General features: G+C 43.1%; 2 protein-coding genes across 6 annotated transcripts; one reads left to right on the top strand and one right to left on the bottom strand.

Annotated features, from left to right (window-relative positions):
- Nucleotides 1-9,930: 9,930 nt before the first annotated feature.
- On the bottom strand, nucleotides 9,931-35,744 carry LOC105919498 (nischarin). 5 transcript variants are annotated; one of them, XM_036131039.1, is made up of 28 exons: nucleotides 35,521-35,744; nucleotides 33,977-34,060; nucleotides 33,072-33,254; nucleotides 31,504-31,552; nucleotides 30,985-31,148; nucleotides 30,804-30,899; nucleotides 29,192-29,287; nucleotides 28,966-29,118; nucleotides 27,511-27,579; nucleotides 27,203-27,388; nucleotides 26,766-26,894; nucleotides 26,053-26,166; nucleotides 23,998-24,091; nucleotides 23,749-23,867; nucleotides 22,393-22,478; nucleotides 21,713-21,979; nucleotides 20,724-21,022; nucleotides 19,602-19,813; nucleotides 18,291-18,724; nucleotides 18,033-18,211; nucleotides 17,868-17,955; nucleotides 16,184-16,331; nucleotides 14,695-14,845; nucleotides 14,471-14,590; nucleotides 14,233-14,397; nucleotides 13,989-14,161; nucleotides 12,546-12,706; nucleotides 9,931-11,053 (listed from the first exon to the last, which is right to left on the bottom strand). In XM_036131039.1, the coding sequence occupies exons 1-28, from the start codon at nucleotides 35,599-35,601 to the stop codon at nucleotides 10,720-10,722; spliced, it is 4,434 nt and encodes a 1,477-aa protein (XP_035986932.1). In that variant the 5' UTR covers nucleotides 35,602-35,744; the 3' UTR covers nucleotides 9,931-10,719. The 5 variants fall into 5 exon arrangements, with proteins under 5 accessions (XP_035986932.1, XP_035986936.1, XP_035986933.1 ...); XM_036131043.1 differs by having other exon boundaries at nucleotides 16,184-16,322; XM_036131040.1 differs by having other exon boundaries at nucleotides 23,749-23,864.
- Nucleotides 35,745-39,091: 3,347 nt separating this feature from the next.
- On the top strand, nucleotides 39,092-40,635 carry wu:fb55g09. The gene has a single exon (XM_012854829.3). It carries the CDS (start codon nucleotides 39,539-39,541, stop codon nucleotides 40,181-40,183), a length of 645 nt encoding a protein of 214 aa, XP_012710283.2. The 5' UTR covers nucleotides 39,092-39,538; the 3' UTR covers nucleotides 40,184-40,635.
- The last annotated feature ends 17,033 nt before the right edge of the window (nucleotides 40,636-57,668 follow it).

The raw sequence follows: 57,668 nt of genomic DNA, 5'->3' as shown, positions 1-57,668 counted from the left end.
GCTGTCCTGCAGAAGAAGCTGTCCTGCAGAAGGATAGAGACGTATTAACCGACCCTCAGACTTTACATCCATCCATCATCCATCCATCGGGATGGACTATTCTCCTATCAAGTGAAGAATATTTGTAGATTTTCGGCTATAAATAAGATTTAGCAAAGTCAGTATGAATGTTTCACAGTTTAGTAACTAAAGTTTTGGTCTAAGTTGCTTCTGTCTGCAGCTAATTTACCTTTTTCATTCATTCAGCACTAATGGCTGACGGACGTCACTTAAAACATGTGAAGCCTGGAAGCCGGTGCTGGGGCTGCAGGTGTGTTTCAGAGCCTAGAGGACACCTGATGATCTAGATCTCAGGTGAGAAAGTTAAAGAAAGTGAGTCTGACGGGGTTTACCTGTTGTTGTCCCGAGGTTTGGAAGCAGAAATTCAGCAACAGAAGCAGAAAGAGCAACATGGCTTAAAGTCTCACATCCAGAGAGGAAAATTAAGCTTCAGGATCTTCGTTCTGCAGAATAAATGTCCAGACATCAAAATCTAACTCAGCTCTCACCCTAAAATCCAACCTGCGCAACGCAGCTCAGGAAAAAACACACAGATAGCAACATCCTCTGTCCAGGAACACAATGGCCATTCCAGCAGGAATAACCGTCAGAAAAACCGAAAGCTGCCTCCTCCTTATGGGCGCAAAAACGGGAAGAAAAAAACATAAAAGTTTGTATAAAAACAAACAACAGGGTGGGTCCAGGCGTCGACGGCGTTATCAGCAGATTCCTGGCACTCCTCGAGCCTGATGTGTGAGGAAATAACCGACCGGTTACAGCAACACGTTAACCCCGAGCCCTGCGTCCAGCAGCCGAGGCACAGAGCGACTGCTGCTGCCTCTTTCCTCTGGTCTGGGAGGAAAAGCCAACAGAAACTGGCAGACGGGAACCTCCCAGCAGAGGTCATCTCCTCCCACTTCATCCCTGGTGGTGCCAGCAGAGGTACCGGCGAAAAGTTCCCCAGTCAGAGTCCTCTGGAGGTAAAAGCTGCAATAAAAAAAAAAAAACACGTCCGACACGTCTGACCTGAGTGTTACCCGCAAAACGCTCAAGAAGACACCCCGTCTACTTTTAAGATGAAGCTTTCCTTTGTGACAAAGCTTCTAGTCAGAGTGTCTCATGTACCCTGAGCTATCTCTATAGTTATGCTGCTATAGGCTTAGGCTGCTGGAGGACATCAGGGTCTATTTCTCTCTCTCTGCTGAGTTCTCCTACTGCTCTCCAATCTGCGTTGCTTGTTGTTATTTCATCTTTTAACTTTTTGTTCTCTGTCATTTTTCTCTTCATAGAAGGTACACCTGGTCTGGCGTTCTGTTAGCTGTGACATCATCAGGGGAGGCAGATCATCCACTATTACCATCTAACATAGAAAGTACTCCTGGGTCAATGTGAGCTTCTGTGCTTTCTGTGTCTCTGCTCTGTCTTCTCTAACATAGAAAGTACTCCTGGGTCATGTGTGCTTCTGTGCTTTCTGTGTCTCTGCTCTGTCTTCTCTAACATAGAAAGTACTCCTGGGTCAATGTGTGCTTCTGTGCTTTCTGTGTCTCTGCTCTGTCTTCTCTAACATAGAAAGTACTCCTGGGTCAATGTGAGCTTCTGTGCTTTCTGTGTCTCTGCTCTGTCTTCTCTAACATAGAAAGTACTCCTGGGTCAATGTGAGCTTCTGTGCTTTCTGTGTCTCTGCTCTGTCTTCTCTAAGCCCCAGTGGGTGGAGGCAGATGAGCGTTCACACTGAGCCTGGTTCTGGTTCTGCTGGAGGTTCTCCTCCCTGTTAAAGGGGAGTTTTCCTCTCCACTGTCGCTTCATGCATGCTCAGTATGAGGGATTGCTGCAAAGCCATCAACAATGCAGACGACTGTCCACTGTGGCTCTACGCTCTTTCAGGAGGAGTGAATGCTGCTTGGAGAGACTTGATGCAACCTGCTGGGTTTCCTTAGAGAGGAAACTTTCTCACCAACCTGGAGGATCTGATGGACTCTGACTTTAGAAAGAACCTTGAGATGATGTGATGTGAATTGTCGCTATATAGATAAAATAAAATTTTATTGAAAATGTCAGACACTCACTGGCCACTTTATTAGGCACATCTAAGCTGGTACTGCGTTGGACCGTGATCCAGCGACTCGTCTGTGAATCTGCTCACTGCAGCAGAGATGCCACAGTCTCACAGGGTCTCAGGAACCATCCACAGAGGCTTGTTGGTCCCGATCTGGATGGAGACCTGGAGGCTGTGGAGGCCTTTGGACTCTGGTGGACTCTGGTGGACTCGTCTTCGTCATGTTCAGGAAACCAGGCGGGGATGATCTGGGCTTTATGACATGGAGGCTGGGAGCAGCCGTCAGAACCGGGTCCACTGTGTTGATAAAGAGATGAACACAGTCAGGAACTGCTCCCAGGCAGGCTGTTGTGTTAAGAGGCCCTGAAGTGAGCCAAGAAATATCCCATGAACCACGACACCTCCAGCAGCCTGAAGAGCTGAGACAGGGCAGGATGGACCTCTGCTCCATGTCCAGGTTTATCAGACCAGGCAACGCTTCACTGTCCAGCATCCTGAGTGAATCGGTTCGTTTCCTTTGTTTTCAGAGACGACTTCCTGCACACCGAGCTCCTAACCGTTTACCGTTTGTTTGAGCTACTCCAGCATCTCAGCCTCGTCGGCCGTTCCTCCTCAGACCTTTGCATTCACACGCCTGCTTGTTTCCTCCTTCTCAGACCACAATAACCATGAAAACCAGTAGAGACAGTTGCGCATTAAGAAAAATCCAGCAGATCAGCAGTTTCTGAAAGACTCAGACCAGCTCGTCTGGCTCTAGTTTCTGAAGTTTCTTCCCCATTTTAACGTTCACTGTGACCTTCAGCAAGGTGTCTTCATCACATCTAGATGCCTAAAACCTCTGAAATACTGCCGTGTGATTGGCTGTAAACAAGAGGCCGGAGTGTGTCCTTTATCTCATGTTATAAAATCAAGAAAAGATGACAAAAAACCCCCAAAAAGAAATCAGCAAAATGACTTTCACAAACCGATTACTCTGATTGAGATGGATTTTTGTCTGGCCACAGAGTGACGGTTTTTTTACATTTTAATTTTTCACAATATACGGTAATTCAATTCAAACCACAGCACACATCGTCTCAAGTCTCTTTCCAAAGTCAGACTCCATCAGATCCTCCAGGTTGGTGAGAAAGTTTCCTCTCTAAGGAAACCCAGCAGGTTGCATCAAGTCTCTCCAAGCAGCATTCACTCCTCCTGAAAGAGCGTAGAGCCACAGTGGACAGTCGTCTGCATTGTTGATGGCTTTGCAGCAATCCCTCATACTGAGCATGCATGAAGCGACAGTGGAGAGGAAAACTCCCCTTTAACAGGGAGGAGAACCTCCAGCAGAACCAGAACCAGGCTCAGTGTGAACGCTCATCTGCCTCCACCCACTGGGGCTTAGAGAAGACAGAGCAGAGACACAGAAAGCACAGAAGCTCACATTGACCCAGGAGTACTTTCTATGGTAGAGAAGACAGAGCAGAGACACAGAAAGCTCAGAAGCTCACATTGACCAGGAGTACTTTCTATGTTAGAGAAGACAGAGCAGAGACACAGAAAGCTCAGAAGCTCACATTGACCCAGGAGTACTTTCTATGTTAGAGAAGAAAGCTCTTCTACCTGTTTCTGTGTCCATTGAACATGAAGTAGTCCCAGCATAAATCTAGTAAAGCTTCTTGCAGATATAAATCAAGCAGAGCACTATAGAGAAAGCAGTAAGGCTCCACTGGTGAAAATAAAACCTGTTGGAATCTTTTTGGCATTCAGTCAACAATCATTAAAGCTACATTGTCAGACAGGACTTGTAAAAAAAAAAAAGAATTGAAGGTCTACAGTTTTACATCTTGTGGATCAGAGAAAATCCACAACAAATCTCAATGGAATCTATTTAAATACCCTGGAAATAACAAACAAAAACGATCAAATGCATCATTATGTGATCCAAAATCATCTGTTACTCAAGCCAGCGATGGTGGGATTTAAAACCCCAGACCGTAACGCTGCATTCAGTTCTGTCTGAGACGAATGTCGTTAGAAATCGTCTCTTCGGTAGACAGGAAGTGTTTTGGAGGATTTTTCCCGCTGCAGATTTCCTCATCAGCCGACACGACTCCGTCTGCTGCTCAGGATGAAGAAAAAGGAGAACGAAATGTGAAAGCTGACTTTCTTCCTGTTTCAGCTGAGACTGGCTTGATCAGCAGGCACAGCGGGAGCGAGTGTGGCCGCGAACAGGGTCAAAGGTCGACCTGCAAGCTTGACAAACAATGGCAGGAAGCGGGCGATAAGTACGCCGGGCACAAAGCGCTTCCAGAACCCTCGGCAGCAGATTGGTCCTGCCTGCATCGGCACAAAGTAATCTCCAACATCCAGTCACAGCCTGACAAGATTCCGGACCCGCACTCTCGTCTCTCGTCAATAAATCTGTCAGACGAGCCACAAAGCCGCATGGAGCGCAGATTCTGCACGTCCGTTCATTTATGACCTAATAGGACGTTTTAAAGACATCTGAGAAGTTAAGTTACTTGTTAAATAACTTCTTGGGTCTTGGAGAACCGTGGCTCTGCCATGCCGGTCTGTTTGAACGTCTATCATCAGGTTACAGAACGACAACCCATGAAACAAGTGATGTTTCCCTAAATAAATGAACGAATAAAGTTAAAGAAAATTATGAAGGTCGGTGTGCATGGAGCAGCCGTCAAACACCTGCAGCACCGCTAGTCTCCGCTACCTGAGGGAGGCGGGGCTAAAACCGAGCCAGAACCACCACCGACCCAGAAGACTGTCGATGATCCACAAACACGCTGACAAGAAAATGGCGGACCTTTCTGGAAGGCGAGGCTCCGTAGCGTTGAACTGAGCCAACCTGCTCAGCATTTCACCAAAAGAAGACGCCGGCAGCAGTCAAACACGGCGGTGGGTGTGTGGGTGTCTGGGCCGGGCCTCCTGCTTCTGGACCAGAAGGAGAACCTGCTGCCGTCTGCTGCAGCAGGTCCAGCACAGACTGGCCTAGTCAAAGCCCGGACTCGAAGGTGACTGAAGTTTATATTTGGAAATCTGTGAGTTGTGTTTTGATGTAAAACATGTTTTCACATCAGGTTTATTATTTCATATTTTTTCCCCCTCCTAATAAACTCCTAAAACCATCTGACTGATCGGATAGAAGGTGCCGGTACCGAGATTTGGGCTGTTTGTGGACACGCCTGGTGTGAGTGTGGACCTGGACCACTGTGAGCCACTGCTGAGCGTACAGAAGCCCAGATGAGGAGCAGAGAGGGAGGCAGAACCTGATCCGGCCTCCCAGCACAGAGAAAAAGACCCAAAGAAAGAGATTTACTGTCAGTTTCTCATCACCCAGCAGAGAATACCCGAAACCGTCATCTAACGGCTCAACGGGTTCTACAGCCACTGATCCGAGCGTTGACCCGCTGAATCTTATTTTTTCCTATGCTGAATTTTCATGTTTTTATCTCCATTTTTAATTGTTTTATTTGTTTTAAAGAGCTGCACACTGGCCCCGGCTGGTATCACTGCTGCCCTCCAGTAAGAAGGTCCTGGGTTCAAATCCCAGTGTGTTGTCTTCCTGCGTGTTCTCTCTGGGTACTCCAGCTTCCTCCCACAGTGCAGTAACATCTTTAATTGAATCGTTGTTTTTGTCCAGAACTTTGGTCGGTGCTGCTGTTTTCAAGGTGCTTTATAAATAAAGTTGGGCCAGGTTGACCCAGTGGTCATTTCGTGTCGCTGAACTGGATCTTTTAATAAAAACCCGGGTCCAAACCGCCTGGTCCACATGGAAAGCCACCATTGAAGACGATGAGCAGCGGCAGCAGTTCTGTAGAGTCCAGCTGACCCGGTTTGTTCTCTAAAAAATGCTGAGTCATGTGACGGTCCATGTTCCTGCAGAAATCCTGTTTTGCTCTAACCCCTGCATGTGGACCCATTATCCCCCCCCCCCCCCCCCCCCATCACTTAAAACAGCAGGAATCTTTCCCACCGACCACTGACCCCGTGGAGCCAGCTCTAAGCCAATCACGGGTCAGATCCCAGGTTTGCTGATCAGGCACTTCCTGGTACAGTATCTCTGCTGCCGTGTCCCCCCCAGAAAGGAAGTGAGTCAGGTTTTTATGACGAGCGGAGCTGGCAGACAGGAAATGGAGGAAGTTGGATGAGCTGGGAGGGGTGGGGGGGTCGGCGCGTTTCACGCCTTTTCTCCACAAAAGGCGTCCAAATCCTGCTCAGCAGCTCATTCAGATGTTTTTTTTTTTGTTGCTGAACGGCGTTTAAAAGGCTTCCTGTTGGCTCAGCAATCAACTGGTGGGAAACTGAAGGGAAACGGGTGATTTTATCCTCTTCTTTGGCCTTTTCTCTTGCAGGGAGACATCTGTCCCCATCCCTGAACCTCTGCATCTTCTTTCCCTAACACCAACCTTCACTCCAGGCTGATTTTATCTAAATCAGCTAAAAAAAACAAACAAACACAGGTCTGTGAAAAGTTGGATTCAGTATAAAACTTTTCCAATGAGGTCAGCAGCCATTATTATAGACTTGAAAAATCAAGATCAAGAGTTTTTTTTTTTTTATACATACAGCCTGTGACAAAAGTCTTGTCGTAACTTCATGACTTCTTTTTACATTTTAATTTTTCACAATATAGAGTAATTCAATTCAATTAACATCACAACATCTCATCAAGGTTCTTTCCAAAGTCAGCTTCCATCAGATCCTGCAGGTTGGTGAGAAAGTTTCCTCTCTAAGGAAACCCAGCAGGGTTGCATCAAGTCTCTCCAAGCAGCATTCACTCCTCCTGAAAGAGCGTAGAGCCACAGTGGACAGTCGTCTGCATTGTTTGATGGCTTTGCAGCAATCCCTCCATACTGAGCATGCATGAAGCGACAGTGGAGAGGAAAACTCCCCTTTAACAGGGAGGAGAACCTCCAGCAGAACCAGAACCAGGCATCAGTGTGAACGCTCATCTGCCTCCCACCCACTGGGGCTTAGAGAAGACAGAGCAGAGACACAGAAAGCTCAGAAGCTCACATTGACCCAGGAGTACTTTCTATGGTAGAGAAGACAGAGCAGAGACACAGAAAGCACAGAAGCTCACATTGACCCAGGAGTACTTTCTATGGTAGAGAAGACAGAGCAGAGACACAGAAAGCACAGAAGCTCACATTGACCCAGGAGTACTTTCTATGGTAGAGAAGACAGAGCAGAGACACAGAAAGCACAGAAGCTCACATTGACCCAGGAGTACTTTCTATGTTAGAGAAAACAGAGCAGAGACACATAAAGCACAGAAGCTCACATTGACCCAGGAGTACTTTCTATGGTAGAGAAAAGTAAACGACTGTTGGCAGCAGCAGCTCTTCTAGTGGCTTCATCTAGGAGAGAAACAGCTGAGCAGATAAACTCTTGATAAACTTTTCTGGTCTAGAGGATGACAGACAGACAGCTGGTTGCAGATATTTATGTCTAGGAGAGAAATGGTTAAACGCTGAGACAAAATAGAATAAAACAACAGTTAACATGTCCACTAAATTGGAACCCACCCCTTCTCGGTTCTATTTGTTTGTCCTAAACTGAATTTTTGTCTAATAAGTTTCATTTTAGTCCCTTTTCTCTAATATCAAACATCATTGATGGCTACGTTTCTCTGGGCGCTCCTATCCAACATGTCATGTCGGTTCCTTACATGGTAAATAAAGGGTTCCTAATCTGGTGATATTTATTTTTCTTAATGTTTGATTATGTCATTTCTCTACAGGTTCTTTTTTTCTGTGTCCTGTCTGGCAGTGAGGCATTAATAATTATTGTCTTAATGTCAAAAAGAGCTCAACAGATTTTACTTTCACCAGTGGAGCCTTCCTGCTTTCTCCATAGATCCTCCTGCTGTTGTTCTCCTGGCATTTTTTAATGAAAGGACTATTAATCTATTTTTACTCTTTTATCCAATAACATGTCTAAATCTATGACTTTCTGCTGGTTCTTTAATTCCCTCAACAGTTATCCTCGGGAATAAGATGTATTCACGTGTTATATTGATATTAATAATTGCATATCCCATGGTTTATCTATTTCCTTTTCCAAACAACACAAACATACGGACAGAAAAAAAGAGGACAAACCGAGACATCGCTTCATAAAAAAAAAAACGTTAAACAAAAACAACAAAAAGACAAGATGGTGTAGGAATAATATAATAAAACACCTGGAAGCTGCAGACATGGGCGCAGAAGCCATCTATCTAAAAGGATGTGCTTCATGACAAGCTGGAATACCAACAGAGTGTTTACCCCGTCGTGGTATGCCTACGGCCACAGATCTCTCATATGAGCTTCATACCTGTGAGGTTTTGAAATCCATGTTTTTGGATCTAACTTTGTCTCCTGTCTTCTCCTAGTTCGTCGTGTTTTTGGATTTGCTCACCTGTGTTGGTTCCGTGCATTGAAGACCAGTTTCTCAAATCCACACTGCTCAGATTTTGCTCTGGCATCTCCCCTCAAACTCCCTTGGTGTTACCAAGCCGGGCACGAGACCCCCTCCCTGGATTCACCCTGATTCTTCCAGCTGCTCCGCCTGCCTGCCGCCGCAGTGGTGCTGCTCGGGCTCCCCGCCTGTGTAACATCTGCCAGCCCTCCTGTCACTCAGCCATCTCCTTCCACCAGAGAGTTTATGGTCACAGAACTCCTTTTCCACTCATCCTCCCAGCCAAGCGGTAAGCACAGCAGCATCTGGAGATTGTCCCCTGGTTTGATTAGTGTTCATTTATCCTCTTTCTTCCCGCAGTTTCCTCCGCTCTGACGTTCCGACCTCGCCTGTTGCTCATTTAGTGTGCAAACCCTCATAGAGCCTTAAATAACATCTTAAGACTGTTTCTGTAGTCCGTCTGTGTCTGCATGTGGGCCAAACACCTCAAAACCATGACATAAATAAGTAAATTTGTCTTGAAATTAGTTTATTTGTCCTTGATTTGAACAGCTAAATAATATGATCTGCCATTGTAATAAGATTTTTGCACATAAAATAGGAATAACATCTCCATGTTATTTAAAGTGGAGTTTATCTAATTATCTTATTTTAGGGGTCATAATACTTCTTCCATTGGCAGATAATCTGATTTAGCTGCTCAAATCAAGGACAAATAAACTCATTTAAATAAACATTTTATTGATCTTTAGTTCTGTTTTTGCAGTGAAGGTTTTATTTCCTCTTTAAAAGATGGAAATCAGTGATTTTGTTTTTAAAAATGGATTTTTACATTAATTTCTGACCAAATTGTGACGTTTTGCTGCATTATAACTCAAGTCCGTCTCTTTGGTTTTTGAGCTACAGGAACTGATCGGTTTCTAGGTTCTTCTGGTTCTGGGTTTCAAACCGGACCCAGTTGGTTCTTGAACTGGATTCGGTTTAGAAGCGGTGAGATTTTTGGATTTATGGGGAATCAGAAACCGTTAAATTGTCTGTAGGTGTTATAGATTTTCTATGAACTAAGGAAAATATTCATTTCTGTCCAATCAGTGAAGAGGCAGGAAGAAAAATTGATGGAATAAAATTTAGACGCTTATTAGACTGCAAAAGGGAATTAAATGTGAGTAAAATGTTCTTGAAATTATATTTTTCTTTGATTTCAGCAGGTTAATAAGACTGTCTGCCAATGGAATAAGATTATCTAACTTGAAATAGGAATAATTCATCATCATCTGATTTCAAGTGCAGTTTATCTAATTAAATTATTTTAAGGGTAAAATACTCATTGGCAGATAATCTATTTTACCTGATCAAATCAAGGATAAATACTCATTTTAAGAAAACTTTACTTATTCTTAGATGTGTTTTTGCCACAATGAATCACAGCGAGAGACGGTTTCAGTTTCTCTTTAATGCGGAGGCGTTCTCCTGTCAGCCGGGGGAACAACAACGTGGAAAACGCTCATAATGTGCGTTAATAGATATAAAAAATAACACTGTGACAACAGCAGCTGTAGTATTTAGGAGTTCATGCTGGAAATGTCAGAAAACCTCATTTTTCCCCACAAAGTTGAGTTTAAGGGTGGAAAACATCGTGTCCGTCATAAAGCAACGACCCGGATAAGTTAATCAATAAAAAGCTTCAGAAGTTAATACTGCTCAGTCTGTTAGAATGTGCAAGACTTAAAATGTAGATTGTGCCAAGCAACTCGTGTGAGTCCGTGTGCTGATATACTTCTAGAGACGCCGTCTGCAGCAGAACCGGGCTGTCTGCAGCAGAACCGGGCCGCCTGCAGCAGAACCGGGCCGCCTGCAGCAGAACCGGGCCGTCTGCAGCAGAACTCTGTAACATGAAAGCAGCTTTTGGTCTGAAGCAGGTCTGTGGACCAAGCAGCTCGCCCCTAACCCGGTATTTGTGCTGAGCGAAGCTCTTCAAAGTCACACCAACCTAAATATTCATGGCTGAACTCCTGTGGACGCGCTGCAGCGCCCCCTGCAGTGCAGCGCCGGTAACTGTTTCTTTTGCTGTTCTTAAAAACCTGCAGCTCTCAACCCTCCATGCTTTCCAGCAGCAGGTATTTAGTTTAAGGCCTAAAAACGCCTAAAACTACGAGCCGGGTCGCCTGCGGGCGGCTCGGTGCCGTCAGGATCCAGACGCCGGTTCCCTCCCCGTCGTCCAATCAGCCGGTGAGCTCGACGGGAAGCTCGCGGCTGCACAGCGCCTCCCACTGGCGGGCGAGGAGCGAGATCAGCCGCTCCCTGCTGTCGGCGCCCGGGACGAAGACGCACCACTGCACCTCGCCTTCGGCGCCTCGGCTGGCCACGCCCCCTCTGGGCGGGGCCTCCTCCCCGGCGGCGGCGGCGGCGAAGTGGTCCATGGTGAGGTGGCAGAGCAGGTCGGGGCCCGGCAGGTCATCGAAGACCAGCGTCAGGGCCTGCGGGTAGGTCTGGTAGCCCAGCAGGACCCGGTCCAGATCCCGGATCCTCCGGGCCTCGCAGAGCTGGTAGCGCTCTCTGCAGGAGGACAACAGGAGGACACGAGGGGGGGGGGGGGGGGGGGGGGGGCACCGAGTTAATGATAGAGAACAGAAACACGGAGCAGGGATCGGGTTCTTGGGACGGCTGAGTCTAGAACTGAACTAGACTCAGCTTCGCTCCTGCAGGACCAGGACCGCTCAGCATCTCTGAACCCGATCAGAACCTGATCAGAACTCTGCCGGGTATCAGAACCTGTGAGGCCATCTGGAGACGACATTAAAGCCGAAGCAGGACTGGACCCTGGAGCAAGACAAACAGGACTGGCTGAGATTTAAGAACCGTATTTTTCAGACTATAATGCCCACTTAAAATCCTTAAATCTTCTCTAAAACTGATGGTGCTCCTTATCTATGATCCTCGTTGTGTTTACTGACTGATTTTATGTGGTACAATGCGCTCAGAAATCTGTTAAAATGTGTAAGTACGACTTGGGTTAGCAACAAAGTCGCTTAGCTCCATGGATATTTGGAGCATTACGGTACACTGTGTCACTACCTGAGGACCCCTGAGCTGTCTACCAGACTGCCTGACTGTAATGTCTAAACTAGAAGTGCATTCATGTAAGGCAGCCTGGAGTACGCGCTAGCAACAATATACCTATAAGTTAATTCATTATAAAAGTTTATTTTGGCCTTATGTTAGAAACATAGCAGTGTAGTCCAGCTACTCTGTCCTCCCACAGAGAAGATGGAGAGATGTGGACGTGGAGGAGTGCACTGCAAAAAGGTAACTAAAAAAGTAAGTAAAATTTGAAATTAATGTATTTTTCCTTGATTTGAGCAGCTAAATAAGACTATTTGTGAATAGAATGAGTATTTTTATCCCTAAAATAAAATAATTAGATATCCTGCACTTGAAATAAGACGGCGGACATGAACTGTTATTTCAAGTGCAAAACATTGTCACCTGATCAAATCAAAGACAAATACTCATTTCAAGAAAACTTTACTTACTTTTAATTCCTTTCTTGAGGTGGGGGGTGATATTACACACTGGGGAAGATTATTTAATGCGCCTCATGGTCTGAAAAATACGGTAATGGACAGCTGGGTGTCTAGTCAAAGTCCAGATGCTGCAGGGTGCCCTGAAACGGGCTGAACAGCCAGAACCTCAAAGTGGAGCAAAGCTTTCTGGTCAGAGATGGTGAACGAGAAGCATCTCACTGAACGCTGTTAGGGTGTGCTAACTTTTTCCTCAGCTAGAAAACACATTTTTATTACATCTTTTTTTAGCCATTAAAGCTACTTTCTTCTGTTTAAAGGAGCAATCAGCGATATTTCACCACTAGGGGGCGGTGTTGACATCTGTAGACCGCCCCTCTGATTGAGTAGAGCAGCACTAATTTACGCCTCTGTAGTTTAATTAAGCAATCAGAGCACGATCTGCACTGAAGCCGGTAACTAAAGATCATTTCACCTCCACCGAGCAGCGCTCTCCCTCCTGGGGGCTCACCTGGACGGAGGCTCACCTGGACGGAGGCTCCTTTGCGAAGTCCGGCAGAGGGTAGCTGACGTAGTCCTCGTCCAGCAGGAAGACGTCGGTGCCGGTGAGGATCAGAGTCCGGGGCTGCAGGACCGGAGACGGGTCGGCGGCCGGACTGGAGGCGGGACACTGACCCGGGATCTGCACCTGCAGGGAGATAAACGTTAGGACACCAGCGACACACTTCCACCAGGGGGCGCCAGTCGGCTTTATGAGACTCCTCCCAGGAGGCTTTTCTTCTTCAATTTGATCGTATCTGAATTTATTTCAGACACACAATTATACAATAAATGACAATATATGTCCTTGTAACGTAAATAAAAAAAAAAAGCAATAAGTTTATAATGCCTGCCCTCCAAAACCAATTTACACTGGACTACAAATTAAAAAGATGGCTGCCTTTTTAATACATACCAAAATATGATTTTAGAAAAATAATTATTCTACAATAATATATAAAAAAGGTAATACACCCAATATCTTACCACTATTAATTACATTCACATAATTTATAATGTTTAATCACATAAATCTTAATTATGTTTTTAAACCTTATTAATGTTGTAAAGTCTTTTAGCTCCTGATCTAGTTTGTTCCATACATCAACCCCAACAAAAGAAATTAAACGTTGTTTTACATTTGTTGTTGTTTTTCTTAACATTTTATACCTTGTAAGATCAAAAACAGACCCTGAATGTGTGCTGGCAACAAATTATTCTTTACTTCGTACATAAATGGAGCAGTTTTAAAGTCAACCAAATCTTTAAATTTTAATGTTTTTAAATTAACAAAAAATTGGTTTGTATGATCTCTATAATCTGCTTTATTTACAATTCGAACAGCTCTCTTTTGAATTATGAACAGAGGGTTTAAATTAAGTTTTATAGGTGTTTCCCCACACTTTTTTGATTTAAAAAGGTCTTTAAATTTATATAACACTGCCAATGTTTTAGACAACTTTGTTCTGATATAGTCAATATATGGTTTCCAATTTAACTTATTTTCTAATGTTACCCCAAAGAAATTTTACATCACTTACTCATTCCATATCTGTCATTTATTTTCAGTTTTGTGTGCACATTAATAGCACAATTTGTGAATATTATAAATTAGATTTAAGGTTAATTTGATTAATTGCAATTTAATTTGTACCTGTTGTTTTATGACGGGTAAAGTCTGTGTGCTGCTGCAGTTAGATTTTTCTTCTAACCGAGACCTACCAGGTTAAATAACAACACCACCAACAACAACAATAATAATAATAATGATGATGATAATAATAATAATAATTAACATCTCCACTGCATCGTCTTCTAATGCCGTTTATCTGCAGAGTCCATTAAAATGCTCCTTCTAAATGAAAAGTGATTTAATTTGTTTTTACTGCGTAAAGCAGCTGAGATGAGGGTTGTTGTCGTTAAGCTTCCACCTGAAACACCAGCAGGTAGAGCAGGATGCTGCAGCAGCTGGAGGATGAGGATGCTGTGCTGGCCGAGGTCTTCCTCTCTGCCACGATGAAGGTCAGGTCTCCCATCTCCTCCTCGCTGGGATAAATGAACTTCACCTTGCTGCTGTGGATCAGCTCGTAGTTCTGCATCTTACCTGCAGGGGGGAGACAGATCCTGTTGGTTTGGGAGCGGGCAGGTAACCCTGACAACAGTCGGCGTGGTTACCGGTGCCGGTGCCGGTGAACTGGGAGTAGAAGTCCTGGTCCGACGGCTCCGGGGCGGGAAGCTGCTGCTGCTGCAGGCTGAGGGCCGACATCAGCTCCTGCAGGAAGACGCCGGTGCCGTAGCTGTCCCTGCTGAGGCAGCACACCACCTGCTCGGCCGAGCGTCCTGCATGGAGACAAAACTCAGAACTCTGGGTAGGCGGGCGGGGGGGGGGGCCGTCTGGGTCCGGTCCACTCACCTACTACCCTGAAGTACTGGTCGAACAGCCCCACGTTGACGGCCTGCAGCTCAGACAGCCTGATGCTCAGGCAGCAGCACAGACTCGTCTCTGGGTCCACAGAGGTGGACGCGTCCATCACTGGGGGGGGGGGGGGGACAGAAACGTTCAGAACCTCAAACTGTATCGTGTCGGTATCAAACGTCCCGGTGGGACCGAAGCAGACGTCTGGGGTCGTGACTCACCTGGAGCCGGCGCCGAGGCGGCGTCCTCCAGCAGGAAGTAGATGGAGTCCGTGGAGAGCAGCAGGCAGCAGGTGAGCTCGCTTTCAGGAGCCGTGTAGAGAACCACGGAGAGCCAGAGGACGTGCCTCAGGTCCTCCGCCTCAGACTGGTTCTGGAGGAGAGGAACCGGGTTTTAATCATAAACTCTGACCCTACAACACAACGTTATGACGGAGCTAACGCTGGAAGCTGCTCTGGTCTCCTGAAGGTCCTCCATCAGACACTCAGACATATTTTGTTAATAAACTGCTGCATTTTGGACAGAAGCTGCTTTTTCTGAACATGTGTGAAGAACTCGGTGTCTGAGAACGTCAGATTAACAATTCCTGATCTGCAAAAAGGGAAATAAAAGCAAGCACAAACATTTATTGAAACCTAGTAAGTTAATTCAAGATAAAAGTTACGTTTATTTTGGCTTTATGTTAGAAACATGGCGGTGTAGTCCAGCTACTCTGTCCTCCCCACAGAGACGGATAGAGAGCTGTGGACGAGGAGGCGCACTGCAAAAAGGGAACTAAAAGTAAGTAAAACTTTCTTGAAATTACTGTATTTTTCTTTGATTTGAGCAGCTAAATAATTTCCCAATGGAGTATTTCTTTTACCCCTAAAATAAACAATTAGATATCCTGCACTTGAATTAAGGCAGATAGAAAGCTGTATACGTGAAGGAGTGATTTTACACACTTTGGAAGAATAATTAGTGCGCCTTATGGTCTGAAATATACGGTAATAAGAAATGGATGACTGACGAAACACGGTTCACTGCAAAAAGTGAACTAAAAGTAAGTAAAATCTTCTTGAAATTACAGTATTTCTCCTTGATTTGAGCAGGTAAATAAGACTATTTGCCAATTGAATGAGTATTTTTACCCCTAAAATAAGATAATTAGACATCCTGCATCTGAAATAAGACATATTGTTCCTATTTTAGTACAAAAACCTTATTTCATTGGCAAGTAGTCTTATTTAGCTGCTCAAATCAAGGAGAAATACAGAAATTTCAAGAAGATTTTACTTCCTTTTATAGGTTTTTTTGCAGTGCTCCTATAAAACCAGGCCTCAGCAGGCATTAAACGATACAAGGCTGAGAGCTAATTGGGTTAATTAACTCCTGATGATCAGCCGGCGCTCTGACTTGTTCATTTTGATTAAAATTACCAATTCTGTTCATAAACGCTTCTGGAGCTTATTAATAGTTATTCACAACCAAACCAAACCTATGATTGTGCAACAGGAAGTGAGAGATAACTAATTCTGACTACCTAGAAATATATGATAAACTATAAAGCTAAAGCATAATTATAAGATGTTCCAATAATTGTTCTCAGTGATTATTTCTTATTTTCTGTCTGTATAAAGGTTTTAAATTTAAAGTCTGGATGTTACTGCGGTGAAAGATAAATGCAGGTTTAAGGCTTTTTACGCGTCTTTCCAGCCATCGGTGTCTCACCAGAGCCACATGTCTGCTGAAGTAGGTCAGCAGCTGCTGTCCTCCGAGTCCGGCCAGCAGCTTCAGTCCGGGGGACAGACCCGGCAGCAGGTGGGGGGACGGCTGGTTCTCCTCGGCCTGCAGCTTCATCGGGTCGCAGCTCCAGAGACAGCAGAGGGAAAAATAAAGAAGCTTTCAGCATAAATTCAACATATGACCATAAAAGTGAGAAAACGGCTGCCGATCACAAAATAATCGTTTTCCACACACGTCAACTGAAAGAGTTAAATGTTTTTAAAATGTGTCCCTTTTATTTTACTATTCAGCTCAGACTCCGACCAGAACCGACCCGGTTCAGCTACAGGGGAAGGTGAGCTAGCAGCTTAAGTGGGACACAAAACCTCATTTTCTGTGATTAATACAACCTGAATTTGATCAATGTTAAATCAAACAGATAAATTAGCATAAACGACCACATTAGAAATGCCATTTTATATAAGCTAAATGATTTTATACATAAAATTACAAATAAAGGCTCACTAGTAAAGTTTATTTATTGAACAGAAAATATTGACATCAATCCTTAATATGAGTTAACAAGGATAACCAACACTTAATATTTTAATATTTGCTTTTAGTTAAAATTTTCCTACATTTTATTCTAACTTGCTTTTATTCTATTTTATTTTCCAGTGTTTTAATCATGTAAAGCATTTTGCATTGTCCTTGTGCTGAAATGTGCTACACAAATAAATCTACCTTGATTAGATGGTCTCACACTGTCCAGCAGAACGTAAATGTCTGCATTTTCAGCGTTCTGATTGGACGATCAGTGTTTGGGGCTGTAGGATTTGTCTATGATTTCAGATGTTATTATTTAAACCAGGGGTGTCCAAACTTTTTGGTACATGGGCCGAAATTGTCAAGTGAAAGAAACTCGAGGGACAAAAAACAAATAACAAAAAAATTAAATGTATTTTTATTTTTTGCCTGCTCTACAAAATATTATTTTAAGTAAATAAATAAGTCAGATTTTTTTATAGAAGATAAATCTGTAAATCATTGTAGATCCAAAATTTAAAAAGCGTTTTGCTCATTTGTCGTATTAAAAGATGGTCATCCAATGTGCAAATTATTTAGAATAATCTAATTTGACTAACAATACTAAACTGAGCTCTTTGGCAATTTAAGAACAGTATTTGTGTCGGTTGTTCTGTGAAAACACTCGCTGTAATTAACCAGTTATAATAATTGAATTCAAATTTAATTGAATTCAAAGCAGATTTTAATGCACCAAAATCTGCATTTCAGTAATTAAATATAACTCTACGTTAGCTTCCCTCTAAGCTCCCTTTCTGTGTCTCTTAAAGGGCCGGCTCCAGCCTGGAGGAGCACCAGAGGAGCATCATCACTGCAAAAACGGAACTATAAATAAGTAAAATATTCTTAAAATCAGTGTTAATAAGATGATTAGCCAATGGAATAAGATTTTTGCACTTAAAATAGGAACAATTAATCTCTATCATCTTATTTCAAGTGCAGGACGTCTAATTATCTTATTTTAGGGGTCAAAATACTCATTCTATTGGCAGATAATCTTATTTACCTGCTCAAATCAAGGATAAATGCACTAACTTTAAGAACATTTTACTTATTTTTAGATCTGTTTTTGCAGTGAGAGGAGCATCAGAGGAGCGCCGCCTACCTGCTGGAACGCTGCGGCTTCCTGTCGCTGCAGCAGCAGCAGCAGCAGCGATGGCGATGGTGGCGTGGATCTCTGGACCTGCAGCAGCCTGAAGAAACAACAGGCGGTCAGCCGAGGAGAGCCGGCGTGCTGCAGATGAAGGTTTACCTGCTCGCTGGGCCTCACCTGGTCCAGGTCGGGCCGGGCAGGGCCTGCAGGGTCGGGGCAGCGCCACCATCTTCAGCCCCTCCAGAGAGGCTCTCCTTCGCCTCAGCTCCCCCAGGAAGGAGCTCCTGTCCTGGGCCAGAGGGAAGAGCAGCAGCAGCTTCTGCCCAGCAGCCAGCAGGTCCACCGAATGCCGACTCCTGGAGAGAAAAACGTCACGGTTAGACCCAGACGAAGATACGGGAACCCAACCACCGGCGCAGGTAATCGGGCCGGCACCTGAGGCGGTGGTGCGGGTCGGAGCAGGAGGCGAGGTCGGAGCAGGAGGCGAGGTCGGAGCAGGAGGCGAGGTCGGCTCCGTGTCCGGGCGGAGAGAGAGGGAGCAGCGAGGCGAGGGGCAGACGGAGCAGCCTGCACCAGGAGGCCTGAGGGACGGCGGGGCTCTGTTCGCTCAGCAGCTCCCTGAAGTCCATCCGCAGCACCCACAGGTGTCTGCGTGTGAGGAAGAGGAGCGACAGGAGGCCCGGCTCCTCTGACCCGACATCGGCGAGGAGCGGGGGGGCGCCCGACGGAGCCGAGGAGGAGGAGGAGCAGAGGACGTGGGCAGGAAACCCTCCCTGGGCTCCCTGACTCTCCTCCACCTCCCAGGAGTTGAGGAGCGAGGGAGGCAGCAGCTGAGGAGCTCCGTGGGGCTCCGGCGGACTCTGAGGGTCCTGAGAGACACAGAGAAGGTCCAGATCAGGGGTGGGTTTTTTCCCAGTGTCCTCTCTGGCAATGTGGCAATAAGATGCCACAAAGAGCTCATCAGATTTGACTTTCACAAGTAGACAAGATAAAAGGAAGAGAATGATAAAACAATTATTGAAAAAAACATGTACTTTGTTTAATTGAAAACATGCAGTTCCTATATTGTCCACGAGGGGCGCTGTGTTTTAATTAGCAGATGAAGCTTCAGGTGTGGAAAAATTTATATCATTTCTTAATTTTTATCTGTTTGATGTATTTTGTCATGCAGGACAGTGTTTTTAAGTTCCAAAAAATGCGAATAAATGTTTTTCAACATTGTACAATCACTGTGACCAGTTCTTATGCATAATGCACAAGTAAATGTTTAACTGAATAAAAGTATATGTTGAAATTGCACATACTTTTCTTAAAAACGCTGAGGTTATTCATAATATATTGTGTAAAAGTGAAATTAACTTAATATAAAAATGAACAAGTCCACATTTATTAGTTCTATTTAATCTTGCAATGAGTTAACTCGTGTGGCCCTCTTGAGATCAGATTAAGCTGAATGCGGCCCTTAAACGAAAATGAGTTTGACACGCCTGGTCCAGATGATCACGTCTGCATGACTGAGGAGGTTCCTGCTCCGTGTTCTGCAGCTACGCAGCGTCTGTTCCACCGAACAGCCAGAATGCTGCTTCTGACTGAATGTTTCAAAATAAAAGATCCAATTTAAACTGATTCATTCATTCTTTATTTAGTTAGTTAGTTGGCTCTGGAGCCAGAGAGAGTCCACAGAGAGACAACGGCGGACAAACTGCCACCCAACGCTCAAATCAAGCCGCGGCGCTGATGTCTGACCTGGAGCAGGCCGCTCAGCTCGGTTCTGGTCTGCCGGAGCTGGTCGGCCTCAGCGAAGAGGAACCAGCGGGTCTGAGAGGCTTTGGTGCCGAAGGAGAGACAGGAAGCAGGAAGCTCGGCCTGCCGGGTCAGCAGAACCTGGGAGTACGGAGTCAGGAGGTCCACCTGAAGGCCCGACAGAACCTCCTCCACGGCTGGGCTCTGCTCCGGGCCTGAGAACAAGTTTATATTAATATTAATCACCACAGGACTGAGAACAAGTTTATATTAATATTAATCACCACAAGACTGAGAACAAGTTTATATTAATATTAATCACCACAAGACTGAGAACAAGTTTATATTAATATTAATCACCACAAGACTGAGAACAAGTTTATATTAATATTAATCACCACAAGACTTTAAATTCATTCCTTTTACAAACAGGCGCTGATTTAAAGGCTGTAAACCTTTACATCGTTTAAATAATCTAACCTACTTAAAATAAACATCTACGTTCTGTTCAGGTCTGAGTCCATAATTACACAAGAAAATAATAATAATAAAACAAAATAATAAATAAAATAATAATGATAACAATAATAGTAACAATAATCATAATATTGATGATGATAATAATAATAATAATGAAATAATAATACTAATAAATAATATTAAACAACAACAACAACAACAATGCTATAATAATAATAATAATAATAATAATAATAATAATAATAATAATGACAATAATAATAATAATAATTTTTGGGTATGCTTAACTAAACTTGACTAAAAATATTAATATTAATCACCACAAGACTTTAAAATTACATCCTTTTACAAACAGCCGCTGATTTAAAGGCTACATTGTTTAAATAACCTAACCTACTGAAAATAAACCTCTACGTTCTGTTCAGGTCTGAGTCCATAATTACACAAAAAAAAATTATAATAATATAACAATAATAATGAAAACATCAATAATAATAATAATAATAATAATAATAATAATAATAATAATAATAATGACAATAATAATAATGATAATAATAATAATAATAATAATGTTGGGCATGCTAAACTAAACTTGACTAAAATCGTCACACAGGTTCCTACAGGATAAAGCTGGGTGTTTACCTCTTTCCTGATTGGCTGACAGGCAGTCAGGTGACCACCAGAGCAGCACCAGCAGCCGGTCAGTCAGCACCAGACACGCCTCCCTCTGCTTCACCTCTCCACCGACCAGAACACAGCAGCACCACAGAACTCTGCGGACCCGGACCTCCGCCTTCTCCTCGCCAGGCTCCCCCCCCTCCACCGCAGGAGCCGGCAGCGAGGAGGGGGAGGAGCCCGGCAGCGAGGAGGGGGAGGAGCCCACCACCTCCTCCCCAGAGTCATCCAGGCCCATCTCAAAGTAGCCGTCCCTGGAGCTCGGACTGCAGGAGAGGAGGAAGGAAGTCGTACATTTATTTTATTTTTTTACCCCTGAAATGTTTCAGATAAAGCAATTTCTCATCACTCAGAAAAAAACAGAAAATAGAAAAGGTTGTTTTTAAAACAACAATTTCCAATTTCCTTAAACGGACATTTGCATTGAAACCGGAACAAATTTGAAGAACGGCAGAAACTTTGGCGGAGTTTCATGAACTCCAGATCTGGAACATTTTAAGTTTTAGCTACTCAACTTTGTTTCGATTATGTGTTTTACTGTGTTCACTGCAAAAACGGAGCTAAAAATAAGTCACATTTTCTTGAAATTAATGCATTTATCCTTGATTTGGGCAGCTAAATAAGATGATCTGCCAATGGAGTGAGTATTTTGACCCCTAAACTAAGATAATTAGATATACTGCACCTGAAATAAGATGATAAAGATGAGTTGTTCCTAAATTTAGTCAATTCCATTGGAAAACCATCTTATTTACCTGCTCAAATTAAGGACAAATACACTAATTTCAAGAAAATGTGACTTATTTTTAGTTTAGTTTTTGCAGTGTTGAAATGTTGCTTCAAACATGCGAACAGATGAAACATCATTTTCATGTCGTTTCCAAACAAAACCAAAAAAAATTTAATTAAAAAGTAAACTTAGAGTAAATTTGGAGCTTTTAGTGAGAACCAATCACCTGTGACTGCTGACATCAGTTCCCTCCACAGGAGCCGGAACGTCTCTGGGCTCGGACCTCTGCTCCTCCTCCTCCTCCTCTTCCTCTCTCCTCTTTGGCTTCTGCTCCTCCAGGGCAGAGCTGAGCCACCGGGAGAGCTGGGTAATGAAGTCTTTGTTGGAGGAGGACAGGGAGAAAAGAGGAGATGGAAGTAGAGGACAGCAGGTGGCGCTGCAGGAGGAGCAGCGGACTTCAGGGCGGCTGGAGGAGGAAGAGGAGCAGCTGCAGCTGGACGAAGGGGAGAGTTTTGAATGTTTGTGAATAAAATCAGGTAAACATCAACAGTCAGCTTTTATTTGTCAGCCTTTACACTGCAAAAAAAACTAAAAGTTACTTTTTATTTTTAAATGAGTATTTGTTCTTGATTTGAGCAAGTTTAAATGATCTGACATTAAAACTTTTGCACTTAAAATAAGAACAATTCATCTTAATCATCTTATTTCAATGGCAGTTGATCTAATTATCTTATTTTAGGGGTCAAAATACTCCTTCCATTGGCTGATTATCTTATTTACCTGCTCAAATCAAGGACAAATACACTAATTTCATAAGAATTTCACTTATTTTTAGTTCTGTTTCCAGTGTAAACTAGAAATCGGATCATATTACTATATTACTATTACTATATGAGCTCTACTGACCAGGTGTCTGCAGAAGAAGAAGCTGTGTTAGACGTCTGGGCTTCACATGGCGAAGGTTCAGAAAGATTGGGTACAGAATGTTTTACCTGCAGAAACAATAAAAACATATATATATATCCATCTAACTTCATAAAAACCATTCAGTTTAGTCCAATCTTTGTGATTTTAAGCCTCTCATACAATGAGAGGTCGGGTGTATTTCTGGTGCTCAGTGGGCGAGAGGAAACGAGCTTTCGCCCAAAGGCCCTAAAAAATATCCCAGATGGACCTCAGAAGTCCCTGAACATTTAAATATAATCTGTAAGACGCTGAGAAGAGTCACTGAAACATTTTCTGTCAGAGTTTCTCTTGGATGAACAAGAATGATTTGATTCATTTATATATTTCTAGTCTTTGTTGCCAAGGCTGGGAGAAAATAAAACATGCTCTCTGAAGGGGGCGGAGCTTGGTTCGTGGGTCTGCATTGTGATTGGTTGGGAGGATGTAATGATGTAATATTAACCTACATGATAGAATGCATAAGGAAGGAAAACTGTTATTCTATTAAACTTTTTATTGACCCTTTTTTCTATCATGGATAAACATCGTTATTGAATTTTCGTCCAGCTCTAACTGGACTGATTGTATATTTCTGGATCGGTTCTGGATCGGTTAGTCAAAGTGCATTAAGGTGGCTTGTTGTGAGCTGGTGTCATGCAGATCAACTGAACACAGAACCAAAGTTTGACCTTTTTGCTTCGTTTGACTAATTTTAGTTAAAACGCTCCAGCTGAGATTTCTGTTTTGTTTTTTCTGCACACCAGAGTCCAGCTCAGCCTCAATCAACCTGTTTCTCATAAAACCCGCTGCAGAACCCAGTTGGGACCATGCTAGGATCTGAAAGCCTGCGCCGGGTGAAACCAGAACCACCCGCAGATCTGGAACGTGACAGAACCTGTTTGTAGAATGTGAACAGCTGCTTTTGACCCAAAGCAGGAACCTTCCTCCTGATCTATCATGGTTCTGGTTCTGGTTCTGGTGATGTGAAAAACCTTTCCTTTAAAACAGAGGCCGGTAAACTTCTGGTGAAAGTTGAATCTTATTACAAATGTTCTGCTTCTTATTCATGAACCTAAGCAGACCGTAGAGGATCTGCACCGCCGTCTTTGTCTGATTCTCCTCAACATAATAAAATCTGAATGAATAATCCAAGAAACACCCAGAAAACAATAAATATTATTCAGTAGGAGGTGAATAAACTCAGACTTAAACTGATAAATTGTCTCAGATTTCTATCCGACCCAACAAACACGACCGGCTGTCGTTCCTCCCAGCTGCTCCGGTCTCAGAGTTTCCTCAGGTGTGTCGACGCCTCACCTGAGCAGGTTCGGCAGACGGGAGGTGTGCGTTGGTGTTAAAGCTCTCAGGGGGGGGTGCAGCGTCCACAGGGGGGAGAACAGTCGGGGGTTCGGGGGCTTCTTCTCTGCTGGTCACTTCTGGAACAAAGATGTGTGACATGCTGAGGACGCTGTGGGTGTGTGGTTCTGTGTGATCCTCTGAGCCGCGGAGGGCCGTCCTACAGTCATGTGATTGTTTCACAGCACAGCCTGATACATACATGATTACCTTGGCTGGGGCAGGCAGCCTGCTGGGCCAGACAGGGCAAAGAGGAGGAGGAGGAGGCAGGAGGAGCAGCAGGAGGTCTGGAGTCCTCACCGATCTGCCAGGAGGAGAAGAAGAAGAAGAAGAAGAAGAAGAAGAAGAAGAAGAAGAAGAAGCTCAACCAGCAGCACAGGACATCTCTTCCTCTCTCTGCTGGTTCCTCTTCAGTTTTACGTTTTTTTTGGAGCCACTGAACCTGAGCTCTCCTTTTCTGCCCATAGAAAGTACCCCTGCACTAGAAAAAGGGAAGTAAAAGTAAGTCAAATTTTCTTGAAATGAATGTATTTTTCCTTGATTTGAGCAGGTAAATAAGACTATTTGCCAATGGAGTGTCTATTTTTACCCCTACAATAAAATAATTAGACATCCTGCCCTTGAAATAAGATGATAGAGATGAACTGTTCCTATTTTAAGTGCAAAAATCTTATTCCATTGGCAAATAGTTTTATTTACCTGCTTAAATCAAGTAAAAATACGTTCATTTCAAGAAAACTTGACATTCTTTTAGTCCCCTTGTTGCAGTGTGGCTCAGGGAACGCGTGTCTTTTCTGTTTCTGTCCATCCCCTGATGGCCGTTCGTACTGAGCCTGGTTCTGCTGGAGGGGCTCCTCAACCCACGCTTTAAGTCTCCTGAGACAAGATGGCGTTAAATTACAGCTGAATGAACTAAAAGGAAAAGTTGGACCACTGTATCATGCTGGTGAAGATTCTCAGTCATCCAGGTCACGGTCATTCCAAAAAAAAGGTAAAAAATAAAGCAACTGGACTTGTTTTTCGTAGTTGAAGACGTTTCGCTTCCTCTCCAGGAAGCTTTCTCAATTCAAAAAGTCTGGAGTAATGATGAGTACCAAGCTTTATACTACTGCCCAACAAAGGTCTTGTACTGGCTTAGATAACATGCAGATTCAACAGAAACAGGACCACCCCATAGTAATGGGCGGTCGTTAAAGCCATAAAGTGGAGTAATGTGTTACTCCACATTACTCCAGACTTTTTGAATTGAGAAAGCTTCCTGGAGAGGAAGCGAAACGTCTTCAACTACAGAAAACAAGTCCAGTTGCTTTGTTTTTTACCTTTTTTTTTGAATGACCCTGACCTGCATGACTGAGAATCTTCACCAGCATAATCTTTCTACCCTGTTTTATTTTAATTAAAAGTGGTTCCATTTTCCTATCGAGATGATCATCCAGTCGAGTGCAACGATTGGTTCAGTTTCCTCTGAACCAATCAGGTGGCCAGCATCAGTTACCATGGTGATAGTGAAGTGAACCAGTTTTATTATAGTTAAAGACACTGAGGTTTCACTGATACTGACACTGGTCCTGCTACAGCAGAATAATTCAAGGCAGCCGCTCTTCTTGACCTTCTATCCCCTAATAATTGTTTTGTTTTTCAATAAATGAATAAATGTGCACCTCATTCCTAATATAATTACACAATAAAAATGAATTGTTGTTCAGCTCAAAATGTTAACTGCACTGTTAGTGGTTAAAAAACAGTAAACCAAAAGATATTAGTAGATGTTTACTTAAGTCTTTAAGACAGTTTTCTACAGGCAGCTTTGCTACAACAGTACAATAAAATTATGGCTTTTAATCTCAGTGCCAACCACAAGCTTTATACTACTGCCAAACAAAGGCCTTGTAATGGCTTAGATAACATGCAAATTCAACCGAAACAGGACAATTACTAAGGGGTGGACCAGTTTCGGTTGAATCTGCATGTTATCTAAGCCATTATAAGGCCTTTGTTTGGCAGCAGTATAAAGCTTGTTACTCCACATTACTCCAGACTTTTTGAATTGAGAAAGCTTCCTGGAGAGGAAGCGAAACGGAAAACAAGTCCAGTTGCTTTGTTTTTTACCTTTTTTTGGAATAACCACTGTATCATCTAAGCCTGTTAAATATCTGCTCCCTCAGAGAACCTTAATAATAATCAGACATGCAGTTAAACATGGCCGACAGAATGAGCTCCCAGGCATCCAGCAGATGAATGTGTCGTCCTCCAGGCGCCGTTTACCTTTCTGTCGCTGTGGCTCATGCGGTCTTTGGCCTCTTTGGCTTTCTGAATGGCTTTCAGCACCTCCACCGTGTCCAGCTCCTTCTCCGTTGTCGCTTTGCAGTCCAGGCAGACCTGGCGGAGAGCAGAAGACACGAGGAGCGCCGTCAGCCTGGTGTCATTTTACCTCGACAGGAGCCATTCTTTAACCCGGCTCTTTATTTCCTGATAATTTTACTTTCTATAGATCCATCTACTGTATTTCACTGCAAAATCGGAACCATAAATAAGTAAAATGTTCTTAAAATGTGTGTATTTTTCCTTGATTTGAGCAGGTAGATAAGATGATTTGCCAATCGAATAAGAATTTTGCACTTAAAATAGGAACAATTCATCTCAATCATCCTATTTCAAGTGCAGGATGTCTAATTATCTTATTTTTGGGGTCAAAATACTCATTCTGTTAGCAGATAATCTTATTTACCTGCTCAAATCAAGGATAAATACACTGACTGTAAGAACATTTTACTTATTTTTAGATCCGTTTTTGCAGTGTTCAACAACAGAAAAACATTCCTGTAATAAACGGACAGATACAGGAATGAAACAGACTGATTCAAAGTGAAACTGAAGGAGCTTCAGAAACGCTTTAAGCGAAATGTTTGGATGGAGAACAGCAGGAAGCGAGACGATGTCTGCAGAGAGCTGTAAAGGATGACTGCAGGGAGGCGTACCTCTGCTGCACGGTCTCCAAACTGGGCCAGGACTTTGGTTCTGTAGTCGGGAACGATGCAGATGGGGTTACTGGAAAGGTTGAGCTTCTCCAAACAGGGAAGAGCGCCGATGTTCCTGATTTCCTCCAGCTGGGAACACAGAGAACCAACATGAACATCTAGGTTTCTACTCCAGGTTCCAGAGTTCTCAGTCACTTTAAAGCCTTTTTTACCAGCTATAAATAAAAGGTGTACTGTCCCTTTAACTGGCATTTCAATTGGGTCAACCATTAAATGGGGAGAAAACAAAGCAAAGGGAGAAGATATGAAGAGATGGAGAACACAGAAGGACGGATCCATGCAGCTTTAGGACTACAGGATGATGGAGAACATGCCTGATATTTCATAATGCTCATCTAGAGGCTCGTTTCTGACCAAATGAGTGAGATCTGGGTTACCTGGGCCAGCTGGTTGTGGCTGAGGTCCAGGTTGACCAGAGAGTAGAGCTTGGAGAGGCCGGTCAGGTTCTCCAGCTGGTTTCCAGCCAGGCTCAGAGTCTTGATGTTCCCCAGACGGGTGTGAGCCGCCTCCAGCGTCCGGAGGCTGTTATAGGACAGGTCCAGGTGGACCAGGTTGTAGAGGTGCTGCAGGCACAGATCAAGCAGTTCAGGGTCAAACGTCTCGCCTTAATGAACTAACCCTGAGCCTCTGACGGAGCGATTACAGATCCTGATGGGGAGGATCTGCGACGCTTTCGGTGACGTACCTGCAGGTTCTCCACAGACGACAGCTGGTTGTAGCTCAGGTCCAGGAACTCCACCTTGGGGATCAGCCTCTACAGCAGCAGGAAACCGGCGGTCAGATCACAGAACCCACTGAACGCAGCCGTCAGCTTCACAAACAGGCTAAACGCGCAACTTTCAGGATTTTCTAGGGATGCACGATATATCGGCATTAATATCGGCCCGATAATTAACGCTGGGTCAATTCTAACAAACAATGTTTATTTCCATTTAGTTGTCCTTTGTGCCTGTGTTTCATTCAGTTTTCAATCGCAGGGAGGATTCTGACATAGATAATAGTTATAGGACATAACAGCAACATTAATATCGGATATTGATATCGGCCCAAATTTTAAAATCGGTGCATCTCAAGTATTTTTACTAAAACCTGTTAATGAACTTTCCCACAGATGATTGCAGACAGAAAAAGGTTTCTAAACGTATCCAGAGCTGCAGAGATTCGCTCAAAGTGGAATAAACACCAACGGTTCTAAATACTAGGGCTGTGCATAAAAATCGATACAAAGATTAATATTGATGTGTTAAAAAATTACTTAATATCGATATTCTGGCTTTCAATATCAATATAACTCCCAACCCCTAGGGGGCGTTATAACAGCGCAACATTACTGTTCACAGCGAGGAATAGCAGTGAGACAAATTAGCGGAACAGGATTTTAGGAAAATCAGACGTTTGGGACATTTTTGGTTTCTCTGAAAAGTTAAATGCATTTAACCAAATGCACTTTAATTTCCTGTTAATATATTAGTATTAAATAAATTGAACTTAAATAGAATATTTGGCTGGTTTTGTTGATTGAATGACTTTGAGCATTAATTTGAAAGTAATAAATATCGATATTGGGGTCAAATCAGGCTGAGCTGCGTATCGAGAATCGTATCAAATCGACTCATCCTAGATGAAATCCAGCCCTAAAACACCAGAACCTGAAGATGATGGAGGATTTAGTTTTTCTGCATCTCAGGGTTCCACGCAGGTTCATGAGAAGAAATGCAAAGTTCTGGAAAGGCCCGGCTAGAGTCCAGAACCAAATCTGACCGATGACATTGGGTTGTGGAGAGGAGAGCAAAGAAAACTGAATCTGAGGATTTTCAGTAAAGGTTTAGTTTAAGGGTTGAAACTATGAAGGAACCCGGTTCTTTCTCATTTTTAACCCCAGTCTAATAAAACGTGTTTCTGAACAGGATTACCAACTATAGCTTTAATTGTTTAAATGTGCAGAATTTACGTCACATTAAAAGTGTTTTGGACACTTCCAACAGGTTTGATTCTTCTTAGTCTTTGTGCCTGAAGCATATTTAGATCACGGCTGCTGGGATAAAACAGGTTTATGATCTTTAAGGAGTGATTAAAACAAAGGTTTAAAGCTCCTCCTCTGCTGGTTTCAAACTAAAACGCCCGGGCGAAGCCGTCTCACCACCGAGCCGTCGATGGCGGCGATGCAGTTGTGGCTCATGTCCAGCGTGGTCAGGTGTCTCCACACGGGAACGACGGCGGTGACGGGACACCCGGACTCCGCCCCCTCGGGCTCCCACTGCGAGAACTCGCTGGCCTCTGGGACGAGGATGGCCTGGAGGGAAGAGGCCAGAGGTCAGAGCTGGAGGAGCAGCCGTCTGCAGCGGGGCTTCAGGCTCTGAACGCACCAGCATGGACTCTGTGGAGCGGTGGATGCTCAGCGTGACCAGGCTGGACCTCAGCGACGGCAAACCTCGCACCTGCTGGGAGCTGCAGTCGCTGATCTGAGGAGACAAAGAAAGACGCTTTTATGTCGTCCTGAATCAGAGTTAAAGGACATATCCGCTGAGCCGCAGCTTCATGCAGCCGGTAATGAAGGCTTTACGTTAGATGTGTGAATAATGATAGAAATGAATGTTTTATTTCTCCCAGAGAACGTGTGAGACGTTTGAGTAGAGCTGAGCGAGACGGCTGAAAAATGTATCACCATATAAGCGTTTATAACCGTAAATATCGATGATTTTTAATTTTTTTTTTTTTGCTTTACCTATTTGAAATCAAAATCAGAGATACTTTAATAATCCCAGAGGTAAATTATTGAAATAAGAACCAGGAGGAAAAAAAAGGCTGAATTTAAACACTTTTAATTTTAAACATAACTTTTAATCTTCAGAAAGTGGTCAACACAACTATGAAAAACAGAGAAATAAACACATCGTGTAAAGCTGCGGAATAGCGTGTCTATGGATAAATGACAGGCCAGCGCCGCCGCTGTCTCTTAACGTTTGGATCTTTTGTCGTATGGCGCTACTGCCAAGTGCTTCATGCATGCTCAGTATGAGGGATTGCTGCAAAGCCATCAACAATGCAGACGACTGTCCACTGTGGCTCTACGCTCTTTCAGGAGGAGTGAATGCTGCTTGGAGAGACTTGATGCAACCTGCTGGGTTTCCTTAGAGAGGAAACTTTCTCACCAACCTGGAGAATCTGATGGAGTCTGACTTTGGAGCCTTGATGATGACGTAATGTGAATTGGTGCTAAATGAATAAAATTGAATTGAATGTGTTATTGTTACTGGTTTACAGCAAAGCTGCAGTTTGTTAAACCAACGTGTAACAAGAGCTGGGAGGGCAACAGGCTGATGAGCGTTTACTTTTGCTCTGTGGATAAATAAAGTGCAGGAACTTGATCAAATCATAGTTTCCTTTTATTTAATTAGTAACTCAGTAATCAGTTATTATTTCAGCCAGGTTGATAATAAGCAGCTCTCTACGTTCTGCTTGTTATCAGTCTGGTTCTTCTCCCATTGGTTCAGGGAAAGGAGCGAACGTCAGCAGAACTCTCTGAGCTGATTGGCTGAAGCGACATAGGCCCCGCCCACCAAAGGTGGTTTTAGCCAATCAAGTATCAAACTAAAACGTAAGCCGCACCGTCATGAGAAACCAGAACAAGCTGAGCTACTCAAGGCGCTTCGTGGATTCTGACCAATCAGACGTCAGCAGCAGCTCGCCACAGCTGGTATGTCCCGCCTTAAACCTGAATACCGCGCCGTGATTGGCCCGGACCATTTTTTGTTCTTTTGACAAGATGTATTGTTTGTGAGAATCCATCTTTCAGGCGAGGTTAGCGGTACGAAACCTGAACCTGCTGCTGTGCATTGCTCAACAGGTTGGTGCTTAGCTGGGCCAGCAGAGGTTCTTCTGCCTACGTCCCCCAGAATGCTGTGCGGTTCTGGATCAGACTTCAGTCCGATTATGGGCAGTTTTATGGAGCCAGAGCAGCGTTTCAGGAGCAGTTACCTCAATCTGGAGCAGCGATTTGAAGACAGACAGGTCGAAGGAGAGCTCGTTCTCCTGGATGCTACTGGTCCCCACCGGACCTCTGGTCCCTGAAATCTGACCACCAGAGACAGAACCAGCGTGAGCGTTCACCGACTGCAACCCGCAGGACGGCTCGCTGCGCCGGTCCAGGGTGGCTCACCTTCAGGTAGCGCAGCCTGCAGGTGAAGTCCAGGATGTGTCCCAGGTCGGTTTTGGCGTCTCCGGTGCAGCAGGTGGGTTTGGCCAGTCGGAGCTGCTGGGAGACGGCGTGAAGCTGCAGGGGACGGAGAGAAAAGACTTCTCCTGCCTGCAGCAGCTGCTCACCTGCAGCACAGAAACACAACAGGTAGAAACCTGGATCTAAAGGGGAGGTCTAAAGCCTGGAGTCATTTATTTACACTTTATCAACAATCTTTATTGTCTTTATGTGGCCTTAATGGTGAGACGTCGGCCCAGAATCCACACAGACTCATTTAAAATAGCTGAATGAAATGTTTACATGCAACAAACAGAACATTTCAGTGTTTCTGCCAAACTTCTTTGTGTTTTTCCTGCAGTTAGAGGTCAGAGCTGCAGGCAGAAACTGGACCTGGGTTCCACTTTGTTCCCAATGAAGATATTTGACACATAAAAAGGTTTAATATGTTCTGAGCTGAGGAGACAAAGCGGTTCTTCTGACCTTTGTGGAAGAGCTCCTCGGCCAGTGCTGCTGTGATGCCATTGATCTCCTGGAAAAAGAAATTAAAGTGGTTTTAATGCACCAAACGTTCCGTCAACACTCAACCAATCAGCTGGAAAAAAGGAGGAAAGCCTGAAGAGCTTCACAGACGTTAACAGAGGGAAGAGGATCAGGAACAACAGCGTTCTGTGGCGCCTCCAGCCTGACGGTCACATGCGGACCGTCTGACCTCACATGAAGCTCCATTGGCCACCGGGACTCTCGGTTCCGACGGGTCCGACAACAGAGAGCCGTTGTTTCTCTGTGATCATGAGATCAAACCTCACGACCAGAACCGCTAATAAAGTCTGGACACTTGGTCTGGCGTTCTGTTAGCTGTGACATCATCAGGGGAGGCAGATCATCCTCTATTACCATCTACCATAGAAAGTACTCCTGGGTCAGTGTGAGCTTCTGTGCTTTCTGTGTCTCTGCTCTGTCTTCTCTACCATAGAAAGTACTCCTGGGTCAGTGTGAGCTTCTGTGCTTTCTGTGTCTCTGCTCTGTCTTCTCTAACATAGAAAGTACTTCTGGGTCAATGTGAGCTTCTGTGCTTTCTGTGTCTCTGCTCTGTCTTCTCTAACATAGAAAGTACTCCTGGGTCAATGTGAGCTTCTGAGCTTTCTGTGTCTCTGCTCTGTCTTCTCTAAGCCCCAGTGGGTGGAGGCAGATGAGCGTTCACACTGAGCCTGGTTCTGGTTCTGCTGGAGGTTCTCCTCCCTGTTAAAGGGGAGTTTTCCTCTCCACTGTCGCTTCATGCATGCTCAGTATGAGGGATTGCTGCAAAGCCATCAACAATGCAGACGACAGTCCACTGTAGTTTGCCATCACCCTTTCTAACATAGAAAGTACTCCTGGATCAATGCTTCTGCTCTCTCTAGTTTTTGTCTTCTCAAACCCCCAGAGGATTTTTCCTCCCCACTGTCACTACATGCATGGATTACATATGCTCAGTATGAGGGATTGCTGCAAAGCCATCGACTCAATGCCAGCAACTGACCACCAGTCAGTGACTAGATGCAGAATTGTCTTGGGAGAAAAGTTGTTTCTTTGTTGCTACTTTTTAAACCAAAAGTCTCAGTGTTGAACAGAGACTACATAATAAAAGTTTATTATAAATAAAAACAGTTTATTATAATAAAACAGTTTATTATAATAAAACAGCTTCTCATGTGTAGCTAGAAGCCTCTAGCCTCTAAACTGCAGCCTCTGAGCCCTTAACTGGATTATAATCTGGAGCAGTCCCGCCACTTGTTGGACTTTCCTCCGAGCCCTGAAGCTGAAATCTTCCCCTTGAAGTTCTGGTTGGATTGTCTGCAAACTCTCTGGCTTTATTTCATACTTTCAGATGCAAGGTGATGATGAAAGCGCAGCTTACCTTGGAGGTAACTGTGGATAACTGGGTTTCTAAAAACAATCATTTTTAAAGCTCAGTCCCAGTGAGGACTTCCTAAATGATGACATTTATTAACAGCTGCAGCAACCTGCAGCCATGTGTGTGAAGGAGCCGCTGCTCAGGTGGGACTCACATAGAGGTGAAAGTGCAGGAAGCAGGCGAGCGGAGTGGGCGTGGCCTCTGGAAACTGCTGAAGCAGCGTTTGCAGGTAGAGCTCCAGCTCCTTCTGCCGCCGCTCCACCAGGCTCTTCGAGTTCTTCCCCAAAATCTTCTTAGGAGGAAGCAGACGGCGGTCCACCTTCTTCTCCGCCGTCAGCTGGAGAGACGGCAGCAGCATCAGGATTTATATTTTCTGTATATTCTGTATTATATTTGGACTCTATACAACTGAAAATGACCCGTTTGTCCTGTAAAATACTTTGAGGGGACATTTGTTGGGAACTTGCAATGCATTAATAATTAACTTAATAATCTGAAATATGCCTCATCTCTCTGAATTTCGGTGTTCCATATGTACAGAAATAGCTCCGGCTGAAGCTCATGATTAGATGAAAAGATTTATTTATAATTATAAACACTTCAGGCAAACAATAATTCACAGTTTTCTTAAAAAGCACCTGAACCAAAACTGATAAACAGTTAAACTGAGGAGGTTTGTGCTGCTTCATTTATGGAGGAACTGCAGAATATGTTAGTTTATTATTATGCAACCATAGAAAAATTAAATAATTATTTTATCTTTAAGCATTTTGGGGTTTGTGTGATTCAACATGAGGAACTGCAGACAGGTAAATTAAGAAGCGATTTACAGCATCAGAATCGTTCTTTGCATCCTGAAGATGCAAACCTCAGAGTTACACGTCCAACAAAATAACGTCCGAATGCAGCAGCAGGAATAATTAAGAAGACTTTAAGGTTTTCGCTTTATTTACGTCTGAGATGAGCTAAAACCTTTTCTGTTTAGAAGTAACTCATTAAAACGCAGTGAAACTGAATGTTCGGGGTCACGTTTGGGTGAAACGTCTGCTGCTAGCTTACCTTCTCGTGGAGGTCGTAGAAGTCGCTGTAGCGGTGCTTCACCGTCCACCTGTGCAGACCGTCTGTTACATCGATGATGTAGACCTGAAAAAGACAGAAAGCTGCCGCCATGATTCCTGCATCCAACGCAGCAGAGGTCAGTTTTTAAGCCTTAAAAAAATCCACAGAGTCAGAAGCTGACGCGACGCTCGGCTCCAGATAACAGAGGAGTAGGGCTGGATGACATAAAAATAAATATTATTGATAAAATAGAAATCATATTGATCGATATCGATAATTATCAACAAATTCAAAACTATATTTTAATAGCAGCCCTGGACATTTTATGCTGTTGCTTAGCAACCTATTTTTAGATAAAGACACAAACACAGAATTCAAACTCAACCCTTTATTCAACCAACTTTTTACCAAAACTGCAAGTTTTTAATAAAGAAAAAAAGAACGTGTGCTCTCTGAAGTCTCTGAAGGGGGCGGAGTTTGGTTCCTGGGTCTGCGTTGTGATTGATTGGGAGGATGTAATGACTGTAATATTAACCTACATGGCTAAAATGCAAAAGGAAGGAAAACTGTCATTCTATTTCTTTTTCTTGACCCCTTTTTCTAGCAATCAATATACTTCATATATATATATATATATATATATATATATATATATATATATATATATATATATATATATATATATATATATATATCTCGTTATTGAATTATCATCCTGCCCTACCTTTAAGTCTTTGTTAAAAACCCACCTGTTTGCACTGGCTTTAAACTCTGAGCAGATCCTTTTATCTTTTTTGTCATAATTTTTCTTTTGTATTTTAACTTTATCATTGTTAACTATTCTCATTTCGTGTTGCGTATTTGCCATTTTGTATGTATATACATATTTATATGTTTAGTTGTCGCTGTGTACAGCACTTTAAACAGATCATCTGTATTAATTCAAATTAAATTCAATAATACTTTATTTATCCCAGAAGGAAATTAGATTAAATGCTCTATATAAATAAAGTTGACATTGACATTTGGTTCACTAATGAGCCAACACCAGGAACATGACAGCACAGGAACATGACAGCAGTAACTCATGCCTTGCTCATCATGTACCTTTTCTCTTCCAGAGTTTTTCCTTCCACTTAATTTTCCATGTAACATGCATGGCTGCTGCCCTTGTGAAGAGCTTCTTCACAGCTTCCTGCCTCCTCCTCCTTAGGCGGTGTCCGCTGAACAAGTCAGCGGTCTGGGGAGGCCACAACGACACGTTTCCGTATCAGAAACCCCGTTTTTATTGATCTGACGTAACCCCTCGACGTTTGATTGAGGAAAACGAATCTCTGCTTTTCTGTAGCTGTAAACTTTAACCGTCAAAATACGCAGATAAAGAAATAAAGAACCGCTGGCACTAAGTCGCGCTGTGTAATGAAATCACATGAGGCTAACGGAGATAAGTGACATCTGGGAGCCTCGGGCGGAAAACCCACAGCCCGTCCGCACCGTTAACGTCTCATCACCGGTGTTGTTGCTACAGCAGCTAGCCGGCTTACCGTGTAGTTCTCCACCAGCTCCGAACCGACCACACGCACTTCCCTGTCCGGAACCTCCGCTGGAAACGGGCCGGGCTCCATCCTGATACGCGGAGAACCGGACCGAACCACTTATAACGTTTGTTTCATATAAATAAATACAAAAAAAATCTGGACACTTAATTAAAACCGCGTCACGGAATGTCCGCCTCCGTCCTCAGTCCGCCGCCATGTTTGTTGTGGTGCAGCAGAAGCAGCTGAGCGCGAGCGATTCTTCTTCTTCGTGTTTTTTTTGGCGGTTGGCAAACAACTAAACGGCGCGTGACCGCCACCAGCTGGTGGGGAGTGTGGATCAGGATTTCAATATTCAGTCAAAAAATAAAATTTACAATAAAGCTAAATGAACACTAAGGAAATTAAATTCTCTCTAATAAGTCAGTAGAAACTGCAATATTAAAGGATAGCATTTCTTGTTCAATCAGCTTTATTTCTAGAGCACAGTTTAAAAAACACATGGGTGACCAAAGTGCTGTACATTAAAACCAGAAAAGGTAAAAACAAACAAACAAACAAACAAAAAAAACAAGTTAAAAGCATACAAAACATAAACACACAACATCAAAATCTAAAAAAGCAGGTTCACTGAAGTATATAAAAATGCCAAGCACGACAAGATCACAGCGTATTAAAGCCAGGAAATAAATGTGCATTTTTAAATGATATTTAAAAACAGGAAAAGAGAAGGCCTTTCTGATTCTCAGTGGTAAATTATTCCATAATTTAGGACCAGCAACAGCAAATTCTCTGTCCCCTCTGAGCTTCAGCCTAGTTTTAGGGATGGTCAGCAGCAGCTGATCAGCTCATCTAAGGGGTACAGGTGGCAGTAAGGCTGGATCAGCTCACATAAATATGGTGGAGCAAGGTTGTTAAAACATTTAAAAACAAATAACAACAGCTTAAAATTAATTCTGTAGTGCACAGAGAGCCAGTCTTATTCCCTAAAACGTCTGTTGATTTGTATCTTACATAGAAATATGCCGAATGTATTAAATAAAAGCATTTGAAACGTTTTCAGATTGTTTTAGTGTATCATAGCAACATATAAGTAATAATCTGAGGTGCTGGTTGCTGAGATATTTTTTTGACTTCATTTTATGGTCATTTTTAATTTAGAGTCTTTTTTCCAATGTCCATTTTTATGTTTTATCCTGAGGGAGGAAGAGCAGGCTATGCAGCAGCCAAAGCCAGAGATCAAGAATAAAAGAGAAAGAGTCGTAAAAAACATATGTATGTTTATGTTATGTATGGTTTTTATGTTTGTAAAAAGTAATAAATAATTGCAATCTTGCACTCTGGAACATGCAATAATAATCCCAGATGGACCACATAAACGAATCTTGTCTGCAATGCACATCAGATCCACATGGGGGCAGCAGTGCTGCGCAGCCTTGCAGGTTGGTGCATGACTTGTTTGCAGATGCAGTATTTGAGATAAACAGATAAAACTGAAGTTTGCAGTCAGCAACAAGGTCGATTTACATGCTGATTTATTCTATTTTGATCGTTTCTGATCGGAGGAAGTAGTTCTGGGTCCACAGTGAGGCTCGGAGACATGATCAGCAAACTGTCTTCAGTTTCTTAGCATGCAGATTATTTAGATGTGCTGGACTTTGTTCAGATGGTTAGGGTTTTAGCTTTTAGTTAAAAATCTGAAATACTTATACAGGTAGCGACTGGACTGGACTACTCTACCATGAACTAGGAAAATAGAGTTCGTGATACATAACTTCATTGGATCATATCTATGAAGGGACTTTGATTAAATTAAGTCTGCTTCAAATTTAAGTTTTAATTCAATTGAATTCAATTTTATTTACATAGCACCATGATTCACGTCACCTCCAGGTTGGTGAGAAAGTTTCCTCTCTAAGGAAACCCAGCAGGTTGCATCAAGTCTCTCCAAGCAGCATTCACTCCTCCTGAAAGAGCGTAGAGCCACAGTGGACAGTCGTCTGCATTGTTGATGGCTTTGCAGCAATCCCTCATACTGAGCATGCATGAAGCGACAGTGGAGAGGAAAACTCCCCTTTAACAGGGAGGAGAACCTCCAGCAGAACCAGAACCAGGCTCAGTGTGAACGCTCATCTGCCTCCACCCACTGGGGCTTAGAGAAGACAGAGCAGAGACACAGAAAGCTCAGAAGCTCACATTGACCCAGGAGTACTTTCTATGGTAGATGGTAATAGAGGATGATCTGCCTCCCCTGATGATGTCACAGCTAACAGAACGCCAGACCAGGTGTACCTTCTATGAAGAGAAACATGACAGAGAACAAAAAGTTAAAAGCTGAAATAACAACAAATGCAGATTGGAGAGCAGTAGGAGAACTCAGCAGAGAGAGAGAAATAGACCCTGATGTCCTCCAGCAGCCTAAGCCTATAGCAGCATAACTATAGAGGTAGCTCAGGGTAACATGAGCCACTCTGACTAGAAGCTTTGTCACAAAGGAAAGTTTTAAGATTAGTCTTAAAAGTAGACGGGGTGTCTGCCTCACGGACCAAAACTGGGAGTTGGTTCCACAGGAGAGGAGCCTGATAGCTAAAGGATCTGCCTCCCATTCTACTTTTAGAGACTCTAGGAACCACTACAAAATTATTTACACATCCCTTTCCTACAAAAATGGCTTAATTGAAAATCTTCAGCAGTTTATTGCTAAAAATCACAATATAATAGTTTGTGATTTTATTTTTTACTTTGGACAGGTTTGGGCCATGTGATAAACGCCTCAAGGATTAGTGGCGTATGGCATTATGCAGCTGTAACAACATTTCTGCATTTAAAATGCTTTAGGAGGTTCTTGTAACGCATGCTGAGGGGAACATCAAGATGTCTGAGATGCTGCGTTTCATGGAGTTTTTTAAAGTGACGTTATAATGTCCGACCTCAAGGTGGCGCTGCACGAGCAGGGATGGGATCACCACTGACAGAAGGTCTCTCTGCACTGAGGAAGACTTCTTTTGTCTGAAATATGTCCAGTAATCGATGCACCATGTGATCCGTTTTCCCTTTAATCCTCTCAGCCTCAGGGTGTGACACATTTCAGAGGGGAAAGCAGGATTTCTGGGGTGAAAACGCAAAGTTTTAGACGTGCATCCTGATGTTTGAGACCATGCAGGGAATCTAAGTGTCTGGTACATAATTGTGCAAAACGCAGCAGTGATTAATGCCGCTGCAGTGAGCAACCCTCCATGGTTGCTCTGTGCTGATGGGCTGGTTGTTGTTGTCAGAGGAGGGAGGGGGGGGGGGGCAGTAAGAGGAGCAGCTGTGGATCAGATTACAACAGCTATAACTGAACTGGACTGAACCATCAGGCTGCAGGGAGACGTTCTGCTCAAACCAGACATGTTCCTCCGTCTGACCCGACCACAGGTCCACCTCTGGGTCCAGATGTCCAGAACGCATCAGATGAACTAAGATCTTTAACAATCCGTCATGTTTAACGTTCTCAGTTAAGACCTGAAGGCACCACCCCCCCCCCCCCCCCCCGGCTGAGAATGGATCCGTCCGTCTCTTTATGTTGGCTGGGAGGAGGAGGCAGAGCCACATCCAGTTCTGGTCAGAGCAGAGCGCATCACGCCCTCTGACTTCAAACCGAGGAGAAGCAGCTCCACAGCAGGCCAGAGGTTCCCTGAAAAGAAACCCTGTTCATCTCACTGTGTGTCACGGCTCAGAGCTGCGAGCTTAACCTTCAGAGAGGCGAAGAGGAGACATTAGAGGAAGAGAGGTGGGCGTGACAGGGAGCCCGATCAGCAGGCAAGCTGCTGCTGCAGGGGGAGGAAGAGCAGGCTATGCACCAGCCAAAGCCAGAGGTCAAGAAGAAAAGAGAGAGAGTGGTAAAGAGGTAGACTCGGACAGAGAGGAGGGTCACCCGTGATCCGAAGCACAACCCGGGCCTCTCTTTGTTGCTGCGAGGGCCTCAGAGCGGGGAGGACGATGTGAAGGGGAGGCAGGAGGGAGGCGGCCGCGAGAAAGACCAGAAATGCTCTCAGAGATCATGTGCAGGAGGATCTTCCAGCAGCAGAGGCAGCAGGACGAGAAGGAGGCGCAGCTGAGGGAGGCCAGCATCCGCAGGACGCACGGCTGGTCCAAGAGCTGCAGCGCGCCTCTCCAGGGGCGGAGGACAGGGGGGGGAGGCCGGCCGAGGGCCCGCAACCCCCACCGGCACCCGCAGCGTCATCACGCACACCGCCCCCACCGCCCCCACCGGCCGCCGGCGGCCCTGCGGCCCGTTAACGTCAAGGGGAACCGAGCCAGGGGGATGCGGGCCCCCCAGAACACCAACCAGTTCTTGATGCAGGAGAAGTACCAGATGCAGCACCTGCGCTCCGACTCGGTGGGCAGCGACAGCGGCTGCAGCTCCGACAGCGACCTGGAGCTCACCGACATGGACTCGTACCTGTGCGTCCTGGAGAACGCCAGAGGGGCGCTCCTGGACAGCCCCAACCCGCACGGCTCCACGGCGCCGGGGCCGGGGCCCCTGCTGGTCCTGGACCGGGGGGACGGGCCGTGCGTGTTCCTGCAGGAGGACAGCGTGCAGTACTTCCCCTCCGAGGACGACCTGCTGCAGAGCCAGAACTTCATGCAGAGGGACTTTGCTCAGTTCTGTGACTTCCTGTCGCCGTGAGGGCGAACCGGCGAGGCGGTCAGAGCCGCGGTCCGAACGGGTCAGGCTGGTTCTGATTCAGACTCACCGCCGGTGAGAAACATCTCCTGAATGGGTCAGAAACTTTCTGAAGGATTAGTTTTACTGGAGTCCATCAGAGTGTCATTAGTTTTTATGAAACTAAAGGAAGCAGCACTGAACCATTATTGTTGTTTTTTTTTTTTTTTTACTGTTTTTATTGGAAGTCCGTCTTGTTTTCACTGTGGATGTGAACATATGTTGTCTCTTTGCTATGAGACGCCTCCTCCTGAGGTTTTCCACAAAAGGAAATGGGCTGGGTGGTGGGAGTGAGCCCAGACAGCCAATCAGCATCCGGCTGGCTAGGTTAGGCTGCAGATGATTGGCTGATGAGGACTTTGTGAAGCCTGTCGCTGAAAAAGTTTGAATAAATATGTTTGATGTTACTAAAACTGTCTTTGTGGGTTTGCGTTGATCTTAATGAGTCCTTTTGAATATCATAACTATAAAAGTATAAAATATTTCACACGATAAAACCAGCAACAGCAGTAATCGAGCTTGAAAACTTCACAGAAATTTAACTCAAGGTATTTTTAAAACATGTAAATAAAAATATTTTCAGCAGTTCATAGATTGTAAACGTCTATGAACTGATAACAGTTTGTTAATTTTTTATTCTGACTTTACTGAATAAATGTGAAATAATCTGATTTATGGTGAGAATTAACTAAGTTTCAGTTAAAGTTTTTATAGCTCTTATTTAGGATGAATATGTCTCTTTCATACACACAATCTTTGTGAAAAAGAATAATTCACCTGTAAACAATATAAATAGAGAATGAGACTGTCCTTAAATAAGTGCACAAACAAAAATAAATGTGTATATAATTGATCTAAAAAAAACACAATAGTATTTATTTCAGACATATTCTTATATTATTATTTAGAATTACTTCCATTTTGTTATTTATTAATGCAATCATTATCATAACACTTTAGATAACATTAATTTACTTTATTATAAACAGTTTTGCTTTAATATCAATACTAATAATAATAACCCAGCCATCGCTTCCAAAAGTTCTAGTTTGGAGCAGTGAGTCTACTTACCTGTCCCTCAGGCTGAGGTCATTCTAATAATAATAATAATAATAATAATAATAATAATAATAATAATAATAATAATAATAATAATAATAATAATATAATAATAATAATAATAATAATAATAATAATAATACTAATAATAACATCTTTATTTATAAAGTGCTTACAAACAACCAACAGCTGAACCAAAGTGCTGTACATCTCTACAAGCTAAAACATATTCAATAAAAAAAATAATAAAAAATAAATAAATCAAAAGCTAAATGGAAATGCTTAAGAGAACAATAAAACCTCTTTAAAATGAAAACTAAGTCTCACTAGTGGGAAAAGCCAAAGACTAATAGTGGGTTTTAAGGCAAGTTTTCAAAGTGGGCAGTGAAGGAGTAAAAAATCCTGTAAGTAAGTAAAAAAGTTTTTAATCTAAGGAAAGTATAAATTTAGGTATGATCTATAGCAGAGACATTAACTTAATTATAAATCATGTTCAATTCAGCTTTATTTCTATAGCACCAATTCCCATCACATCATCTCAATTCTCTTTCCAAAGTCAGACTCCATCAGATCCTCCAGGTTGGTGAGAAAGTTTCCTCTCTAAGGAAACCCAGCAGGTTGCATCAAGTCTCTCCAAGCAGCATTCACTCCTCCTGAAAGAGCGTAGAGCCACAGTGGACAGTCGTCTGCATTGTTGATGGCTTTGCAGCAATCCCTCATACTGAGCATGCATGAAGCGACAGTGGAGAGGAAAACTCCCCTTTAACAGGGAGGAGAACCTCCAGCAGAACCAGAACCAGGCTCAGTGTGAACGCTCATCTGCCTCCACCCACTGGGGCTTAGAGAAGACAGAGCAGAGACACAGAAAGCACAGAAGCTCACATTGACCCAGGAGTACTTTCTATGTTAGAGAAGACAGAGCAGAGACACAGAAAGCACAGAAGCTCACATTGACCCAGGAGTACTTTCTATGTTAGAGAAGACAGAGCAGAGACACAGAAAGCACAGAAGCTCACATTGACCCAGGAGTACTTTCTATGATATAGTGAAAGGATAATAGCAACAGTAGCTCCTTTAGTGGTTACATCTAGGAGAGAAATAGCTAAACAGATAAACTCTGAGTCCGTTTCCAGGTCTAGAGGATGAAAGAGAGCTCAGACAGTTAGTTACAGCGAAAGCTCAGCCAGCAACTACGTTCAGGAAACAGGGTTAGACTCTTAGAGGCAGGACCAGCTGGTTCATCTATTCAATTCAATTCAATTCAATTCAATTCAATTCAATTCAATTTTATTTATATAATCTATAGGAGAAAATGAAGTTGTTTGCAGCTTTAGCTTAGCCAGGGGCCCCCTTCAGGACAGTGTCACAGCTAAACAGAACGCCAGGTCAGATGTAGCTACTATGGAGAGAAAAAGCAGAGAATAACAGCAAGCAATGCAACACCGGAGAGCAGTAGGAGAACTCAGCAGAGAGAGAGAAATAGACCCTGATGTCCTCCAGCAGCCTAAGCCTATAGCAGCATAACTATAGAGATAGCTCAGGGTAACATGAGCCACTCTGACTAGAAGCTTTGTCACAAAGGAAAGTTTTAAGATTAGTCTTAAAAGTAGACGGGGTGTCTGCCTCGTAGAATTCAGTTTTAATCTGGCTCCAATCAGAGATTTAACCAGCAGTCTGCAGCTTAAACTCTTTTACCGTATATATACTGTGTGTATAACATGTAATTCACTAATTCGAACAGTAACTGAAGCTGAAGCCTCACTGTGTTGCTGCTTCCAGGGGAGTTTAAACGGATTAGATAAAGTAAAGTGGGTTAATCACACCCACTTGGAACAACAGCAGAGGTGAAATCCTCTCAGGCTCATTAATTAATAATAGTTACAAGTCAAACCATGTGTGTGTTCTTTAGTCTGATTCAAAAATACATTTGTAATCCTTTACATCAAGAAAGGAAACTGGACGGAAAGAAAGCTAATAATGTTAAAACTGTAAACTTTAAAATGAAACGACAACTAAAACCTTGATCTAGAGCAGGGGTCACCAGCCTTTTGGAAGCTGAGAGCTTCTTTGAACTAGAAGAGTCAGAGTTCACCTTAACCTTTTATTTTATAAGTTCTCACTTCTTCCTACCCCATTTTGAGCATGATATGTTAACTGAAACAAAAATCTGTATTTTCTCTTCTTTCTTATGCACTTCTTGTTACTGTGCACTATTTTATTTTTATATTTGTATCATGTTCATGTTCGAATAAATTTCAAATAAAATTTCATTTCATAAATAGGTGGATGGAAAGCCATTTGCTGAATCTTGATGTTTTAATGGAAAATAAAAATAAAGATTATAGCATTAAAACAGAAAAAAACCTTAGCTAATATAAACATGTTTTTAATGCATTTATCATTTTAAATCTATGTATGTACAAGTACAATTAAAAAGGAAGAGCAGCTAAATAAATAACATTTTAGATGCAGCTCACAGGAGGCTGGGGGCACCATGTTGGTGATCCCTGGTCTAGATGCTGTAAATGAAGCCACTTGTCTAAATATTATCACTTTACACACATATTTAGTTGATCTGAAGCAGGTATGTGTGATCTAGTGTAAAGACGGTACTTTAAATGAAAAACAAATCAGCTTTGATGATCTGAGAGCAGCTATGTACCGCTGCAACAGCGAACATCTTTAAAACCCAGTTTAGAGCCGATGTGACGATGAGTTTGGTGAACAGTCATATTCAGAGGACGCTTTATTCCTTTTTTGGTAATTTACCAAACGTCAGCGAACAAAACAAGGGCTGCGTCCAAAAAGGTCTGATGGGTAAGGCTTCTTTAGCAGAAGTGCACCGTGATAAATGCTTCCACGCTGTTACTAAGTTAGGGAGGGAAACAAGATGGGGACATTAAATCTGACGCTCACATGAGTTCAGATGTAAAAACTGTCCGTTTCCAACTTAGACGAGTAGCCAAAATTTAACAAAAACTTGTTTCCAGACAGGATGAAGAAACATTGATTCATGGTTTTATTTCCTCACGTCCTGATTATTACATTCTCTGCATGTTGGTGTCAGACAGGCTGATCTCAGCTGCTTCAGCAGCAGTACGTCTTTAACACGATGTCAGAGGCGTTTTAAGTTTTCCCTCATGAGTCAGACGTGTACTTTGTTTTTACGTCTGTTTTATTCTATTTTTTTAATTTGTGTTATTGGTACGTGCATCACTTTGGTCAACGGTCTGTTATTTTTAATGTCCTTTATAAATTAATTGGATTTGCAATAAAGGAAAAGTAGCCTCTATGCTTCCTATCATGGTTCCTTCAGCATAGGGAGCTCATAATGTCCCTTACCGGCGCTAAGGAGCTATAAGAAATCCCACAATCCTTTGCGTGACATGACGCATCAGCACAGCCTCACAGAAATTACTGAAAATGTCCGGAGAGAATACGATGCTTATTTTGGAGCTCTTTTACGGAAGGCTGTAGATTTGACTCGCATCATCCATGTTACCATTGCGTAATGACGTTAAAATTTAAGGGCTGTCTGAAATCGGCACAGCAGTCCCAGGATCCTCTCCTCCCCATAGACCACTAACTGTTGAACCCATGAAAGATCGAGGAACAGGAGCTATAAGTGGAACATTTTGGACGGATTCCAGTTCCTGTCATTCGCCAAATGAGCTGCAGGGTGTCGTATTCAGTGACATCTAGTGGTGAAGCTGCAGACTGCAGCCAACTGAACATGTTTAGCTTCTTCCTGTAAACCCCAAACATGCAGGACTTTTATAAACCTGCAAAGAGTTTACATTTATCTTTACCAAAACTACAGGATCTCCTCCGCTTGAAAGCTTTGAAACATGGAGGTTGTCAACTCTGTGCTGTCAAACTCTGCTGTGCATAAGAAAAGCGTTTGTAGGAGAAATGATCATTGAGAGCGACGCTGTAGCTGTGTTGTACGCAGCAAAACGCTGCTGTGAGCGGAGGATGTGGATTTAGCCACAGTTCAGCCTGCACACAACAAGCAGAGACTTCCTGCCTGCAGCAACAGGTTTAATCTTCAACCCGACCCGACAGCAGAGCTCAGCCCAGCACCCAGGTTGTGTTAACCAGGAGCGCGCACACTGTCGTGTTTACACTACGCCTTATCTTATCACACTGGCAGGGGCGGCTCAGGGCCTCGTTGTGCTGCATTCGCTCCACTGCAGCAGCCGCAGTTGTTCCCGGTCAGCTACAGCTTCTGCTTTGTGACCCAAACTGTTGCAATGCTTCCTCAGCAGGTTTGATACGATGATGAGGAAACACCAAACATGCAGTGAGTGTGTGCTGTGGAGACAGACACTCCCACTGTTAACTGTGCTAATCCAGATCTGCAGGCAGACACTAAAGCATGTGAATGTTTACGTTACAGTCCAAAGGTCCTTTCTTTTGATTCTTAACATGCTTGATCAATAGTTTTCATAACCTTCTGGAAGACTTGTCCAGACTGGCTTAGGAAATTCAGTAGAGAAGCAGTCAATGTCCAAGAAGATATGAACTTTTGCAGGACTTTCAAGAATCCTGGAGAAACACCAATCAGGAACACTTTTCAATTCAATTCCATTTTATTTACATAGCGCCATGATTCACGTCACCTCCAGGTTGGTGAGAAAGTTTCCTCTCTAAGGAAACCCAGCAGGTTGCATCAAGTCTCTCCAAGCAGCATTCACTCCTCCTGAAAGAGCGTAGAGCCACAGTGGACAGTCGTCTGCATTGTTGATGGCTTTGCAGCAATCCCTCATACTGAGCATGCATGAAGCGACAGTGGAGAGGAAAACTCCCCTTTAACAGGGAGGAGAACCTCCAGCAGAACCAGAACCAGGCTCAGTGTGAACGCTCATCTGCCTCCACCCACTGGGGCTTAGAGAAGACAGAGCAGAGACACAGAAAGCTCAGAAGCTCACATTGACCCAGGAGTACTTTCTATGTTAGAGAAGACAGAGCAGAGACACAGAAAGCACAGAAGCTCACATTGACCCAGGAGTACTTTCTATGTTAGATGGTAATAGAGGATGATCTGCCTCCCCTGATGATGTCACAGCTAACAGAACCCCAGACCAGGTGTACCTTCTATGAAGAGAAAAATAACAGAAAACAAAAAGTTAAAAGCTGAAATAACAGCAACCAATGCAGATTGGAGAGCAGTAGGAGAACTCAGCAGAGAGAGAGAAATAGACCCTGATGTCCTCCAGCAGCCTAAGCCTATAGCAGCATAACTATAGAGGTAGCTCAGGGTAACATTAGCCACTCTGACTAGAAGCTTTGTCACAAAGGAAAGTTTTAAGCCTTTAAAGGTAACAAAAATGTCAGGCGTCTTGGAAGGAAAATATAAAGAAATGAGAAGCAAATCTAGAATTTTGCATGGGGCTTTGACGTATTCAATCCCTTGCCACTGTACTAGGAACCACAGTTTTATGGTTCGATCTTCTAGAATTAGTTTTGCACACACATACTGAAAAGTCTGAACTAGTGAGGTGAAAGGGCAGCCTTCCAAAAACAAGTCCAGGCAGAGCTGGAGAGGACGGTTAGGATTCTGACACTCCCACAGAACACAAACAACACAGCAGCAGCTTTGCCACCGCCGACGTGACGGATCGTTTTCAGTCTCCTCCGGTCCTGAAGCGAGTTTGTGTCTGACCTAAAGCTGATCATAACGGTCAGGGAACGCCGTCATCATGACAGAATCACAGAGAGAACCCCAGAACCTAGTCTAGAGGTGAAAACCCGGTGCTGGTAGCGTATCCAGACAACGGTTTCTTTAATCAATCACATCCAGAAATCAGAAAAGGTTGTAAAGATGCAAAATATATATTTAGCATTTTTCTGAGCAGGAAATCAGGAAACATTTAAAAGCTGAAAAGAGAAGCAAGCAGCAGCCACGACTGGCTTCAGTGGGTTTTTCATAAATTGATCATATATGACTGTTTGAACCATCCGAAACTTTTCCATCTTCCTGCAGCATCTAGCTGTGCTACACCTAATGCTGTGTAATGTTTGTTTTCTTCCTACATTTAATAATTTTGCACATTTTTGTGTTTCCACCAATGAAATATCAGCTAAATACAAACATTTCCTAATAGATGTTGGCAAGTATAGCCCTGATAGTAAGTCTAGACTAAATTTACTCTATTTTTATACATAAAAAACATTTATGGACCATTCAGATTTAGTCACTTTGATGAATTTCCAACCTACAAATATTCACTTGAGTAAACATCTTAACAAATGAGAGCCACCAGTAAAGCACAGTCCCACCATTTAAAAAGTACCAAACTATCTGACACAGTGAACATTTACATAAAGTGATAAATAATTAACTAAATACACAGCGACAACATTTCGTCTTCAGAGGAAAGAAGTACTTCTGACTCTGGGAAAGATTTAGGCTGACCTGAGTCAGGCTGTCATCAGATCAGTGAAACTTTATTAGTTTTAGATGATTTTATTGGTTCAGTCCAGCAGATATTAATATCATGCTGTCATTTAATTACTGCTAGAATATAATGTTTAAGTTTAAAGTAGTGATGACCAGCTTGCTAAAACAGAACCTGACTGGATTAACAGGTTTTTGTTGTTGGTTGTTATTTCTCTGACGCCATGCGGCTGTGAGGCAGCTGAAGTGAATCGCCGTGGATCCAGATGGAAATGCTGAAAAGAAAAATGTGCCAGAACCCCCGACTAAAGGAAACGATGTAGTTATGGTCACGTTTCAGAGCAGCTGAGGTGAATCCCAGCCCAAAGAGAGAGAACAATGCGTTTCCTTCTTCTTCAACCACAACATTTAACCAATCAGACGCAGAGAAGCAGTTGTTGTGGCTCAGCTCTAAAACTAAAAGCCTGACAGAAACCTCCGTGTAGGTGCGAACGGGACGCCTTGCTGTGTTGTGAATACACGGAGCTGAGGGAGGAGAAGGAGGAGTGGATGGAGTTAGATGCCAAAGTCTGCAGTGGAAAAGTACAGCTGCAGAAACTTCCCTTGTGGCTGCACAGCTTGACCAATCAGAACGCAGGAAAACACAGCAGGACCAAAACAAATCAGATCTGGAGCCGTTTGTGCAGAATTTATTGCCCATTGTTATAGATTCAATCCAAAAGTCTGCTTCAAGCCTGAGTTTTCTTTTAGTGACCCATATTACCATCTGAACCATTTATAATAAAACTGGACGTACATTAATAACGTCAACCATTAAACTAAGACATTTTGTCAGTGGTAGAGCTGATTAACTGTACTGTGGCAGTCAGCATCGACCTGAACAGAATGAAGGACTGTTTTTATGTGACAGTAGCAGTGGGGTCAGATCCAGAGAGAAAGGTTCAGTTGTTTCTCTAAAGAGTGACAAAGAATGCATTCCTAATTTCTCTCAGCAGATGAAGAAAACTAAATACAAAGTCAACCAGAGCAGAGGAGCTTCAGCTTCAGCTACAGCTTCAGCTCCAACACTGTCAGTAATGCTAACAGCAGCGCAGCCCGGTGACTTAAAAGCTCTTGAGGTGAGCAAGGTTAAAAAAATAAAACAACTGGACTTCTATTCTGAAGCTGAAGATGTTCAAATTCACAGAAAATAAAAAAGAGAGTGTTTTAAAACAGAGACAGCAAGCTTAACCTCTGATGAACTGTAGATGTTCTGTCCTGGACAAAGCCTCGTGTCCTCAGAGGACAGAGGACACGGCTCTGCAGGCTCAGGGTTTACATTTTTAACCGTGTTTCTCTCCTACATGAAGCCACTAACAGAGAGAACTCTCTTTAACATGGAAGGGAGTGTGATATTTAAGTTCACTCTGAGCAATTCTATTGGATTGATTTGATGAAATAAGTCTGCATGAGAATAAAATCTGTGCTGTAAAATGCTGAGAGATTTTGTTTAATGTTGTGTAAAACCAACCAAGAGAAACAGAAACTGCTTTATAATTATCTTAATTGTCAGATGAAATGTGTCCTCTGCATTTAACCCATCCCTCAGAAAGGAGCATCAGCTTCAAAAAGGGGCATTAATACTAGTTTAGAAAATGTGTCAATATTTTAACACAATTAGCAGCTCAGCTGAGTCTTCCCATCATGTGTCTCCTGACAGTTTTTTGAACCTTTTGTTTTAGATTTGGCAAAACCCTACTTGAGGTTAAATGTTTTATCGCCCTTTCCTGAAGAGCGACAGTCTGGATGTGACCCCGGGGTCGGCGAGAATGGATTAGGAGCAAAAGGTCAGAAAGACGTTGCACTGAGGCGTTAATTGGTGTAATAAAAGAGGAATGTGTGAATCTGACCCGGATAAAAACCTGTTGGCCCACTGTGGCTCAGTGGGTGGAGATGTTTTCTTGCAGTTGGAAGGTTCAGAATCAGAAATACTTTAATAATCCCAGAGGGAAATTGTTGTTTCAGTACAATCGCCATAACATAACAAACATTACAAACATTACAAACATAACAAACATTACAAACATTACAGGGGGAGGCATTACTGAGGCATTGCTGCCGAGGACACCGCCTACACGGTGCCCACAGGGCGCTGCCATTACTCTGTGAAAAGATAGAGGCCACAAAAAATGGAAGGTGGGAGGGTAAAAAACATAACTCATACTTTATCCTATAACAGGATACAGTTTGAGATATCAAAAAACCTCCTGCACAAAAAAGCACAAATAAGACGAGACACATATAGCAGAAGGTAAACATTTCAGACTAGTCGCGTGTAAGTTCATCAGTTTATATGAGCATCAGTTATGTGTGTCAGTTTGGGTGAAAATCTTGAAAAGACATAGCAGCAGAAGCAGGAGAGGGGGAGGGGGTGAAAGCTGGAGAGGAGAGAAAAACAAGGTTGTGGGTTTGATTTCAGCTTCTACCTGCCACATGGTGATGTCCCCTGGGCAAGGCACTAAACTTAACCCCAAGTTGTCTTCTGATCTGTGATCTTATCAGTGTAAGAATCTAGTGTAAAGCACTGTGAGTGGTTGGTGTGGTGGGACCAGTCTGTTTAACATTTGTTTTTTGTTCTCCCAGGCCTTCAGGATTTTTACTGAACATTCCTGCTCTTCACCTTTCTATGAAGATCAGAGTCCCTCATGTTTTCTCTTTTCACTCCCACAATTAGACCGTAGGGTCAACAGTAAGCAACAGCGAGTGCAGAAAAAACGTAAAGAAACACGTCAAAGGAGGTTGGAACGAGTGGAGAACCGAGAAAATAAAAGGAAATGTGTAGAAGACGGTGGTGAGACCAGAGATGTCTCACCACCGCGAGGAAGAGACAGGAGGCAGAGATGAAGATGTTGAGATTCTTTCCGGGAGTGACGAGGATGGAGAGGATCAGGGATGAGTTCATCAGAGGGACGGCTCATGTTAGATCTTCTGGAGATGAAGCCAGAGAGGCCAGACTAAGATGGTCCGTACATGTCCACAGGAGGGATGGGGAGGACATCGTTAGAAGGACGCTAAGGCTAGAACTGTTATAGGAGGACCAGAGAGGAAATTCATGGGTGGAGTTGAATGTAGTAAGAGAAGAAAATGCAGAAGATAGGATTAGATGACCGGCTGTGGTGACGTTTTATTTATGTAATACCTAGCAGAAAAAATACTTTTTTGGTAAGGATATCTTCTAGACACTTCCTGTATAGACGAACTACTGATTTTGGCCGATTCTTCCACACACTCCTCAAATCTTTAAGGTTCTTGGATTCTCTTCTGTGCATTGTTCTCTTCAGAGTCATATTTAATAATGTCTCAGTACATTTGTCAGTTAAATTCTTTATTTAATGAAGTTTGTATTTGCCATGTCTAGATAGCTTCCTGCATTGAATTGCTGCCTTGTGATTGGTTGATCTGCCACTGTTGTTCACCAGTGTTTCACCAGGTGTACCTAATAAAATGGCCAGTTGTTGTATTTTCCTTTGTTTATTTTATCTGGGCAGCCTATGCTGTGAAATTAAAGTGTTTCGTCAAGAATAAAATAAGATGCAGGCCTAAGTTAAACTGTTAGCACTTACAACAGAAACCAGATATTACACACAGTGTGAAGATGGACCGATATGCAAAACCAAGAAGACAACCAAAGCACAAAATAAAAAGTTTTTGATGTGACATATGCAGATCAACTCAGAAGCTGTTAAGAGATTTTGAGTATTCACAGCGAAACAAGTTATGTACCAACATGGGCTGAAAGGCCGCTCAGAGAGGAAGAAGCCATAATAAAGTCAGATTACAGTTGGGCTAAATGACCTGAGGGACAAAGACCTTAGGATCTGGAGACGTGTCAAGTGGTTTGATGATTCAGAAAAAAGTGTTTGCTTGGACATCATGATCAGCATTTATTTTGTAGAAAAGGGGGGGGGGGGGCAACGTCACAGATTTGAAGCACAGAGCTGGTAGCATTCTGGAGCAACAGGGGCCGAGGCACCTCACAAACTAGATGGCACCATGAGGACAGAACATATTGAAACATCATTTCCATGTTAGATCTGGGGAACAAATCGGTCTTCCACATGGACAGCGACCCTAAGCACACTGTTAAATTAGGTACAACGTGACTTAAAGACAACAAAGGCAATGTTTTGGAGTGGCCAATCACAAAGCAACAATCTGAGCCTTATAGGAAATTTGTGGTCTGACCTGAAAAGGTGTGTGAGCTCAGTGGCCCACAAACCAGACCCAGTTCGGCCGGTTCTGTCTGGCAGAAATGGGCCAAAATTCCAGCAAAACTATTGTGAGAAGCTTGTGGAAGAAAACCACCAGATAAACAGTTTGAAAGTCAAAGAAATGGATGCATACTTCAGAATTTAGAGAGTATTCAGCAAATAGAAATAATTTTGTTTGTTGATCCCAACAAAAGTTTATTCTGGTTGAATGTCAGACAGTGCGGGCGGTTATGTGTGCTTTTACGCTGAATATGAAAACACCTGGTTTTACCTGTAAAAGCAGCTTAAGGTACGAAAAGACGGCGCAGTGGACCTACTGCCTTTTATTATCTGACACATGACTCAAGACAACCGAGGAAACATGATTGTCAGTGGATATAAAGTTGGTAGTTTGATTCCACGGCTACTCAGATATCAGCCCACCAGTAAAAGCCATGACCAGCTGTACTGTTTGGGACTGAAATGTTGAGGGGTCTGGCCTGAAATGTTACCCCCTGGTTTTTGCTGATCGTCTTACACCAACCCGTCTCTGTAAACAGGTCCTCACAAAGGTAGACACCCTATGGGAGGAGGTGCAGGAGGGGGTGTGTTGTTATTCTGGTAGCATGAGCTCAAAGACTGCTGAATGTTTCACAGAGCCGACGTTCCCCTGCAGACAAGCTCAGGCTGTTGGGTTTCAGTTCCAGCACACTGCAGCTAACCCTAAAGGACGTCTTCACTCCTTTGTCTCAACATTCAGGAGTTAAAGACTATTTCTGGCTCAAAAGCAGAAGGAAAACCAGTACAAGGCACACTGGAAACGGATCGGGTCACTGACTCAGAATCATGTCAGTTTGCCAGGAAGACTCACGATGTGTCTCTGTGTCCTTTCATGTAGAAGCGAGTCCACTCTGAGCCGATTGGCTGGCTGATGCATTGTTGTAATTACACACTAAATAAATCCTGGTGGGTAAATATGGCTGCTTTTAGCTGCTGGAGGGCACAGCGCCTCCTGCTGGCTGAAGACTGACATAACTTCAAAAATGTCCCACTGACACTCAGCCAACTGGGTTCTAACTACCAACATTGACAAGATAAAAACGATTGTTTCACTGTCATATTCATAAAGAATAAGAGACGTTATTATCTGTGACGTGTAACATGCATTAGTTAGGTGAAGCCACACACAGAGCTCAACAGAAGCGTTTTTTCTTTCTTTCTGTCCCTAAATTGCTTAAAGATCTTCTTCGTGTTTGTCTCTCAGATTGTAAATTTGGATTTTGACCTTGTCAGCAGACAGCGGTGAGTCAATAAGTAATGAAACTTCCAACCTGAGGGCAGATTGTTTCACTACTTTCTGCTGTGAATGAAACTGTCAGCTTCCTCTACCAAGGAAGTGTCAAAATTACCCAAAGACAACCCCTAACGGTTCCACTGAAAACCCACAAGTTCAGAGGGAAACTTTGGTCATTTAGTTTCTAAATCTAGTTTTTACGTTTGGTATTGATTCATGACCTTAAACTTGCTCCTGGGTTTAAAGGCCAGACTTGTTCAGACAAAGAAATTATTGGTCTTAAGATGTTCATGTCCTTGAATTCAGTCAATGAACAGAGCATCAACCTGTTCATGTCTGATCTTATTAGGGGAGACCTAAACAAAGATTGCTTCTTAAACTGTGGAAATCTTTTTATTGTAAAATATAAAACAAAGATAGCGGATTATTCTCTCATTAATGGCACTCTCCGTATATTCCTTGGTCTTTCCAAGTCAGTCCACTTTATTTTTATGCCATCACTTTACAGCAATCGCCTTAATGGATAAACAGGTCGTTTTGTGATCCAGTGATGTCTGACGCAGTTCAGCTCAGATATTCAACCCAATTCATTATAAGTTGGGGCAACACCGTCCACGATTGACAGTAAAAGTCAACATCCACTTCCATTCAGCAACAACAGAGTCAGATTCAATTTGCAGCAATCCCTCTCTACTGTCGCCCCGTGCTTATTCAAGATGGAGGAAGGCATCAAGGTGAAGATTAATTGCAATCTGCTGGTTTGTTTGGATTAATAACTAATTGGCATCTTGGAATATTCCTTAAAATGACTTAATAACATCTAATCTACCGACCAGTCTGTCTCTAACCTTGTTTTGGAATCATGTGATGGTGGTAATTAAATAAGAGGCTTTGAAGGTTTTTTTTGAAAGATGACATTTTGTGGCTCATTTATCATAACAAAATTGTCCTCTTAATGATCCAGTTTGGACCAAGTTCCAGCTGTCTAGCAGACTCTAGAATATTTTGGTCTACTAAATAGTTGTAGGTCACAAGGCAGCCACTGGACCTTCGGATCATCATACCTCCACCACTGTGCTTTATAGTATGAAGTATTTGTGCTGATATGCTCCGTTTGTTTTTCTCCAACATGGTGCTGTCCATCATGTCCAACACGGCTGCTTTGGTCTCATCTGTCCATAGAAAACTGTCCCAGAAGCCTCCATCCAGATTCACCCATAAGCCCTGCTGCCATCTTGCTTTTAGATAGAGAAGGCTTTCCCCTTCAACCATTTATGCTGGTTCAGTGTCATGCCTTTTAACCTTTACCTGCTAACCAAAGCATTAAATCTCTGATGTCACCTCTTAGAAACAGCCTTATTATAACACTTCTGAGACTGATGGGCAGAAACTGTTTCATACTAGCTTATAATCATTTTAAGTCTCCCTAAATCCTACAGAAGGCCCAGTTCTCCACACAGCTGCGTTAAGATCCATGTAAGCTTTGTGTTTTCTATGTCAAGGTTAATATTAAATGTATTACTGCTTGTATAAACATATAAATCTGATGGATTTTGTATTTCTGACTGAATAAATCCCATCCTACCGCCAGCTAAACGTGTCATTTGTGTGTTTATTGATGTATTTTGCCCAGTTAGGTGTGCCTCTGCGGTGGAAACAGCTAACAGTAAGTTGGACCGTGCAGAAGGCTGACATCGGAACCGGGTTTATTTTTGTTCTGACCCGCCCTGGGCCCAAAGGTACCGCTGGGAGCTCGGTTCGTCGTCGGGATGAGCTGCAACGAGCCCCGCTGAGACAAACAGGCCAACCGCCGCAGGGAGGACACGTCTGGCACGTACAGCAAACACTGACACGTGAGGAGCGGGGAGGGGCTCTGATTGGCTGGCCGCCCCGCGCAGCCCCGCCCACAGAGGATCCGCCCATTCCGTTCCAACGGAAACCCCGCGCGTTCCCGAGGCGTGCGCGACACCCCTCCTCCAACAGGGTTGCTGTTTTCAGACCCTAACAAGGATAAAATCAACTTTATTTAAGCAAATAATTAATGTTTTTTTACTTATTTATATTTATAAATCTTTGAGCATAAAACAGCGACCTAAATAATTTCTGAGCTGATCTGCTCCTCCAGGAAGGTCTTAAAGCTGTTGTAATATATGAATATATTGAAATATATTCACAAGTGGTCGTAAATAATAGGTTCTCCACATTAGTTCATCAGCTTCAGAAAACCTACATTTTCTCTAAAATATAATAAAGAATGAAATCTGAACAAAGAAGATAAACCTTTTTTATCATGGTTTTGATGTTATGACATGTTTTTATCAGCTTCATTGTATTTGTGGAAAATTGAAAACCCGTTGATTAAATGTTTTTTTAAAACATGACATTGAGGTTGTACATTAATATTTTATACTTTTTTTTTTTTTACAATAAAATTACAGTTATTTATTAAAACACATTGTGACATAGAAGGAGCTTCATCTTGTGTCCACTGTATAAAATACATTTCCGAGCACAAAAGGTTAGTGTTTCATGCAATTTATTTGTTGTGTCTATCATTAATAAAACAATTTGTGATTACTAACAGCATCCATAATGGATCATACTGTGGCAGATAAAATTATATTAAGGGGAAGTTTAGTTTTATAGACAGTTCAGCTGTGAAAATAAACAGTTTCAGTTGTAAAATATGTACTTATCTGCACCGAATTATGTTATTAATAAGTTAACAAGCAGTTAATAAGCAGTTATTTAATACTTGTTTAATTCCACAACCATACATTTCATCATATAACACATTTCTTATGGTCTGTTGTCAAGTTATATTTAATAACTCAGAGTAGAAAGGTTATCATGACGTTATTTACGGAGGACACGTTTCATCTGACAATAAAGATAATTATAAAGCAGTTTCTGCTTCTCTCGGTTGGATTTACACAACATTAAACAAAATCTCAGTATTTTACAGCACAGATTTTATTCACATGCAGAATTATTTCATCAAATCCATCCAATATATTCACTCAGACTGAACTTAAATATCACACGTTCCTGTTCAGTCCCTTTGGTAATAAAAAGCAGCTGAACTCAGCTTATTGTGTCTTTGTGTAAAACGCTTTGCAGCAATCCCTGAGCAAGCATGTGGCGACAGTGGAAATAAACAACAGGAAGAAACCTCCAGCAGAACAGGACGGAGACGTACTGGTCCAGGACTCCCTTCCATGTTAGAGTTCTCTCTGTTAGTGGCTTCATGTAGGAGAGAAACACGGTTAAACAGGTAAACCCTGAGCCTGCAGAGCCATGTCCTCTGTCCTCTGAGGACACGAGACTTTGTCCAGGACAGAACATCTACAGTTCATCAGAGGGTGGGCTTACTGTCTCTGTTCTAAAGCACTCTCTTTTTTATTTTCTGTGAATTTAAAGCTTCTTCCATTTCCTCCCTGCTCCTCTTGTCCAGCCTGCTTGGGTTTGGTTTATTAGACGTTTCTTCATGCAGGGTCCAACTCTTTCCTCCTGTTCTCATTTCCTTCCTAAACGCTGCTGTAGTCGGCGAGCCACAGAACCTCTGAAGGTTTACAGTTTGTTGGATGTTGTATCTGTAGTTGTTTGAGGGACTTTCTACATATTTCCTGACCTCCAGCTTAAAAAACCCCTTTGACACAGTTCTGATTATTAGTAAAGGAAGAAAGAGAACAATGTTAGTTTTAGAGGAACTAGGAGGAGAGCTTTCAGTTTCTAATCAGTCACGATGGATCCTGGACCGAAGCGTCCGCCTGGTTTGTTTTGGACATCCTGACAGTGGAGGACTGGAAGTCCACGTTTCCAGCAGAGCTTCAGAGTATTTACCTTTAGCTGGGTGGGAGCACCCCTCCCCCAGCCCAACACATCGCCCTGCAGAGTAAAAACACCAAGCAGTGCTTCCAGGCCCAACATGTGGTCCAGTTCCACAGATCGGTTCATTTCTGACGGGACAGAAACAAACCGATCTGAGCCTGGATCCGGTTCTGGTCCGGAGACTTAACCTCGGCAGGATGCAACGATTTAAACGTTAGAATCCCTAAAAAAGGTGTGAAGCTGATTGGTGTGTGGTGGTTCAGATGAAAACAGGAGGGAAACAAACATTTCTCCGTGTTTTAGGTGGTAAGGTGACACATGTCAGGGCGCATGGAGACCAGTGTGACCTTGACTGAAGGTGGAAAAACTAACAGAGACGCTGATAAAGAAGAACCTCATCAGCACACGGAGATCTGGGCCTGAACTTTGACAAGAAACTCAAATTTATCATCTGAAACTTTTAGAAAAAGTACATTTTCCTTTTAAAGACTGGTCTTAAACATGATGAAAAGCTGTTATTTCAGAGGAATTTAACCTCAGATGTTCATGGAGAGAAGGACAGATGAAGGTTTGTCCTGAGGAAGACGAGAAACTATCTGAACGTTTGGGTCAGAGGAGCTCTCACACATCAGCTGC

Source organism: Fundulus heteroclitus, unplaced genomic scaffold (assembly GCF_011125445.2).
Source record: "Fundulus heteroclitus isolate FHET01 unplaced genomic scaffold, MU-UCD_Fhet_4.1 scaffold_408, whole genome shotgun sequence".
Classification (NCBI taxonomy): domain Eukaryota; kingdom Metazoa; phylum Chordata; class Actinopteri; order Cyprinodontiformes; family Fundulidae; genus Fundulus; species Fundulus heteroclitus.
Note: the sequence above shows the minus strand (reverse complement) of the source record. Positions and strands in the feature narration are given on the sequence as shown.

What these genes read in the sequence shown, in the direction of transcription:
- LOC105919498 (XM_036131039.1), bottom strand. Translation starts at nt 35,601, where the DNA reads ATGGAGCCCGGCCCGTTTCCAGCGGAGGTTCCGGACAGGGAAGTGCGT. An exon ending in GTCAGCCAATCAGGAAAGAG is followed by an intron (nt 19,814 to 20,723) that starts GTAAACACCCAG and finishes ACTTGTTCTCAG; the next exon opens with GCCCGGAGCAGAGCCCAGCC. An exon ending in TCTACCTGCTGGTGTTTCAG is followed by an intron (nt 12,707 to 13,988) that starts GTGGAAGCTTAA and finishes ATCTCCCTGCAG; the next exon opens with GTGCAGATCCCGGGTCAGTG.
- wu:fb55g09 (XM_012854829.3), top strand. Translation starts at nt 39,539, where the DNA reads ATGCTCTCAGAGATCATGTGCAGGAGGATCTTCCAGCAGCAGAGGCAG.